General features: G+C 36.9%; 3 protein-coding genes and 1 pseudogene across 3 annotated transcripts; 2 read left to right on the forward strand and 2 right to left on the reverse strand.

Annotated features, from left to right (window-relative positions):
- The first annotated feature begins 22007 nt into the window (after positions 1-22007).
- On the forward strand, positions 22008-22969 carry LOC136136985 (olfactory receptor 10R2-like). The gene is given in 2 exon segments (XM_065895237.1): positions 22008-22725; positions 22728-22969. Coding segments are annotated over 2 exon segments (960 nt in total).
- An 11901-nt stretch (positions 22970-34870) lies between these two features.
- LOC136131493 (olfactory receptor 10K2) lies at positions 34871-35809 on the reverse strand. Its single transcript, XM_065888247.1, has one exon. It carries the CDS (start codon positions 35807-35809, stop codon positions 34871-34873), a length of 939 nt encoding a protein of 312 aa, XP_065744319.1.
- Positions 35810-60180: 24371 nt separating this feature from the next.
- On the reverse strand, positions 60181-61148 carry LOC136139113 (olfactory receptor 10T2-like; annotated as a pseudogene).
- Positions 61149-68037: 6889 nt separating this feature from the next.
- On the forward strand, positions 68038-68964 carry LOC136131895 (olfactory receptor 10K1). Its single transcript, XM_065888654.1, has one exon. The coding sequence runs from the start codon at positions 68038-68040 to the stop codon at positions 68962-68964; it is 927 nt and encodes a 308-aa protein (XP_065744726.1).
- Positions 68965-72089: the final 3125 nt, after the last annotated feature.

The raw sequence follows: 72089 nt of genomic DNA on the forward strand, positions 1-72089 counted from the left end.
AGCTACTATGGAAAACTGTATGGAAGTTGCTCAAAAAAATAAAAATAGAACTACCATAGTATCCAGGAACCCACTTCTGGGTATTTACCTAAGGAAAACAAAACACTGATTCAAAAAGATATATTTACACTAATTTCATTGCAGCATTATTTACACAAACCAAGATATGAAAGCAACCTAAGTGTTCATTGATAGATGAATGGATAAAGTCATGAGGATGTAACACACAGAATAGGGAATATAATCAGTAATATGGTAATAACTTTAGATGGTGACAGATGGTAACTAGACTTATCATGATGAGCATATTATAATGTGTAAAAATGTCAAATCACTATATTCTATACTTTAAAATAATAAAACATTGAATTTCAATTATAATTCCAAAAAAATAAAAAAATGGAAAAAAGATGGAAAATCTTTGCAGAGGAAAAATTGCCAGCAAAGTAATAACAAATAGAATGATAGCAGTTTCCTCAACAATAGATGCAAGAAAACTACAAAATATAACTTGACACTAGAATTTGAAATCTGGATATATCTGGACATACATCTGCTATTCAGATATAAAGATCATATGAATCCGCTATATGACTGTTAAAAGATATTGGGAGCATGGGATTAGCAGATGCAAACTATTATATATAGGATGGATAAACAACAATGTCCTACTGTATAGCACAGGGAACTATATTCAATAAGCTGTGATAAGTCTTAACAGAAAAAATATGAAAAAGAGTATATATTGTATGTATATATATGTATAGCTGAGTCACTTTGCTATACATCAGAAATTAAACACAACATTGTAAATCAACTATACTTCAATAATTTTTTTAAAAAGGTAGACAACAGCAAAAAGAATAGTAAATCTATAAAAACAATATCATAAAAAAATGGAACCCCAAAACATGCAGTGTGGATTGAAGGGCCAATAAGACAAAAATTCAATGGGTTTGCCAATCAGTCTGTTTCAGAAGTTTAAGTCACTCTGTGTCCAAATGACTGAGGAGGCAGGTAAAATTTTGCAGGAAAAATATTTCTTACAGGTCAAGTTTGAGGTTCTTTACAACTCTTAAAAATCTGTGGATCCTAGACAAATTTAAGCCAATCAAGTTTTCCGAGCTAAAAGGGTCTGTGAACTCACCTCCAAGTTTTGGATAAGGTGGGACGGGTCATGACATTTCATTGGTGAAGAGGTAGTGAAGAGCTGCTATAGGTGCAAGCAGTAGGCACTTAATTAATAACTAACTATTGAATGAATGAACAAATGCATACACAAGTAAGTCAAAATATACTTGTCTTTTTTAGATTTATTGTTAATGTTTATTACTTTGTTAAAATCACAGCTCTAAAAAAAAAAGACCAATACCATGGGCTACTCATTTCCTTCAGTTTCCTCTGCCTAGTTTAGCATCTTTAGGTACTGTGACCACCTCTCAGACTGTATAGGATTGCACACAGTAGCAGCCCGCAGGCAACCGTTAGATACCAGCTCACTTGAGCAGCTGCCTTGTACTTCAGTGGGAGGCCCTCTGTCGTCCTCAGGTCTGTGGAAATTTTACCTTTGGATCCAAGGTGTGTAGTCTATGCTTTTGGAGTAGAATTTTAGGATATTTGTTGTATTTACTGTTGTTAGGAATTTGGGGCAATCAGAGGTAAATTTTTCACCTTTTCATTCCTACCTTTTCACTCTACTTTCCACCAATAAAAGCAGGACCTTGCCTTTTGAGCCTCTTGATTTACAGTAATCTTGATTTTAAAATATTTTTTTCCACTCAGGTTTTGTTTTTTGAGGCATGAGCCATTTGAAGGAGGATTCTTTACAGTATTAGTGTGGAGTGGCTTGTGGAGAATAGTGGAAAAATAGTGAAAAAACTGGTGAAATCTGAACAAATCTGCACTTTAGTGATAAAGTACCAATGTTAATTTCTTAGTTTTCGCAAATTTATCACAGTTATGTAAGGTGTTAATAAGGTGTTAACTTTAGGGGAAACTGGGTAGAATTTTCTGTACTATCTTGCACCTTTTCTTTAAACCTAAAATTATTGAAAACAAATTTAAAAGTCCTAGTAAAGTCTATAAAAAAAGTAGCCAGAGTTAATAAAGTATATGAACTGGTAAGAAGGCCTACACAAGTGTGTGCCACATGAAATAGCACTTACTCAGTGGGCCTACACACTATGGTATAAACTAAGAACAACTAAAAATAAATTCCCTGAGGTAAGAGCAGTGAAAGAAAAATATTAATTAGAAATAGATGGAAGAGATGTTGAATTAATAGGAATAAAAAAATATAAAAGCTGAAATTCAGTATTAAATCTTCTATTCAAATATTTTTCATTGAAAGCCTTCACAAGCCTGTTAAGAAGTGTGAACTATCCTGGCTGGAGATGATCAGAGAAAAGGTACTCAGGCTAATGAGAAACCAGCCTATGCAATGGCCACTTCACCTTCTGCTGTACTTCAAAATAGTGCAAAGAATTAGGAAATAGTAATCTTTAGCCACAGAATATAAGCTATCATGGACTGGGTAGTGTGGATGGAGAAGGGTAGGGTGTCATGATGGAGCCTTCAGACCCCCTAAATGAAGCACTGCAGTCAGCATGCAAGTGCGTAAGGGGTTCCAGCCTGGGCTGAACAATGTCTTCAGGATTCAGACATGAGGGGGAGGTCTGAGCTGGACACATTTAAAACACAAAAAGCCATAGGGATGTGGATAAAAATGGAAAGTTATTAATTTCAGTTTAAACACTAGGAACGCTCTTTCCAAATTTAAACTAATGTAAACTAAATGCTGTACCATTAAAGCACAGAATAGAATATTTCCATCATACAAATAGTTTTGTTAGACAGCACTACTCTAAGATACGGTTAGCATAACTCAAAACTCCTTAAGATACATAACAAAAATGTAACTAAAATTGGGGAGAAAGACATGTATTTCCATTTGGAATTAGCACTTTGAGGGCCTCAGAGCATACAGTACTACTTTGGAGCATGTGGACCCAGTTCATGTCAATAGCCATGACTGTAATGGCCCATGACACTGAATGGCTGAGGACACAGAAGACAGGGCCAAGAAACTTATACACAGGTTTTCAAAAAGTGGGAGCTAAATGGACTCATCGGTAAGTTCATGGAAGTGTCACAGAGGTGCTCTTAGAGATAATTATTTAAGACTTTGGGGAATCTGAAGGTAATCCAATAAGAGGTAAGGACAATGATAAAAGCAATGTAGATTAGAACAGCCAAAGAGACCTTTTTGCACCCTGTTATTGTGGCTATCTGGGACAAAATTGGCTTCATAAATTCACACAAATGGAACTGTTATCTAAATGGAAATCTCTCTGAAAAAGAATGAGACCTCAGAGAGAAAATGTCACTGAGCTTTAGAATTAGATTTGGAAGGAAAAGAGCTGGAATATATAAACCTCCTGGAAATTAACCATAGGCAGGAGTTGGCTGTGTGGGCAGAGTTGGAAGATTAAACAATTGCTGAATAGATGAATGAAGCTTAGGAATGGTCCAACTGTGTGATCATATTGGACTGTCTGGGCACTTTCTCTTCTTTCCCCTGCATTTCTGAAGAAAGAGTGACACACTCAAATTGAAAGATGAGATTTTATTACACAATGGTTGGTTGGTTAGCTATTGAATGCTTGTAGATATAACAGGAGTTGATATTATTTCTGTTAACATTTTATTAAGTTGGCACTGCTTATTCTAATATCATTAAAGTTGTAAATCAAACTTCTTTGGAGGAAATACAAGAAGGTCACCCTGATGATTACAGAGTTTTCAATAGTAGCAGATTGAACCACTTCCCTAGATTTATACAAATGTATTTAAAAATACTATTTTAAATCAATTCTAGGTGATTTCCCCCATCATTTTCATACTTAGGAAGATTACGTTGTCTAAAGCCACATCTCTTTTCATATGTTTCCAGTTAATTTTTCGGTTTTGGCAAGAACATTAACAAAAGGTGATCTGTGACTGTGATTGTGGGTTAGCCTCAGAGTAAAGCAAAGGAGGGGGAATTTCTTCTTAAAAGAGACCTGACCACAAAGAGTAAGTACTTTTAGTCAAAACTGGTTAGGCACTAATGAAATTTGTCACGCAAGGTGGAAGTACTCATACCATAATGTGTACCAAAAAATTAAAGTTAGATAATTTTTCCCTTGGAATTTATCTTCTGCATAATTTAAATTTAGAAGAAATCTCAGTGATTTTGTTAATTATTTGGCTTTGTTATCAGAAATTTCTTTCTCCTTTGCTCATTTCTGTGACTTGTGGCTTCAGTAAACTCAAAAATTGAAAACTCGTGTTTGGTTATTTTCATCTATATAACAGTGCAATTTCTTGTGTAATACTGAAATTATTTTCTTCTCTAAATTGTTTTTGTTTTATTTTAATTTTAAAATGATTATAAAATTCTTTAAAGTAGTACAGTTACTTGTAGTATGTTTGGCATATATCATTTGAATCTTTTGACCATATATTATGTTTTTTGTAGGGTAGTATGTATTCTCTTTACTATCTATCCTTGTCCATAGTCCGTAATGGTATTATGAAACCAAAGTAGAATTGCAAGCATTTTATAGCTTAAAATGTATTTGTAGAGAAGAAGAAATATTGAAAATAAGTAACCTAGACATTCACTCAGGAAGAAAGTAAAATCAAAAAATGAGTAACGGGCTTCCCTGGTAGCGCAGTGGATGAGAGTCCGCCTGCCAATGCAGGGGACATGGGTTTGTGTCCCAGTCTGGGAAGATCCCACACGCCATGGAGCGGCTGGGCCCGTGAGCCATGGCCGCTGAGCCTGCGTGTCCGAAGACTGTGCTCCACAACGGGAGAGGCCGCAACAGTGAGAGGCCCGCGTACCGCAAAAAAAAAAAAAAAAAAAAAAAATGAGTAACACAGGAAGTAAATATAAATACTTTCCACAGCTGTATCATTAAAATGACACAGCTGTATCATTAAAATAGAAATTAAAACAAATATAAGAGAAATGGCCAAATGAGACACAGATAGCTTCTTTGAAAAAAAAATATAGCATAAAAGTAAACTCAAGAAGGCATGATAAACAAGATAATACACAAATAAAGAACACTGGGATTTAAAAAGTGGATATTAATGGATATAGTAAAAAGTGAAATAAGAGAAAAGTGTGTACAACTTCATTTCAGGTCATTTGAAATCAAAATGAGGTGGAAATTTTTATTAAAAATTATGAATGAGTCAAATAAGGCCCAAAAGAAAAAATCTTAAGGATACCAGTTACCATAAAAATTGAAACTGTTGGCGAATTTGTTGACTAATCCAAAAGGCCTCAGGTTCTAGATGATCAGTTTCAAGATATATAAAATAATGGAAAACAAGTGGAGTCATTTTATGAGGCTAGAATATCACAACACAAAAACTCAGCAACCCGACAAAAATACTTGAAGATAAACAAAGCAAACAAATAAACCAAACACAAAATAGCTATTATCCAACTGCACTTAGGTATTGAAGAAAACTTAGATATACCATACAGAGTTTTTACCAGGAGTGTAAGAATAATTTAACATTAGAAAATCCATTAATGTGGTTGTCTACATTAACAGATTAAAGGGGAAAAGAGGAACCATCTAATCATCTCACTACTTGCTGAATAAAACTCTCAATAAAGATACACATACATTGATGAAAAAAATCTTATTGATTTTTGAATAAAAGAGAGCTTCCTTTGTATGGTTTAGTTTAGCCATAACCAACATGTAGTAAGTATACATAGTACCAAAATTTGAAGATTTACCTTTACGATTAGGAAAAAAACAGCGGTGTCTGCTACTGTCATGGCTATTCAAAGTGATACTAAAGTGGTACATTCAGTGAGTAAATACCAAAAAACATATAAAGAAAGATGACCTAGAGTCTGCCATACAGAGTGAAGTAAGTCAGAAAGAGAAAGACAAATACCGTATGCTAACACATATATATGGAATTTAAGAAAAAAAATGTCACGTAGAACCTAGGGGTAAGACAGGAATAAAGACACAGATCTACTGGAGAACAGACTTGAGGATATGGGGAGGGGGAAGGGTGAGTTGTGACAAAGCGAGAAAGAGGCATGGACATATATACACTACCAAACGTAAGGTAGATAACTAGTGAGAAGCAGCCGCATAGCACAGGGAGATCCGCTCAGTGCTTTGTGACCGCCTGGAGGGGTGGGATAGGGAGGGTGGGAGGGAGGGAGACGCAAGAGGGAAGAGATATAGGAACATATGTATATGTATAACTGATTCACTTTGTTATAAAACAGAAACTAACACACCATTGCAAAGCAATTATACCCCAATAAAGATGTTAAAAAAAAAAAAGATGAGATTGTCATTATTTGCACATGATATGATTTTCTCTACAGAAAAATAGAGAAATTAACTTAAAAGGAAATAATTCAGCAATTTAGCTGGACAAAATATCAACATGCTAAATCAATATAATAGTAAAACAAAATTTTCCATTAAATCCCACTTATCCAAAATGATATTCAGCAAAAACAAAATAAAACAGTACAAACAGAAAAACACTCTATTGGCAGGAAAAACAAGATAATTGTTTATGACATATGTAGATGTAAAATGAATACAGGTATTACATTTTTGTTCATTTTCTTCCTTTTTCTCATTATTTTTTGATGCCACCATGAATGAATAAAATGTTTCTCCATTTATTTAGATCATTAATTTCTCTCAACAATCTTCTTTAGTTTTCAGTGTACGTCTTGCATTTCCTTTATTAAATTTGTTGATATGTATTTTATTGTTTTTGAGGCTTTTGTGAATGAAATTGCTTTCCTAATTTCATTTTTCATTATCTGTTGTTAGGCTATAGAAATATAATTGATTTTGGCCTATTTATCTTGTGTCCTGCTAGGAATTTATTGTACTTTCCAATTTGAGAATTTCCATTTGGTTTTTTAAAAAATATTTTCTATTTCTTTAATGATAACTCTCTATTTGATGCATCATGATTGACATACTTTAATTTTTGATTCTTGAACATGTGCTTTATTCCTTGAAAATATTTAATGTTCATTGCTTTCCAGCTTTGAGGTTTTTTGATTATGTCAGTTATGTCTAACACTTGAACAACATCAAAGACAGTTTGTATTGACTTCCTTTCTCCCTGTGTATAGTCACACTTCCCTCTTTCTTTTTATACCTTCTTTTTTGTTGTTGAAAAATGGAAATTATAGATGACATGTTGATTCTGATATCCCCATGTTATTGTTGTTGTTCTTTGCTTCTTTGTATTGTATGTTTGCTTAGTCACTTGGCTGGGCTAATCTGTCAGTCTGACCCTCCCACAGTATTCAACCACAGGTGTCTCTGTTAAGTTTTTGGTAATTCTTGTTTTTCTTTTTAAGCCTGGTTTCTCAGGGATCACTCCTGTGTAAGCATAGCTTAATAAGGTCATGCTCAAACACTTTGAGCCAATAAGGCTTCTATCCTTTGCCGGTGGATCTTTGTTTGAGTTGGAGAGAGTGTTCAAAGTTCAGGAAGTTTCAAGTCAGCCCTGACTTTTACTTCCCCGTCCACTTTCTTATTTCTCCTTGCAGCATGTGCACAAGCCACATCTTCATCCAGGGACCTGCAGAAATCTGGGATTGGCTGTTTCTGGTCTCTTGTGAGCACGCATGCAGCCTTGCTCCTGTGTGCATTCTTCCAGACAGGCAGGGATGTGTGGCAGATTATCCATGCCCACTAAACTCTCCCTCTAAATTTTCTGGTTGTTCTGCAGGTATGTTGCTCCATCCAGTATTAAACCCTCAGGATAACTGGGAAATTAAACTTTTCCATTTGTTTGCCTTTGAGTTTGCAATTATTTTCAGTGATGCCCTTGGGTTTGGCTGTTTTCCCTACTTCTCTCTAAATCACATTAGCCACCTTCAGCAGGGAAGCTTCTGACTTTCATGGCCTTCCCTGCCCTAGTAGAACTTCACTGAAGGTACTGGGCATAGGAAAAAGATGGGGGCAGCCCAGCTTAGAGCCACAGCTGTTCTTAGCCCACTTATTAATTTGTGATATACATTTGATCCATTTCCAGAGTCTCGATATGGCTGTTTTTGAAAATATTCTCATTTTTCATTGTTTTGGGGGAGAGGATTAGCCAAGGTCTTTACTCCACCACTGTGGAGGTTCCTCGTACTAGAGAAATTAGGGAGTCAGAATTACTGCAGCACCTCAGTCTGCATAGTATTAGGATGAATTCTGAATATTCTCACTTAACGAAGGGCTTGGTGTCATTCACAGAAGCAAAAAATTTCAATAGAGGCATTGGAGGTCTCCTGAATAGTGGTGGGTGTGACATAAGTGAATTATTCAAGTTTTAGCTCATGTCTGCTCTACATGGTGGGGGTAGGGGAGGAAGTTCCTATGTTACCCAGATGTTACATAAAAGGCTGTTATTCTGAGAGGGTTGGCTGACCAGCACATAGGCACCTGGCACTTTAATGAATTGATAGAACAATGAGCTCTGCCATGTTCATTACTGAGTTTGAGACTTGCAGGTGTTGTAGACTATTACGAGTGGACTGCATTGTTATTAGATGATCAGCCTCCTAAATATACTACCTTGCTGTAAACATGGTACACCATTTACTAGTGTACTCTACGAGGTTCAGTTCATAATCATGTCGAGAAATATCTTTTGTCCATTTTTCGAGAAAAGATATACTTAAAACAGAGAAGTAGATTTTAATGAAATTTGAGAAATATTGTGTTATGAAGTATATAAATTGTGGCCTTTTTAGTTTCTCAGATGAGCTATATTCCCTCTATTTACTGGGTCTTTGCATGTAATGTGGCCTCTTTTCCAGGCTAACTCCTAATCTTCCCTCAGAATACGGGTCTGTCATCACTTTCTGGGAACACTTTTTGGATCTCCCTGACTTTGTCCATTCCTCTTATTATTAGTCATCATAGCACTGTGTACTTCTAAATTCAGTGTTTATGACAGCTGTGCTTATCTATTCATCCGTATTCACGTTAAGCTCTACAAGGACAAGGACTATATCCCTTCTTTCTTACTCTTCTCTTGCTCTACCATTATGTTCTCAGCTCTTAGTAAAATGCCTGGCATATAGGTAAGTTCTCAATAAATATTTATTTATTAAAAATATTTTAACTCTTTATTGAATTTGTTACAATATTGCTTCTGTTCTATGTTTTGGTTTTTTGGCTGTGAGGGATGTGGGATCCTAGCTCCCCAACCAGGGATTGAACCTGCACCCCTTCCATTGGAAGGCAAAGTCCTAACCACTGGACTGCCAGGGAAGTCCCTCAGTAAATATTTATTTAATGAATGAAGGAGATAATGAATAAATGAACAAATTCAAGAGCCTTGACCATTTTCTATGACACAGATAATACTGTTTATTAAATTTAACTTAAAAATATAATTTGAAAAAAAGAGGGACAGATTTATAGCCATCTACACATCTTTCTATAGTACCACATGCTTGGCAGGTTCTGTGTTATCCACAACACCCCCTTGCAACAACCCATGTGCTGGGAAACACTTGAATACCTCCAACTGGAGCCTTAATGTAACATGACCCAATCTGAGCTGTGCATCTCCATGCCATCCTTCCCAAGCTTGTGCTGTCTACCTTCGTGAATGGCCCCGTTTTATCTCCTCCTGGTCATATTTCTTTGTTTGATTACTCCTGATGACCTCCAAGCTATCTTTTGTTATTTCCACACCTCTCCATCCTCACTGCTACTACCTTTGTCCAGGTCACTAAGGTCATGTGCCATCATGGTCTCATCACTCTCTGTTACAATCTCCAGTGAATTTCCTTGGGATTTAGGAAATTTTCCTAAAGGTCATTTTAACCACAAAACTCTCATGTTTAAAATCCTTCGCTTGCTTGAAAAACTAGACAATTCTTCAGTATGGCTCACACATCAGGTCGTAGCAGCATCTCCTGCTTTGTCTCTTTTCCTTTTTCTGGTTCCTAAGCTCCAATATCCACTTTCCTATAACAAGTTTCTGTACATTTTTAACCTGTTTTAATACAAACTTTCTCGTATGTTTTACTTTGTGGTAAGGCAAATACTCCCTTCATTACTCTTTAGCTAAAAGATGTAGGATCTTATACTTTTAAGTTTTTCAGATAAAGTTGAAAATAAATCTGCCTGAACTTTCCATAGAACTAGGAAAATGCACCCCTGCCTCCCTCTGCTTTTCTGTGCAGATGATGCAATTGATTCTTCAGTTTGTAGCAAGAACAAAGGAGGTGCTGTTGGGGGTCTAGTTGCCTTAGTCCTTGATCTGCTTCCCCTGCAAGTACAGTGCCTGTTTTCAGGCTGGAATATCTCCCCAGGCAAACATATCGCTCTGCTAAGAGAGAAGTTCTTGGGATACTGTCATATGACAAAATGTATTGCAGCCTGAAACTCAGTAAAACAAGTTGTAATAAATAATTATCTGATTAATTTTCATAATATTTTGCATGTTTTTATTTATGTTATAGTATTTGCAAGCATCTTCTTATACTAGTGTTATTTTCCTTCTGCATATGTTTTGGGCGGTAGAGTTTGAAGCCATTTCATCAGCTTTTATTTTTGAAGGATTTGTTTAAAATTTCTCTTCAGCAGTTGGATCTCTTCCTTGTTTTCCAGTATGATGAGTTATTCATCTTTTTTAAACACAGATTTTAAACATTTTAATTGTTTTGGAGATATGAGCTAAATGTTTGTACTCTCTGTCATCTTGTTTCAATCTAGTTTTTTATAAACAACATAATTTAAACAATTTTTCTAACTGACTCCATTTTATTTTGTGCTCTTATGATCAATAAAATATGATTTGAAATAAATCTTATTTCTTTCCTTTCTTTTCATCTCCCTTCCCAGGTTTTAGTGATGTAAACTGGAATTTAATTATTTGGTTGTTATTAATATTTTTCCTAAAATATTAAACAAATGTGTTAAATTTTACAAGCTCATTTTAAACAATTGTTTAGAGTTAACGATATATTTTATTTATTTATTTATTTTGCGGTACGCAGGCCTCTCACTGCTGCGGCCCCTCCCACCGCGGAGCCCAGACTCTGGATGTGCACAGCCGCTCCGCGGCATGTGGGATCCTCCCAGACCGGGGCACAAACCCGCGTCCCCGGCATCGGCAGGCGGACTCCCAACCACTGCGCCACCAGGGAAGCCCAACAATATATTTTTAAAATAATTTTATTCCAGAATGTTTTGCAACATTTCCTGAGTTCTTTATGCAAGTTAATTTTTGGTTTTACTCAGATAATTTGTTTAATAAAAGGTGTTAAATCTCACATTCTTTGAGTTTCTGAACGTTCAAATATGGATTAATTTTGCCCTCACTGGAGAATGAAAATTTGCCTAAATAAAACATTTTAGGATTATGTCATTACCTCAAAATTCTGAAATCTCTCTCCACAGCATTGCACTAGAGGTATTTGAAGCCAGTGTCATTCTCTTCTTCTGTAAGCAGTCAGTATTTTGTCTAAAAATTTGGGATTTTTTTTTTTTGTCCTGGGAATTCAGAAACAACCCCAGAAGAGACCTAAAACAAGAACAAGAAACACATAATGCAGTATCTGGGGGAAGAGCATTCCAAGCAAAGAAGCTACAAATAAAGTAGCATTATACTGGATGTGTTCTAATATCTATAAGAACTTCAGCATAACTGGATTGGAGTAAGTGATGGGGAACATAGTAGGAGATGAGGCCACTGAGTTGGAGTCGCACCATAAAGGAGCCTTATAGGCCATTGCATAGGCATTGAAAGTCACTGGAGAGTTCTGAATTAAAGTATAGCACTTCTTAGGTAATAGAATATGAGTTCTAAAACACAAATGATACCTGGTCTCACCATCAAATGACTGTAAAATCGGACACAATTGTATCTATATGCAAATTACAGTGACCCTGATTTGCTTATTGGGTACAAACTTAGCCTTACTAAAAGTATGTCTCACCTATGCTCACAAACCAGATTTTCAGCATCAGTTAGCAACTGGCTTCTGACTTGTTTTTTTTCTCTCCAGTTCATGTTTCCACTTGCCAACTATCTTCTGCTCACAAGGTTGCTTGGAGCAGCATTATAACTTCCACTGTTGCTCATGTACCCAAGGTGAGAAGATAATATATTCTCACCTGTTTCTCCCAAAGCAACCAAACAATGCTCAGGTGCCTTTTGGAGGGATGTTTCATACAGGGGCATGAGATATGACCTATTTTTCAGTTCTATGTCTCATTTGATACCTAGTTTCAGAAAATGTTTTGCTTGTGTCTAATCTCCTAAAGCCTCTTATGTATAATAGCATCAGCTCAGGCTTTTTCACTTCTCTTGGGATTTAATAAAAAATCTCTTAACAACTTTTCCTTCAGTTGCAGTTGACTGGCCAAATTAGGTAGTTAATTCATAGCAGCAAATAAAATCATATTAGTTGTAAAGGATTTACATAAACTCAATTAGAACTCAACATCTTAAAAGACCTAAAAATTATTCTCAATATTTGTCATTATTAAAAGTGTCCCCAAAACACTAGTAGCAGCACCTTTGCCTATCACTAAAATTCCGTATGTGTCCCAGAATCCATATTCTACATTTAAAGAAAAAAGAGAAATTCCTTTAGGAGAGGTAGTTGCTTTCATTTTGTGTTAAGAAAATGATTAACTATAATTAATAATTTCTATTAATTATAGTTTCATTTGTATGCATGGCTATTTGTGTAAGCAGATAGGACTAAACAGGGGATAATAAGCCAAGTAATCACAGACAAAGTACACATTGAATCAAATACAGGAATAATTGTTTACCAGCAGTAATCATCTATACAAAAAACAGGTAGAAAAGGAGTCCTGCAGTTCATCATTATAGATGATCACACAAAATAACCAACCACAAATAAAGTTCAGAAGTGTCTTCCAACATGATGAATTGGTCAAATATTTTATTTTATTTTATTTTATTTGGAAAGAGACTCAATTTTATTTTACTTTTAAATTCAGAAAACGGAAGCATTAAATTTTATGAGAGATGTTTTCTGGGAAAAGCAGTATAAAATACATCACTGAGATAACCTTTATTCTGTAATTATTTAATAGTCTACAAAAATACATTATTTAAATATGGACGTGACAGAGAATCATCTTAAAACAACCTAATTTTTTTAAACTGAGCATACAAATTTAGGGTCAAAATAAGTTTAATTAAAATTTATTTGATAAACAACAAAGATTTACCATATAGCACAGGGAGCTTATATTCAATATCTTGTAATAAACTATAATGGAAAATAATCAAAAAAGAATATATATATATAAATATATATGTATAACTGAAGCACTTTGCTGTACACTTGAAACTAACACAATTTTGTAAATCAACTATACTTCAATAAAAAAATTTATTTGCATTTATTTGTGACCTAAAGTAACATTTACCACAATCATTTCATCTTGAATGTTTAAGAATCCAAGAAAGAGGAAAACAGCACTGTCATTTCTCATTAATTCGCTCAGCATTTAAGAACCTAGCAACACGGTTTACACCGTGAGTCAAGTAACCATTTTGTCATTGAATTAAATTATTATAAAGAGACAACATACTATATTTCAACTATACTTAAGTCCTGAGTTGCTAAAACATTTCTCCAGTCCTCAATGTCTAACGACCATGTAATTTATGTCAAGTGCAAACAATCAGAGGAGAACAACTAGGGACTCTGAACATTGGGACTTGGGGATGCTTTGCATCGTGCCCCATCCTCTGCTGTCCTCCTATCGCTAGGGGTGATGAGACACCCCCAATTCCCTCCTCACCTCTCAGCCGAGGATGCTGCCACTGTGGGTGCTGCTCCTTCTGGCTATTTTCCAAGGAAACTTTCCTTTCACAATTTTTATTTTACACAAAGTCTAAGAACGACTTACACTTTCTTTTGTCTGAATATAGAACATGTTTGCTTTTGGCTCATCTTGAAGTCACTCTTAAAGCATCCTTGGAACTGTGATGGCAGCATCTCCTGGCCTCAGACCTGAGGGGCTCAGGTGGGGATAAGAACCTTGAGTGTTTGCCCAGCACTACGCCACCCTGTCACCCTGCGAGTGTAGCCCAGGGATATAATGGTCCCTGGCTGTAGGGTTTTGCCCAATGCAGAGACGCAGGTGGTCTGTTTCTGGAGATCTCTGGCTCCTACCAGTTACTTGCCCCTAACCCTTGACCAGAGTTCACTTGACTAAGGTTCTGTTCCTTGAAACCTTAAGAGGTCTGCCCCTAGGAGCCCCAAGGAGGTAAATTATGAGACATGCAGGAAGAGCTACAGCTAGTAAAAGTTCCTGTACAAGATAAGTACTGGTAGTGGGTCACCACACCACCAGCTGAAGGGCAGAATCCATTTGCTCAATGATCCCGTAAACAAGCTGTCTAGTGCACCAGGTTATCCGCTCTGGGACAACAGGATCTTAACATCTCAGAGGGTGACTCAGGGCACATCTGCATCTGCGTGGTCGTTCACTAGTTCCACGGGTGACAAATACATGCCCACTTTCCATTCTTTCCATCTGCCTTCACAGAGATGGTAACATATAACAAGAGATATCTTTAACAGTTTGTAATTGGTTACTATGGAAAGTCACCCTCAAAGTCTCTAAGAATTGATAAGCGAAAGGAATTAGAAACAATAACACTGGAAGTTGCCGAAAGAAGACCTTTAAATGACCTTAAAGTCAGTTAGTGAGTTTGATGGGGTGGGGGAAAGAATTAAAAGCTAGAATACAGTTCATGCCTCCGGGCTCGCTTACATGGAACCAGGGCCCTGCCCAGTTCCCTAACTGCTGTTGTTTCTTTGTAGATGCACCCAGTGTCACACGGGCTGGTGACAGGTTGTGTTTAGCAGAGGCTGTGGCATGATGCGTGAGATGGGGTTCTTGTGTCCCCTGGTGTTTGGTGCAGTACTCCACTCCCTGAGGACCTCTGTGGACACCTGGGTTAACAGCCCACAGAACTGACAGGCTGCGCAGTGTTCACCAGGAATCACAGCACTCAGCGGCACTGGGTGTCTGGCTTTCCTCTTCAGAGTCATCCTCGTCCATCTGCACAGCCCTTAAAAGCCTGGGGTGGGGATGGGGCTGGGGGTGGGGTATGTGGTTGATGTGCTTCCTCTGGTCTCTGGAATTTCTCCTTGGAAATCATCTTTGGTGGCAACAGTTTATAAGCCACAGAAGAAATCCAGCCTTTTGACTCTACTGTCACACCTCATTTTGGAATAAAAACTCTTTGCCAAGTGGCTTTCTGTAAAAGCCAGATGTCTGTCCTCAGAGGACAGGCTTGTGACCTGGTTCTGAAGGCCGCTTTCCCACTGCTGAGGCAGGTTTCCCTTCTCCCCCGCCATGGCTCCAGGACACAGTACAAAGAGAGCTTCATCATTTTACAACCACATAATCCTATTTGAAACAATGCTGATTTTATAAGAATTGAAACAGTGGGACATGCAACACAGCAAGCTGTTCCAGAAAACTTTGGAAACACTCTCTGCCTCACTGGGGTAAATGGAGAAAAGTTCCCTGTAAGCGCTTCTGCCATCTCCTGGGGTATGATGGAGGAGCCTCAACTACTTCCAGGTCTGTGTGCATACACCTCCCAGGACAGCTGCTTTTCCTCAGGGCCTGGACCTAGGGACCTCCAACAACCATGGCCCACTGGTCAGGTGAGGCCTTGGTAACACTGCAGCCAGCTTCCAAATAATTCCCATCAGTGGAGTCAAATTTTTCAAGTGAAATTTTATTAATATTTTAATTCTGTTCTCTTTCAAACTTGTATAATTCAAAAACACAGAAAACAGGCACACAGTCCTTGGCTTTAATATCACTTTCCTGAACAACAGCCAGCTTGGAATCCATAGTCAGGATGGAGCCACATGGGCCTAGTGCACAAGGACCTGCTTTTTGACCTGATTCAGGTCTCAGTTACAGGCCTTTGGCATTTAGTCTTGAGTGAATAAGTTCTTGTTTTTCCTTATGAAAAATCAAATTCTGGTTTTCCCAGAAATGTTGGTTCCATTCTTGTGTTTTTTGACTTAATTCTCTTAGCTTTTGTTCCAATGGTGATTCATTTTCAGGGATGTAAAAGTGAACAGGTCGAAGGTTAGAATATTTACCTGGGGGTCTTATCCAATCATGGCAAGATTTCCATGGAGGGTTGGGGAGTGATCTTCAAGATGGTGGAAGAGTAAGACATGGAGATCACCTTCCTTCCCACAAATACATCAAAAATACATCTACATGTGGAACAACTCCTACAGAACACCTACTGAATGCTGGCAGAAGACCTCAGACTTCCCAAAAGGCAAGAAACACCCCTGGGTAGGACAAAAGGAAAAAGAAAAAACAGAGACAAAAGAATAGGGACAGGACCTGCACCTCTGGGGGGGAGCTGTGAAGGAGGAAAAGTTTCCACACAATAGGAAGCCCCTTCACTGCTGGAGATGGGGGGTGGGCAGGGGGGGAAGCTTCGGAACCACAGAGGAGAGCACAGCAACAGGGGTGCAGAGGGCAAAGTGGAGAGATTCCTGCACAGAGGATCAGTGCTGACCAGCACTCACCAGACTGAGAGGCTTGTCTGCTCACCCACAAGAGTGGGTAGGGGCTGGGAGCTGAGACTCAGGCTTCAGAATTCAGACCCCAGGGAGAGGACTGAGGTTGGCTGCATGAACACAGCCTGAAGGGGGCTAGTGCACCACAGCTAGCCAGGAGGGAGTCCAGGAAAAAGTCTGGACCTGCCTAAGAGGCAAGAGACCATTGTTTTAACATGTGTGAGGACAGAAGATTCAGAGCACCAAGTAAACGAATTCCAGAGATGGGTGCAAGGCGTGGCTATCAGTGCAGACACCAGAGACAGGCATGAAATGCTAAGGCTGTTGCTGCAGCCACCAAGAAGCCTGTGTGCAAGCACAGGTCACTACCCACAACTCCCCTCCAGGGAGCCTGTGCAGCCACCACTGCCAGGGTCCCGTGATCCAGGGACAAATTCCCCAGGAGAAAACATGGCATGCCTCAGGCTGTTGCAATGTCATGCTGGCCTCTGTTGCCACAGGCTCACTCCACAATCCATACCCCTCCCTTCCACTGGCCTGAGTGAGCCAGAGCCCCATAATCAGCTGCTACTTTAACCCTGTCCTGTCTCGGCAGGGAACAGATGCCTTCAGGTTATCTACACGCAGAGGTGGGGCCAAATCCAAAGCTGAACCCCAGGAGCTGTGTGAACAAAGAAGAGAAAGGGAAATTTCTCCCAGCAGCTTCAGGAACAGTGGATTAGATCTCCACAATCACCTTGATGTACCCTGAATCTGTGGAATACCTGAATAGAAAACAAAATCATCCCAAAATTGAGGTGGTGGATTTGGGGAGCAACTGTAGACTTGGGGTTTGCTTTCTGCATCTAATTTGTTTCTGGTTTTATATTTACCTTAGTTTAATATTTAGAGCTTATTATCATTGGTAGATTTGTTTATTAATTTGGTTGCTCTCTTCTATTGTTTTTAATGTATATATATATAGTTTCCTTTTTCTCTTTTTGTGAGTGTGTATGTTTATGCTTCTTTGTGTGATTTTGTCTGTATAGTTTTGCTTTTACCATTTGTCTTATGGTTCTGTATTTCCATCTGTTGGGTTATTTTTAGTATAGTTTTTAGTGCTTGTTATCATTGGTGGATTCGTTTATTGGTTTGGTTGATTTTATTTTTTAATAATATATTTTAATTTTTATTTTAATAATTTTTAATTTAATTTAATTTTTTTCTTCCTTTTTTTTTTTCTCCCTTTTCCTCTGTCAGCCACATGGGGCAGCCACCCTGACCCATGTGGCTAACAGGGTCTTGGTGCTCCAGCTTGGTGTCAGACCTGAGCCTCTTAGGTGGGAGAACCGAGTTCAGGACATTGGTACAGCAGAGACCTCCTGTCCCCATGTAATATCAAATGGCGAAAGCTCTCCCAGAGATCTCCATCTCAATACTAAGACCCAGATCCACTCAACGACCAGCATGCTTCAGTGCTGGAAACTCCACACCAAACAACTAGCAAGACAGGAACATAACACCATGTATTAGCAGAGAGGCTGCTGAAAATCATAATAAGTTCACAGACACCCCAAAACACACCACTGGATGTGGTCCTTCCCACCAAACAGACAAGATCCAGCCTCATCTACAAGAACACAGGCACCAGTCCCCTCCACGAGGAAGCCTATGCAACCCACTGAACCAACTTAACCCACTGGGGGCAGAGACCAAAAACAAGGGAACTATGAACCTGCAGCCTGTGAAAAGGAGACCTCAAACTCAGAGAGTTAAGCAAAATGAGAAGGTAGAGAGACACACAGCAGATGAAAAAGCAAGATAAAAAACCACCAGAACAAACAAATGAGGAGTAAATAGGTATTCTACCTGAAAACGAATTAAGAGTAATGATAGTAAAGATGATTCAAAATCTTGAAAATAAAATGGAGAAAATACAAGAAACGTCTGACAAGGACCTAGAAGAACTAAAGAGCAAAAAACAGTGATGAACAGCACAATAAATGAAATTAAAAATTCTCTAGAAGTGATCAATAGCAGAATAACTGAGACAGAAAAATGGATAAGTGACCTGGAGGATAAAATAGTGGAAATAACTATTGCAAAACAGAATAAAGAATGAAAAAAATTGAGGACAGTCTCAGAGATCTCTGGGACAACATTAAATGCACCAACATTCAAATTACAGGGGTCCCAGAAGAAGAAGAGGAAAAGAAAGGGAATGAGAAAATATTTGAGGAGACTATAGTTGAAAATTTATGTAATATGGGAAAGGAAATAGTCAGTTAAGCACAGGAAATGCAGAGAGTCCCATACAGGATAAATCCAAGGAGAAACACGCTGAGACACATATTAATCAAACTATCAAAAATTAAATACAAAGAAAAAAATATTAAAAGCAGCAAGGGAAAAGCAACAAATAGCATAGAAGGGAATACCTATAATATTAACAGCTGATCTTTCAGCAGAAACTCTGCAACCCAGAAGAGACTGGCAGGACATATTTAAAGGGATGAAAGGAAAAAACTTACAACCAAGATTACTCTACCCAGCAAGGATTTCAGTCAGACTTGACAGAGAAATCAAAACCTTTACAGACAAGCAAAAGCTAAGAGAATTGGGTTTCCCTGGTGGCACAGCGGTTGGGAGTCTGCCTGCCGATGCAGGGGACATGGGTTTATGCCCCGGTCTGGGAAGATCCCACATGCCATTGTGCGGCTAGGCCCGTGAGCCATGGCCGCTGAGCCTGCGCATCCGGAGCCTGTGCTCCGCAATGGGAGAGGCCACAACAGTGAGAGGCCCGCGCACCGCAAAAAAAAAAAAAAAAAAAAAAAAAAAAGAACACTGGCTCCTAGCTAGTTCATTGTCCAAGTATCACAAACTGAGTTTTAGGTTCATTTGAAACAGCATTATTATGACACTATAAGTGGTGCTTATAGTGGTGCTGATTTATCTAGTTATAGTTTCATGTTATATAAGCCATGATATCAATGCCTTTTTCTTTTTATTATATTTTAATAATGACTTAATTTATTAATTATTGAGTATAAAATTTATAAAAATACCATGTTAGTAAAAACCTATATTTACCTAAATATTAGAATAAAACATGAAAATCATTATTTGCCTCTTTTCTAGGGAGGAACAGCCTTTTCAAAATTCAGTTTACATTACTCTAGAGGTTTCAGGGAAATACACACAATGATAGAATAATTTTTAGTGCATCTTTCAGGAATATCAATTTTTACTTGGAGCTTTTAGAACAGTCTTGAATCTTTATGCTCTCAACATTTAAAAAATCTCCTATTTTCCTTGTAAGGGAATATATTTTTCCATAAAATTCAAGGAGGAATATATCTTTGTGCACAGTGAGTGGTAGGAAAATTTGGTATTTTATGTTCAAATTGCACAGAATTTTATAACTATTGTATAAAACTGTGGCATAAAGAACTGAAGTTTTCTGTGGGAGAGATGCAGATCAAGGCAAACATTTTAGCCTTGAAGAAGGATAGAAAGACCCTGGAGATGCTAAGTCATATTTCAGTGCTTCATATAAATGGATAAAGGAGATTGAAATAACTACCTTGATCTAGTCTACTGAGCTTATAGGTGGATCACATAATTAATTGAATAATAGATAAAACTCCTAGGACTCAGATGTGGGGGGTAGTGATTAATAGCTACTGCCCACATCAGAGAAGCTGGAGGGCTATTCTGGAGGCATATGTAAGAGGATCAATTTATTCATAAATTGATAGACAATTGGATAGTTTTCTTCATTTGGCTATTATGAATAAGGCTACTAAGAACAGTCACATAAAAATATTTATGTGGATAGTATTCACTTCTCTCTGGTATATTCCTGGAAATCAAATTGCTGTGTCATTAGGTAAATTTATATTTACCATTAGAACAAGCTGTGGATCTGTTTTCAAAAGTGACTGCATAATTTTTACATTTTCATCAGCAAAATGTGAAGGTTTCAGTCTCTCTGCATCCTCACCAGCACATTTTAGTGTCTATCATTTTAGTTATAGTCATTCTAGTGCATGTGAACAGTCATTTAATTGTGGTTTTAATTTGCATTCTTCTAACTACAAGTGATGCTGAACATATTTTCATATACCTAATAGCCACATATTTTGATATACCTATTAGCCATTTGTCAACCTCTGCATTACCCTATGCAAAGGACTTTATCTTTTGATGAAATGTCTGTTGAAAGAGTTTGCCCTTTTTTTTTTTTTTGCAGTACATGGGCCTCTCCCGTTGCGGGGCACAGGCTCCGGACGTGCAGGCTCAGAGGCCATGGCTCACGGGCCTAGCCGCTCCGTGGCATGTGGGATCTTCCCAGACTGGGGCACGAACCCGTGTGCCCTGCATCGGCAGGCAGACTCTCAACCACTGCGCCACCAGGGAAACCCCTAGTCTGCCCATTTTTAAACTGCATGCTCCTTTTATTTTAATTGTAAGAGTTATATGTATATTCTGGATACAAATCGCTTATAAGATATATGTTTTGCAAATATATTATTCTCTGTGTGGTGTTCTCTTCATTTTCACAGTTGTACTTTTTGAAGTGTATATTTCTGGACTCTAAATTCTAACCATTGTCTATATTTATAATTATATGCCAGTGTCATACTTTCTTGATTACTGCATGATTAAGGTAAGTTTTGCAATCAGAAAGTATAAATCCTCCATCTTTGCCCTCCTTTTTCACAATTATTTTGGCTATTCTAGTTCCTTTTCATAGTCATTTTGTGATCACTTTGTCAATTTTTACAAAAAAGTTTATGAGGAATATATAGATCAGTTTGCTCATAATTGCCTATAATAATGTTGAGTTTTACAACCCATGAACATGGATGTCTCTTTATTTATTTAGATTTTCTTTAATTTCTCTCAACATTTGGTGGTTTTCTGTGAATATGTCTTGCACCTCATCTGTTAAGTTTAATCCTAGTTTTTTATTCCATTAAATAAGGAATTATTTTCTTTGGTTCATTTTTGCATTGTGTGTTCCTACTTGTAGAAGGCAGAATAATGTCCCTGCAAAGATGTCCATGTATCAATCCCAGAAACATATAAATTGGTTAGGTTACACGAAAAAGGGAAATTAAGGCTGGAGATAAAATTAAGTTTGCTAACCCTGTGCCCTTCAGATAGAGATCATTTTATATTATTTGGGTGTGACTATGTAATCACAGTATTCTTAAAAGTGGAAGACAGAATCAGAGTTGGGGAAAGATATACAACTTTCCTGGCTTTGAAGAAGGCGGAGGGGGACCATGAACCAGAAGCTGCTAGAAACGGGTAAAGGCAAGATCTTTCCAACACCTGAAGAAAGACATACGAGCCTGCATACCCTGCATATAGATTCCTATATCCATGTATCTGAATGCATTTACTTCCCTTTTCTTTGCAGGTCTTGGCAGAAAACCTCACCATGGTCACTGAGTTCCTGTTGCTGTGTTTTTCAAGCCTTGGTGAAATTCAGCTTGTCCTTTTTGCAGTTTTCCTTTTTCTGTACCTAGTCATTCTCAGTGGCAATGTCACTATTGTTAGTGTCATCCTCCTAGATAAAAGCCTCCACACACCAATGTACTTCTTCTTCAGCATTCTCTCAACATCAGAGACCTTCTACACCTTTGTCATCTTACCCAAGATGTTCATCAATCTCCTTTCTGTGGCCAAGACAACCTCCTTTACGTGTTGTGCCATCCAAATGTTCTTCTTCCTTGGTTTTGCTATTACCTACTGCCTGCTATTGGGAGTGATGGGCTATGATCATTATGCTGCCATTTGTCAACCTCTGCATTACCCTATCCTTATGAGTTGACAGGTGTGTGGAAAATTGGAAGCCACCTGTGGGATTGGTGGGTTCTTGGCCTCACTAACAGTAGTGTATTTAGTTTTCAGCCTTCCTTTCTGTAGTGCTAACAAAGTCAACCATTATTTCTGTGACATCTCACCAGTCATTCGTCTGGCTTGCACAAATACAGATGTTCATGAGTTTGTCATATTCATCTGTGGGGTTCTTGTACTTGTGGTCCCAGTTTTATTCATCTGTGTTTCTTATATCTGCATTCAGAGGACTATCCTGAAGAGTCCCTCTGCCTAAGCCTTTCCACCTGTGCCTCTCACCTCACTGTTGTTATTATTCACTGTGGTTTTGCTTCCTACATCTACCTGAGACCAATAGCAAACTATGTGTCCAAAAAGGACAGGCTGGTAATGGTGACATACACTTTTGTCACTCCATTATTAAACCCCATGGTATACAGACTCAGAAACAAGGATGTCCAAGTTGCTGTTAGAAAAGTGTTGGGGAAGAAATGATCCCTAAAATTATTTAATTGAAATATTATATTTCAGATTCTGTAAAAAACATAGCTCTTCTACTATAAAGAATGTACTTCCACATCTTTTTAACTGAACATTTTTATTTTTTGAGAGTAGTTGGCACATTTTCATCTCTCAGCTTTTGTACCTCAATTGCAATATAGAAAAGCTCACATTATGTGAGTTTATGTGACACTAATGTCTGCTTTTCCTCTAGAATAAGATGTTATTATGAGGTTTATTGGTAAATATTGAGTTTGGAATGTTATTGTTTGTAAAAATAGTCAAATAGTTGGCCTGACCAGTGTTATGACCATAGTTAATCATCTTAATCACTCTAGTCCACATACTACAATAGACAGTATTTTGAAAGCAATATCCAAACATGAAATTATCCTCATGAACATGAGTGGGAGAAGACTTGCTTACAATTTAAGGAGTTTACAGAATATCTAAACCCATTCATAGACCCAATTCATGATAGTCCTTGCTCATGGCCAATCTTATCTAAATCGCTTCACTCTATTTTTACCATTTAATCTTTTCTTTTCTACTTTTGACATTTTGTTATAATGTTCCTTTTTACCTGTTTGAGAAATTATTTATATCATCCTGTCACAGATTTTATGTTTTATAATTTGAAAATAATGACAGGTTATATTAATTGGCATTTTGCATCTACCCACTAGATTTTCTTCCTGGATGTAAATGTCCCTTCAGTGGTGAATTTCAGAAAAACTCACCATGGGGTAAAAAGATATTCTATTCTGGTTAGGACAGCACATACAATTAACTAGAGTAGTGCTGCTTTATTACATCACATGCATTAAAAAAATTAAGAGGTGCAATCTAAAATTTAAAGTTTCTGAATATAGAGTATGTGGACATTAGGAAATTAAATTCTATACTGCAGGAAGTTGTAGTAGTTAAATAGAAAGCTCCAGAAGCAGACTTTACACTTAATGCCTTGATCAACTTTCATAAAAAGTGGCTGAGAGGGCTTCCTTGGTGGCGCAGTGGTTGAGAGTCCGCCTGCTGATGCAGGGGACACGGGTTCGTGCCCCGGTCCGGGAAGATCCCACATGCCATGGAACGGTTGGGCCCGTGAGCCATGGCCACTGAGCCTGCGCGTCCGGAGCCTGTGCTCCGCAACGGGTGAGGCCACAGCAGGGAGAGGCCCGCGTACAGAAAAAAAAAAAAAAGTGGCTGAGTTTTGTGTCCAGCACTAGTACTTGGAATATTTTCTACAGCAGCCTGATGCTAAAGTGCTTTTAAAAATTTTTTGTGTATCCTACTTTGTAGGTCTAATTTTCTATTATCCTCTTCATGTGTGGGCACACTGAATGACTTTTTAATTTAACTCATCTTTTTTTTAGTGTTTCTATAGTGAACAGCCTTAGAAGAGAGTGATATTGTTATTCTTTGGAGACAATGTGCTTATTGCCTATTCCCTATGTCGAAGCAAAAATAGTGCCAGACTATGTTAAACAGGCAAGGAAAGCTTTCTTCAAGGTTATTTTAGTAAAGGAGAAAGACTATAACTAAGTCTGAACTTGGCAACTCTGACATCATTAGATGAATGAATAAAGAGGATATGATACATATATACAATGGAATATTACTCAGCCATGAAAAAGAACAAAATAAGGCCATTTGCAACAATATGGATGGACCTAGAGATTGTCATACTGAGTGAAGTATGTCAGACACAGAAAGACAAATATCATACGTATATGTATAACTGATTCACTTTGCTGTACAGCAGAAACTAACACAACATTGTAAATCAACTACACTCCAATAAAAATCAATTTAAAAAAAGTTAGGCTTTCAAGAATGTACACATTTGTTTGCACACACAGAAACATCTTTTTCTTTCTATAATTCCAAAACTATCCATTTTAAAACAATAAATTACTGTTTACTGAACACTTACAAAGTGTTAGGCACTATTTTAGTTATAGGATACATTAGTAAACAAAAATAAAAAATCCTGCCTTCATGGAGCTTCTATTCTACTGCGGAGACATAAAACCTAAACGATAAGCAGGATATATTAGTAAATTATATGTTAGAAGATTATGTGTGCTATGGGAAAAAAGTGGAGCAAGGTAAAAAGCACAGGTGTTGGGGGTAATGATTTTAAATAGAGTGTCCAAGAAGACCTCTTTAAGAAGGGGACATTCAAGCAAATACATGAAAGAAGTGAGGAAGAACATTATGGAGGCATAAATTGGCCCTCCTTGTTGTCACCTTTTATGAGTTAAACTTCAGTATCCATCCATGAACAAAAGTACCTCTCAGGGAGTTGGGGGATCCAGTATCATACACAAAAGTATCCAGGAGGAGTTTTTCCCACCTGTGCATTGGATAACGGGTAGATAAACCTTTTTATGCATTATGGAAATGACAGATGTCTGTGAACTGGCTTCAGCCCCTCTTCATTGCAGTAGGGGAGCACCTGCAAAGTGTTGACTTGGACATACACCCATGGGTAAAAGAGCCTTTGCAGAAGTCCTGGTTTACAGAGGAGAGATATCGCGAGCAAAAAACAAAAACAAAAACAAAAACAGAAACAAAAACAAAAACAAACACAAAACAGGTGCATTGGACAGTGTAAGAAGAAATTTGTCAGTGCCACCTGTCCCCCAAGTTTGCACAGCTTGGGAATGAGCTAGCTGACAACAACCTCTCCTGAGGGAAAAGGGAGAGAAATGACTGAGTGTCCAGGTTCCCCAGCTGTGTGGGATGCTGCAGGAGAAAACTTTCTCTGTCCCAGAGCACCCAGGGTACAGGCAAGACTTTCATGACTGGGTAGGGAGAGGAGATCAGGAAAATACGAGAGAGCATTTAAGGGATGTGGTTTCTGTTGACTGTGTTCAAGACTGTAGCAGCAAGTCCACCCACAAGCTGCTGGGAAAACCCCACTTGAGGATCCCCACAACTGGCCCATGGGCACCCCCAATACCCCAAGTGCCAAGCCCAAATCTTCCCCAACTCTTCAGCCAGCTCCTTGTGAATGTTCCTGCAGTGTCTGTGAGAGCAAGCTAAGGTAAACAGGGAGGGCAAACAGGAAACAGAAGAGTGTCTATGAACAAGGGAGAAAGCACAAAGTTGAGCTACAGCACCACCTTCAGGAAAATAAAAGAGAAGTTTCCAATATCTGATCTGACGTGTTGTAAGATCAAGAGAAGACATACAAACTTAAGAATTCTGCTACATAAAAACAAATGAAGTATTGATACAAGCTGTAATATTGGATGAACCTTGAAAGCATACTAAGTGAAAAAAGCCAGTCATGTAGGACCACATCATATATGATTCCATTTATATGACATGTCCAGAACAGGCAAATCTATATAGATGGAAAGTAGGTTAGTAATTGCCTAAGAATGAGGGTGGGGTGGGAAGATTGGGCATGTTGGCTAAAGGTGTGGATTAACTTCTTAGGCTAATAAAATGTTCTAAAATTGATTGTAGTGATGGATGTATAACTATGTGAATATTCTAAAAGCCATTTAATTGGACTCTTTACATGGTTGGCATATATGGTACATGAATTATGTCTCAATAAAGTTGTTAAAAGAAGAATTCTGCTACAAGAGGGAGCATGGAGCAGATGTATCCATGCAATGTCAGGAAAGCCCAGGGTATAAGTAGGACCAACAAAAAGTATCTTCCACCTGAAGATGGCTAGTAAGGAATGGGGAAGGTGACAGCTACTTCAAATGCGAAAGTAGCAATGTAAATCTCCAAGATATGTAATGAACCAAGGAAACATGACATGATCAAATGATCACAATAATCCTCTAGTAAGTGAACCCAAAGACATGTGATTTGCCCAATAAATAATTCAAAGTAACTTATTTGAAGAAACTTAACGAGCTAAAAGAAAACACACAAAGACAACTCAACAAAGTCAAGAGAACAATACAGAAATGAAATAGGAAATTTAACGAAGAGATATGTTATTTAAAAAAGAGAGTCGTACAGAAATTCTGGTGCTTAGGAATTTAATGAATGAAATTAAAATGCAATAAAGAACATCAACAGCAGAGTAGACCAAACAGAAGATGGACTCAGTGAGTTAGAGAATAGGAACTTTGAAATAACTCAGAGAACAAAGGAAAATTATGAAAATAACAAAGAAAGCCTATGTGATCTAATGGACATCATCAAAAGAACAAATCTCAGAATCATCGGATTTCTAGAAAGAGAAGACAGGGGAAGAGGACAGAAAGTTCATCTGAAGAAATAATAGTTGAGACCTTCTCAAACCTTGGGAGAGACTTGGACACCCACGTTCATGAAGCTAATACATTACCCCATTATTTCAATTCAGAATGATCTTCTCCAAGACACATTATAATAAACTTTCAAAAATCAAAAACAAAGAGAGAATACTAAAAGCCACAAAAAAATAAAGATTGCAACCTACAAAGTAACGCCCATTAAGCTATCAGCAGATTCTTCAGCAGAAAAGTTACAGGCCAGGCGAGAGCAAAATGATATATTCAAAGTGCTGAATTAAGAAAAAAAGCCAGCCAAGAGTACTCTATCTGGCAAAGTTATTCTTCAGAAACAAAGGAGAAATAAAGATTTTTCTAAATAAACAAAAGCTGGGGGATTTCATCAATCACCACTAGACCTGCCTTATAAAAGAATGCTGAAAGGAGTTCTTTAAGCTGAAATGAAAGGGTGATGATTAGTAATATGAAAATACATGAAAATATACAACACACTGGAAAAAGTAAATATCTAGTCAGATTTAGAGATTTTGAATTTTTAATATGATATTGTGTTAACTATTCAACTGTAGTATAAAAGTTAAAGAAGAGAATTAGAATGAGTATAACTACTATAATTTCTTCATTAATACAAAATATTAAAAGGGTTAAGTTTGACATTAAAAACTTAAAAGAGAGACTAAAAGAATGGAGGTTTTTATACAATCAAAGATATGTTTCTATCAGTGTAAGAAAGAAAACACAGTTTTAAAAATGGCTAAAGGATTTAAATAATCTCTAAAGAATACATGCAAATCTCTAATAAGCACAGGAAAAAATGGTCAACAGTATTAGTCGCTGGGGAAATACTAATCAAAACCATTACATACAACTTCACATCTACTAGGATGGCAATACTACTACTACTACTACTAATAATAATGCAGAAAATACCAAGCGTTGGCAAGGAAATGGAGAAATTGGGACTCATACATTTCTGGTGGGAATGTAAATTAGTGCAGCTGCTGTGGACAACAATTTGATAGTTCCTCAAAAAGTTACAAATAGAATTACAATATGATCTAGTATTTCCACTCCTATGTGCATGCTCAAGAGAATTAAATACATATGTTTACCCAAAAACTTGTACATGATTCTTCACAGAAGCATCACACATAATAACTAAAAAGTGGGAACTACCCAAATGCCAAATGTTGATGGATGGATAAATAAATCTGTTATACCTATGCAATGAAATATTATTCAGCCATTAAAAGGCATGAAGCCCTGATACATGTTACAACATAGATGACCCTTATGCTAGGTAAAAAGAACCATAGGCAAAAGACCACATATAATATGATTCCATTTGTATAAAATGTTTAGGATAGGCAAATCTATAGAGACAGAAAGTAGAGTAGAGGTTGCTGGGGGAAAAGGAGATGACTGCTAAGGCATATGGGGTTTCTTTTCAGGCTACTGAAATATTCTGGAATTAGATAGTGGTGATGGCTGCCCAATTCTGTGAATATACTAAAATCCATTGAATCAACATTTTAAAATAGTAATATTGTAGTATGCGAATTATCTCTTAACTAAAAAAATCAGATCCAACCATGAATACAGACTTGAAAGAGGTTCATAATATACTCTTGCAGAAAAAATAAGTTGCAGAATAATTTAAAGATAGATATCAGATATCTACCTATTTTTCTGTCTATGTATCTATCTATCATGTCTCTCTCTCTAAGTGATGTGTGTTTGTGTGTGCATGTGTATATATTTATAATCAGTCTAACCATAAGTAGTGGAAATTCAAGGATAAGAAAGTTGAGGAAGAGAGGACATTTCAGAATCTATTTTATATATTGGTACTTTTTATTATTCTGAGGATCATATGTTATTTAGATAGTTTTACATTTATTTTGATATAACAATATATTTTAATTAAAAAATGCTAAGTAAACCACTAAGAATCCTGCTGTTGGGACAGAGAGCAAAGGATATTTTTTCACTGCAGCTAAATAATAAAAATTTGTTTAATAGAAATGGGGGCTCAGATTCCCCATCCCCCTCCTGCTGACAACCTGCCTTCGCTTCCTGCCCTCAGGCGTGTGAGAGGAGCATGTTTCTTTCTAATAAATACCAATACCTCAAAAAAAAAAAAAGAAATAGGGGGTATTTTAAAATGAAGAATTGTGTTACGGGTTGAATTGTGTCCCTCTAAAATTCATATGTTGAAGTCTTAACCACTGGTACCTCAGAATGTGACTGTACTTGAGAATAGGGTTTTTAAAGAGCCAATGAAGTTAAAATTAAGTCATTAGAATGGTCATTAGAGATGACTGACATCTCTATAAGAAGGGGAAATGTTTTTTAAAAGGAGGAAATTTGAACACAGAATTATAGAGAGAAGACGATATGAAGACATAAGCAGAAGGTAGCCAAAAACAAGTCAAGGAGAAAGGCAACAGAACAAACCAGCCCTGCTGACATTTTGAATTAGATTTCTAGCTTTCAGACTGTGAAAAAATAAATTTCTGTTGTTTAACTAGCCAGGTCTATGGTACTTTGTTATGGCAGCCTTAGCAAACTAATACAAAACGTGGTATAAATATGTTTTGCATATTTAGGAACTCTGAGTAGAATGAGATGGCTGGAGAGGCAGATGTGAGGAGGGAGAGATTTGAGGACAGTTCATGGAGGACCTTATGGCCATCCATAAATGCTTACTTTTGTTGGTTGTGAATTGTGAAGTTTTGAGGAAGAGAGGAATTTGATATGATATTTTCTTAGGTTGAGATCCATGAGTATGGTCAATTTAGTAGTGGAGAGACTAATAGCAACAGAGATTTTAGGAGCAGATTAGTGACCTAGAAGATCAATTACTACCAAATAATTATTACACTTGACTGTTTATCTTTCTACTATACATAATACTATACAAAATAGTCTTGTCTTTAACTCATTTAAATGAAGACATAGGCCAATATAGGAGAAGGCACCAATCTCCTTATTTTACAGATGAGAGTAGTCTGGGGCCCAAAGTAAGAAAGTAATTTACTCTTAGTAATTTTCTAGGTCACAGAGTAACTTCATGACATAAAAAGTGGCCTCCTTCCTTGCAAATTTTTCCTTTGGATGGTCCCAGGCAGTGTGGGAAGTGAGGGAGAGGCAATAGTGCTGGTTGATTTCTGAGGTTATCCACAGAATTAACTTCTATGTCACTGCACAGGGAGAGGGTCATGGTGTCCAGGGGTGTGTGTGACAAAGTATGGGAAATAGTTTTCACCATTGTTGGGGCAATGCTAGTGCCTTAGTCATAGCAGGAAGCAGCAGGGACAGTGGCACTGGACATACCCATGGAGTGAAAATTGAAATGAGCTCTAGGAAAGGGGTAAGAGAGTGGATTATCTGCCATGTACCTGCAGTGTGATAATAAAATTTTATGTAATCTCTGCTATATTCAGTGTTTATAAATGTAATAGGGGGCTGAAAATCCTGACTTAGCTTATCTCAAAAATTTTAAAGAAATTGAATACACACAAAGACACACATACAGAAATATATTCCTCTATATATGTATATAAAGGGGGGTTGGGGGATTCATGATTAGTATTTTATTTGAAAATATTTATCATATTATCTAGCAATGGATATTTGACTGGAATTGATTTGGATTTAAAGATGAAATAAGGACAATTGGTATCGCTACAAAATTGAGACATCCTGTCCTTGTATAAAGTATCTCTATGTTTATTCGTTTTATTCTGTATCCCTTGGAAAAGTTTCTTTACAGCTTCATTTTAATAGGTCTTGATTAGAAATTGTTAAATATATTTCTAAATGTTTTCCAAGGAAAATAAGTAAAATTTCCCATTTTTACAAACACCTTCCTTTGATCTTTTCACACAGTTATGTTGAGGTTCCAAAGGAACTCATATATCCCAGACCTAACACTTTCCTCTTGATATCTTAATTTGTAGTCTGTTTAGGGATTTACTCTTAAACTTTTCAGAGTCCTATAGGCACATATAGGGTTCCTAGTACATCTTTCTACTACCCTGGATCACTCTCTGTAGAGTTCACTTCTACAAATTCCTTCTGAGCTGTTGAACCACTGATTGTTACCAATGATGTCTTTTTTGGTCTCTTGCCAAGCCCAGATAGATACAACATCTGCTCTGCAGTTGTGTTATCAAGTCCCCTGGAATGATTACTGCATTACCGTTTTTTTTTTTAATTTATTTTTTGATACAAGTTCTTTCCATCTTGCTAATAAAGATTTTTTTTTTAAAACATCTTTATTGGGGTATAATTGCTTTACACTAATAAAGATTGATCAAGGGAAATGGGCAACTTTCTTGGCTGGGACATAAGGAGTGAAAATGCAAAAAACTGAAATTAAGTTCCAAAAAGTTTTCCATAGGGAAAAGTGCAAGATGAAGTGAAATGGTTGGAAAATCATCTCAGGAAGTATGGAAGGTTTATTTTTTGGCGGGAGGAAGTATAGGAAGTTACTTCATGAGCATTGAATGAGTTTCAATTAATGTATGAAAGTTGAGTCAGTGCAGAAAGGACAAGGGATATTTTGCTAGAAGTTGGGGATTTTTAGAGTCTTATTTTTGCAATGAGCTGATCACCTTCTTCCTATTAGCTACATACAGACTGTATTTCTGGGCTCAATGCCTTATTGAGACAAATACACTTGTGCCACAGTCACATTTTAATTACAAAGATCATAGAAAGAGGATGGCTCTACACATATAAAAGTCTGCATGTGTGCTTTTCTGAGGAATTGTCTTCTCAAATGAAAGATGTCTAGGAGAAACTTGTGCTAGCAGAACTAAGCTAGTACAAGTAGAATTAATGTTTTATTTTATAATGGCTGGTTTTCTGAAAATGTGTGAAACTATTAGTAGCTCATTAAAATCACCAGGAAAGATAAAAGGACAGTCAGGAATTTAGAAAAAATAATGCATTGAATTTTTTTCTCTGAATGTATCTACCCAATCAACCTATCAACTCTTAATCTTTGTGAATGTTGTTTTTTTTTTATATCACTGATTAGGAAAACAAAAATCTATGTGTTTTTAATAAACTTTCACTGACTTATATGGAATATATATCCTTGAGGCAGGAGAATCTTTGTGTTTGCTAAGCACAAACTTATTCATCTTTCTCAATGTAAATGTCTCTGTGGAGTTATTTAACTGTTGTCTCTCAGCTGTAATTCACTATTCTCTACTTTATGTATAACTTAGGTTGAGATCCTGAACAGTACATTTTCTTGAATCATAATTGGTTCATCTGTTCAATGATAAAGAGTGTCTTAGAAAATTAGTCCTAATATCAAGGCCAGCCTGATAGGTTACAAATCCAATTTCAGTGCAACTATATTATATCATGGCCAAGGTCACAGAAATTCCCTAATTCTGCCTTGGTTTAAGCTTTCCTACAGTGTATTCAAAAGATACACACACACATATATATATATATATACACACACACACACACACATATATATATATATAGGAGACAATGATGAATGGGAAATAAACATACCAATTTATTAGTATTGGTTGAATTTATGCCTGAAACTTAAGTGCAGATTTCTCTGTAAGTTCATTTGGAATACATGGCCTAGTTGAAGGCTGAAGGGGCTTTGTTTTCTCGCTAAAGCCAACCCCAAATCCAAAGATCTTATCTCTTTCCTGCCAGTTACATACGACTAAAGAGGGGAGCTAAAATTAACCAAGGGTGTGTGTGTGTGTGTGTGTGTGTGTGAAAAGAGGAAGGAGAGCAAGATGTTTTGTTCTAACCCATGAGCACAGGCCTAAAGCCAAATTAATTCTTTGGTCACATGAAAAAATAAAAAGAGGCAGAATAAAATTCCAGAAGGAGAATCATTCTAATATACATAACCTTCTAACAAACAGTGATCCTACCCACTTGTGAGTGTTCTGCTGACTCAAAATGTTGGTAGCCACAAGTCTTAGAAAAGAACAAAGCAAAAGTTGGGAGTTTTTCTTGTTCCCGCTCCCTCAACACCATATTACATCAGGGTAGGGATTAACTATACCATATGATATAAAGGCCATTTACCTCATACTTATCAGTATATCTTTTCTACAGATGTCACATGGTTTAGCCTACTGTTGAAGATGAATACTTATGCATTTTGAACTCCATTAATTAAGAAAGTCATAGTCTTCACAAAGTGTCATGTGAGAGCATTGCAGGAGCATTAAAAAAGGAAGTGAGTGTTGTGGAATCAGTATTAATTCTACTCAGTAATAGGAAAGACATTTTAATTTTCTAAGCATCAGTTTTCTCATCTATAAGAAGTAGGTTATAATATACACTTCCAAGGGACGCTCTAAAGTTCAAATATGGTGACATTTTAAAACAGAAGCCCATAAATGTAAATTTGAACAATTAACACATTAAACTGACTCACATTAAGGGTTACCAGTTTATTTCCTTTTCATGAGATGACTTGATAGGCTAGAAGTCTGGGTGAGCAATGGGCCCAAGGAAAAAGAGAAGTTGGTGGCCAAAGAAATTATATTTGTTTTGGTCTCTGTGACCTTCAGGACCCACCCTCAGGAAGTCTCAAGCTTCAGAGAAATGGAAGAAATTATATTCTTAGCAGACAAGTTCAGCATTCCACAATAAAAGAGGGCCCGTGAATAAAACATCCAGTTCCTTCCTTCTTCCTTCAACCCCTGAAAAGTCATTGATGAGGAAACTGGTGGAAGAAAAGACTAAGAAATGAAATGATTCAGTCAGAAGACCTTTATTAACAAGTTGATCTTGAAAAAAATATATAAAGCAAGGAAGAAGCTCTTTCCATGGAGCTCCTTGTTTTCTCTCCTTTCTGTAGGTAGGGGAGATAAGTAAAATGTCTAATTCGAATTCTGGCCTGAAATGCACATGACAACTCCGGAGATTCGTGAAACAGAAACTGTTCGCTCTTTACACAGGTTTTTCTATTTGGTTACTATTTAATAAAATGGGTTTAAGCTTAACCTGCCTTTCTTGACAACTCTGCATGGTTTTAGGTCTTCTCTTTAACCTATGCCCTTGTGAATATCTTTAAGGAATGCTGACCAAATTAGATTTGTACCAATGTATAAAAAAATCAGAAAAAAACCCAGCTCCCAGTAATAGAAACATAGAGGTGGAAAACTTTTTGCATAATTTTCTTATTTGAACATTAATTAGATATAACTTATGCACCAAAAATTATAACTTTACAAATGTTATCTCATTTAAAAACTGTGATCTGACTATACTGAAAGACTGAGACTCAGGAAACATCCAGAAAAGGGAGCAATATAGAAACAGGAGAGTTAGGGTTGTACAATATTTTGTAGGATTGGTTTCCATTCTGGCTGAGATTGGGTAATGGTATTTGCCAGAGCCTAGAATTCTGAACATGTAATTGTATTCCTGCATCCTAATGTTAGCCATCCATCATTTTTCCATCAATTGAAAAAACTTCAATAGGCAATAATTTATGTGATCATGGCAAAAAGCTATTATTTTTTATTTTTATATTTGGAAATAAGTGAGAAATGATCTCTGTTCTTGAACACTGTTCTCAATTGCTTGATCATTTTTGCTCAGGGAATTTTTTCCCACATACTTTATGTTTTATTACTTGAAAAGAGCAGAATCTAGGTTAATGTCATGGCAGAGAAATTGTTCTTCCCACAACTCTTTGAAGAGCTGATTTGAACTCTTTATTTCTCAAGCTGTAAACCATAGGATTGAACAATGGAGTTAGGATAGTGTAGGATACTGATATGAGAGCATCCTGGCTTGAGGAGTAGTTGGACTTAGGCCTTAAGTAGATAAAGGAGGCACAGTCATAATGGACAATAACAATAATGAGGTGAGAAGCACAGGTGGAAAAAGCTTTGTACCTGCCTAATGTGGAAGGAAACTGGAGTATAGCAGAGATGATGTGAATATAGGATACCAAAATCAATAACAGGGGGATAACCAGGACCAATGCACAGAGCATGATAATAACAAACTGACTAAAGTGGGTATGGTGGGATGCTACCTTGAGAACAGGAGAAATGTCACAGAAGAAATGGTGTAGTTGGTTGGAGGAGTGAAAGGGCAGGTGAAATACCAAGGATGTGATGATCTCTGCAATAGTGAAACCACAGAGATAGGCAACAGCCACAAGTCCCACACACATCCCATGTCCCATGATCACTGTGTACCACAGAGGGTTACAGATGGCCACATAGCGATCATAACCCATGGCTGCCAGCAGGAAGGAGTGCGAGCAACCTAGGAAGAGGAAGGAAAACATCTGGATAGAACAGCCCAAGAAGGAGATGGTCTTCTTCTGTGCTAGCAGGTCAACCAGCATCTTGGGTACAATGACGAAGGTGTAGCAAGTCTCAGAGCAGGAGAGTCCAGCAAGGAAGAAGTACATAGGGGTGTGGAGGGCTCTGTCCAGCACAATGGTGGAAATGATGACAGCATTCGTGCCCAGGGTGAACATGTAGACGAGCAGGAAGACAACGAAGAGCAGCCGCTGCAGCCCAGCCAGAGATGAGAAGCCGAGGAAGACAAACTCTCTCACCAAGGTCTCATTGACCCACTCCATGGAAGGCAGATCATCAGGAGACAATCTGAGAGAGAAGACAGTGCCAAGAAAACCCCCTGAAAACTAGAAGAATCATTAGAATGATCACTATATTGATCATCATATCATGTGATCTCAGGTTTTGAGTTCTAACTCATTCCTCCTCTTTCCAGCTTTTGTAAGACATGAAGAAGTATCTAAAATTATTCAAAGTGTGCATCCAACTTTGAGTCTCCCCAGTATTTTTAATACCATAGGAAAACTTTCTTGACATTTCCCAGATTTAACTATCTCTTCATCTCCATTCCCAGGATGAGGCTGCTATTAAAATTCTCAGCCTCTCACTCTAAGTTTACTCTGCAAAACTAGCCCATTCAATTTTATTACCTTCAAATTCTCCCACTTTCCTGCAGCTGCAAAATAAATCATCTGAATGCACTACATTTATATATTACCTTATTTACGACTTTATATATAATCTTCAATAGTTTTTCATTATCCCTCTGCTTATAACTAAATGTCTACTCTTAGTTTAATCTCTCCATATTCTATACCTACATTCTATCCAACTCTTTTTGCCTTACTTCCTGATGTGGATCATCAACTCCACCTTCTTAAATGCTCATTAAGCTGACTCTTTCTTCTGTATATGTATTCTGTTCCCAAATCTGGAAAAAGTTCTCCAAGATGGAATACTTCTACACATCCTCCAATGCCTATCTCAGATTCTTTCTTCCTGCAGACAGAACCACAATCTTTCTTCAAGCCTCTTGTCCATTTTCACCACCTTTCGTTAATGCCTACAAAAATCACCTTATGGTTATCTTTCTCATCACCATTCTCACATCTCTTCAGTCCATCTTTCCCCTGATGTCAGACTGATCTTCTGAAATATAAATTGTATCTTATTGCTCACCTCTGCAAAAATTTTACTCATGGCTATAGCACAAAGTGCAAAGTCTTTATGGTTTTTAAGGTCTCCTTTTGGGACCTAAACAATGTTTCAGTGTTTACTCATAGACATTATGGAATGCATCACTATTGCGCAATACGTTGTATTCTTCCTTGCCTCTATTCATTGCTCATGTTAATTTGTTAACCATTTTTTTCTTTACAAATATTTTACCATTATTCTGAAGCCTCAACCAAGTCTATTTTCTTTTTTTGGAAGCTTCCTTGGAATGTCCTCATAAAGGAGTTATTTCTTCCTCAGAATTCACATAAAACATTGATTGCCAATTTGATTTGTCATTTATTTAATTTTGAAATAGTGTGTTGTTTTTTCTTTTCCATTAAATTTTATACTCTTGAGGGTAAGAAGAGAATCGTAAGCATTTTAACCTAAATTCTCCTCAGCATCTAGAACCATTTTAATTGCCTAATAGTTTCTCAATAAAAATTGTCATATAAATAAAAAAAGCTAACTTGGTATGTTGTTACATACCACATTCACATCACCATGTTCTTCCCAGAACTCACAGAGTAAGAGAATCCTCAGTGTTCTCTGATCGTGGCCATGAAGATTGTACAAGATCATAAATTTCTAAATATTTCTGTACTACATGGAACTAAGTTTTACCCTTTTGAAGCAAAAGGAAAATCTCAGTTTATCAAAGAAAAATAGCACTGAAAAGAGCATCTGGTCAATGGAATTCTATGTACATAGATTTATTCTCAATTCCTAGTACATTTGCAACTGTCTAGAACATACCAGAATGCAAATAAGTGGGAGGGAAATTGTAAAGTGACCTTGAGTTTATCCCATTTTAAAAAGTATAGCTTTCAAAATTATATCTTAGCTGATATTAATAACAAAAATTGATGTCATCATACCCTACCTTAGACGAGGGCCACTAAATCTAGAATATCAGGCACTATTCAACAATTATTAATCAGAATGAATACAACCATGTGCCAGGCGCTAGGTATGTGTTAAAAATACCCATATAAAAGATTTGGTCCAAGCCCTCAAGTTGCTCACATTTCAAAGGTGAGACGTATTCAAAAGAATAGATTGTTATAAAATGATGTGGTTGAAGTAATAGATATGCATTTGCAATTGTGAGAGAACTGAGGAGACAATTTCTTTTGTATAGCCTTGGAAAAATTATTTTGTATTTATTTCTGAGTTTATTGGCGTCTGTTATAGAAACATTGAATTAAAGCATTCTTGGAAAAATATCATGAGTCTGAGCACTGTTTAATTTCTATGACTTTTATACAGATGTGTAAGAGTTCAGGTAACCACAGCTACATCTCCTACCTTCTGGAAAGTGCTGCCTTGTCCCTTATATTTTCTGATTCTATAGTTATACCTCCTCATCCCCCCAACCCAAACCTTGTGAAAGGGACAAATCTTCTCTTTCTCCATCTTATCCCCCTGGTTCTTTGTTCAGTACTTAATGCAGGATTTTTATTGCCTAAAAGGTATATTTATTGATAAATAATTACTGTTACCTTTCTAATTCCAGGATCCTCAGGACTACTAATAAACTTCTACACATATAGTCTTGAATTTTACCCTTACAAACACATGTAAAATTGAGTAATATAGGAATAAAATGTAGGAGTTTTGAACTTAGATATACGCTTTAATCATGACTCTGGCATTTTCTTTTGGTAAGATCTTAAACTCTCTAAGCCCCATTTTTTCATTTGTATGGTGAGAAAAGTAATTCCTACCTTCCAGGTTACAGTGAAAATTAATTGAAATCATGTATACAGAAGAGACTAATTCAGTACATAGTGAGTGCTCAATAAATATTTCCCTCTAATCACTTTATTGCGGTTATACAGGGATTAAAATCAGAAATATTTTCATCGATGATATAATGAGCATTTAACTCATGGCAAGTTGTTGAAGCTGCCTTTCTGTACTTTCTCGAGGGTGGGGAGTGGATTTAAGAGAGATTAACATTTTTCTGAATTCTCCAAGCTTGATTAAAAGTAACTTGGTTTTACATGGAGTCCTGTTCTGCACTGGAAGGGAAGCAAGTGTTACTGATCTTGAAGTTCCATGCAAGGCCTTTGGTATCTGGTTGTTCTGTAGTCAGAGTCACCCAGACAGTTATCCATACCTGGTAGAAAGCAAAGGAGGTATCCTAAATTTTCTATTTTGGGGGTGGGTTATAGGATAAACATAGAATATAAAACTGTAGTTAAACTTAATCACATACAAATAACAATGTAGAAGTTTCTCATTATGGACATTCTATAATTATCAATGATGCCTATTTTATATATGTTTTAATTTACATATTTAGAAATCAACCTCAACTCTTTATTGAGCACTTAAAATTTGGAGTAGATTGTTTCATAATTCTCATATTTTATGATTTTATCATTTTGATTATGTTTTAAGCACTGCGGTTATAAATGTGAATAAAATAATTTTTCCTTTCTCAGAGGAGAGAGAATCAAATAGCCATATTACAAGACAGACTATCATAAACACCATAAAGGAAAAAGCAAAAAGTGTCTGAAAATGTTGAAGAAAAACAAACAATTCCATGGAAATCTTTGAAGAAAAAATAGTATTTGAATATTATCTATAAACATTTTGATAAAAATGTAGGCTGAGCCTCAGTGGCACTATTTATGTAAACATTGGGATAGCGCTGATTAATATTTTCCTTAATGTTGATTGGCCCTTCAGAATTGAACAAGTACCTGCTGTTTTGCTGTCATAGAGATACATCTGTTTTACAAAGGAAATACCTAAATTTACATAGGGTTGTGAAAAGAGAGACACACATTTCCTCCCTTTTTCTTCCTTTTATTTCTTTACCAAAACCTTCACATTGGGGTCACAAACTCAAAAACAAACAACTCAATTCAATCAGCTTCTTTAGGAATCATCAGCCAAAGTATCAGTACATCAGTATTGCTTTTAATATTTCCAGGAAGAAAAATAGGACACAGTTTTGGTATTAATTTATTAACCAAAATTTAGATTCATTGTATAGAAACATAATGTGAATTATCATTTATCACACATTATTCATAGTGCAGACAGGGTGAAAATACTGTTATATATAGTCTTTCATTTGGTCATCATGATCTCATGAAGTAGGTATTACTTTTAACATCTTCACTATAAAGAAGAGTAATTTGAGAATCAAAGTGTTTGTGGGCTCCACTCAAGTTCACACTGCTGGGAAACTAGGACTAGACTATAGATCTTCTGCTTGGCATAGGAGTAAAATGTTTGTGTGTGTGTATGTGTGTTGGTGAGAAAGGGAAAACAGTATTTTGTCACCCTCCTTTCATAGGAAGGTATTTAAAGAAAAGGATTCCTGTTACAATTTTGTTACAGGCTCAAGTCCCAGCTCCACTGTGTATTAGCCCCAGGACTTTAACATGTCTGAATCACTTTTCTCTTCTTTATAATGGGATTCATTCTGATATCTGCTAATCTAAATTTCAAGGTTTGTTCAAAATGAATGAGAAAATATCATTGCAATGGTTAAGTGCTACACAAATGTTAGTTTTGTAATTATAATTTAGAGTTGAAAAGGGGCAGACAGTTTTGAGAATATTACTCTCATACTGCTTGGTGTACTCCATTGACTTCAGGAAGGGTTTAATAGGATAAAGGTGATTTCCCTTCCCCCAAACTAGGGAAAGTATATTGTATTTTTTGTCCTTGTCTCTTACTCGAGGATCTCCAGAAAGCTGGGGTCATAAGTGTTATAGCTGTAGGATACCTTAAAGATCTAGCCTAGTAGTCTCATTTGACAGAAGAAGAAATTAAGCCTCAGTGCTGTGAAGATCCCAAGACCAGAAAGCAACTGGGAGGATGTGTTAGCAATAGCACAGATGACTTTTGTTTTTCAGATGAATGGGATTCCCACAGTATTGTGCTTCTTCCTGAAGATGTTTATTATGTAGATATTGACTTGGCTCTCTTCCTGAGTCTGCTCTCTATGACCTTGTGCTAGTGTTTCTGACTGTCTCTGATTTTATGTTCCCCAAAGGCAGGGTTTCTGTGTCTTTATATCTGCCAAGTAAAATTATTTTCAGAGTACTCCCTAAGTTCTCAAACCTGGATTAGGTATTGTAATTTTTTTTCTAGACGTCATCTAATATAGCCATTTCTGAAAAAAAAAAAAGATTGTGATTTAAGATTTTGTAGTTTTATATATATATATATATATATATATATATATATATATATATATACACACACACATACACTGGAATATTATTTGGCCCTAAAAAAGAAGAAAATCCTGCCATGTGTGGCAGCATGGATGGACCTGGAAGACATTATGCTAAGTGAAATAAGCCAGTCACAGAAGGACAAATTCCATTTGTATGTGGTATCTAAAATAGTCAGATTCATAGAAGAAGGAAGTAGAATGGTGTTTGCCAGGGCTTGGGGGAAGGGAGAGAGAGGAAGTGGCTGTTCATTGGATATAAAGTTTCAGTTATGTGAGGTGAAAACATTCTAGAGATCTGCTGTACAACATTGTGCCTATAGCTAACATTATGCTACTGTGTACTTAAACATTTACTAAGAGAGTAGATCTCATGTTAGATGTTCTTACTATAAGGAAACAAAAGATTTTGTGAGGAAAATGTTGAGTGCACTGCTGAATTAAATCAGAACCAAGACAGTGTCTGTGTAAATTTAGGAAGAGCAGTGAGTCAGTTAATTCAGGATATGTATAAAATTTATATGCATAGTTTTATAAAAAAATCACTTTAAAGCTTCATTAATCCTGGTTAACAGTATTTGGAGTCCACATTCTTAGTTGTGGCTATCTCTTTCTTTCACTGGCATTGCACCAGCTTGAGCCCACCTCCCTTCTCTGTCTCTTACTTGAGCAGTGAAAGGACAGGTCCTGCTGGGGGATAGATGTTTACTCTTATTCCCTCTCCACTGTCCAGTTTCTCATTGCTGTAGGTGCTCAGTCCAACATGGTTGCCTGTTATTCAGGGATAGGCCCCCATTTGCCACTCCCTCTCCCTAAGAGAAGCCAAAGGCACAGAGGCTACAGGAGACCGAATGCAAGTTGAAGGGAAAATATCAAAATGGGGCCGAAGCTACTGATCTCTACTCAGGGATAGAGATATGATGATGGTCTGGGGACTTAGACCCCGACCAAAATAAAATGTAACCAGTTTCTTCTCAATTTTTTGTGCCAATTGACCAAAGACCACAGGTCATATCTAATAGTGATCATAGAGCAGTTGGCACTTTCATTGAATTTATTGGTAACGGGCGGTTCTGTGGGTCTCCTGATGCCAGAGTCATTGCCATGGAGACATTGTACTGGGTTTAATTAAACAGCTGAGTTGATTGTGGAAAATAGAGGCAAGTCATCAAATGCCAAACTGCTTCAAATTGAGCCCGGGCATTAGGGCCTGGAGAGTAGAAGGCTCTAAGCCATGCTCAGATGCAGCAATTTTTGAAAATTTGACGAATTTTAAGTTGGTTTCTCAATTTTATGTTACCAAAGGGATGAAAAGGTAATTACACACAAAATTCATGATGATAGGTACATTATAAAATATGTTTGTTTAGCTTAAAATGTCCTTTTGCACTTACAATTAGGAATGTAACTTTCTGTCAGGCTGAGAGGGTCAATTGAGCAAAGTTGCTTTCTGTAGTGAAGGTCCTGGTCAGAATAAGCTGAAAGGAGACTCATTTCACCATTCACCACTGAATTCATTTTTCTTTCTACCTCTCTATTCCATCATCCAGAAACTAATGCAGTGTATTTTTATACATAGGAGTCACTAAAGAAATATGTGCTGAATGTTGGGTGAATGAACGGTCAGAGACAGCGATACCCTGATAATATAAATGACCTTTTGGTTTAAACAAAAATACCATTATTACTTTTCTAATCTCCAAAGTTTCTAGTTTCCACTTGCCTTGTGGCTAAGCCAGGAATTAATGATTTAAACATCACTCATGTCAATGAATGTTACAGACACCTACCAATGGCTTGGTGCCTAACAAGAGCTCGTAAGTATCTGACAGATGAAGAAATAATGATATTAAGAATAAAAATGAGAACAAAGTGAGAACAAAAAAATAATTTAGAATAAGAAATCATGCCTATAAAGAAGTAAGAAGAGTGGACTTTAATATATCTGAATCTGAATGCTGAACATTGTTTTGTTATTGATGTCCATCATTCAGTCCAAGCTCACAGTAGTTTTTTAAAAAACTTCATCAAGGTATTAGTGACATGGAAAAAGCTGTCCATATTTAGTGTATATAACTTGATGAGTTTGATGTAAGTATACACCCATGAAACAATCACCGCCATCAAAGCCATAGACATATGCATCACCTCCCAAAGTTTTCTCTCACCAACTTTATTATTACTATTATTATTAATTGGGATAAGAAAACTTAACATAAGATCTATCTTCTTAGCAAATTTTAAGTATACAATACAGTACTATTACCTGTAAGTACTATGCTGTATAGTATATCTCCAGAACTTATCTTATATAGCTGAAATTTGGTACACTTTAATTAACATTTCTACATTTCCCCCCTCTTCCCCAGCCCCTGGCAACCACCCTTGTACTATCTACTTCTATGTGTTTGACTATTTTAGGTTCCAGACACAAGGAGATCATGTAGTATTTATCTTTCTGTATCTAACTTATTTCACTTAGAATTACATCCTTGAGGTTCAACCATATTGTGGCAAATGGAAAATCTCACTTCTTTTTTAAGGCTGAATAGCACTGTGTTCTCTGTTTTTAATCCACATTTATTTTGTATCCACATTTTTTAATCCATTTTCTTTGATGTGTACCATTAAGCTGTTCATATCTTGGTCGTTGTGAATGGTGCTGTAATGAACATGAGAATGCAGGTATTTCTTTGTGATTCTGATTTCAATTTTTTATAAATGCCAATAAGTGGGATATCTGGATCACCTGGTAGTTTTGTTTTTTGAGGAACTTCCATACTATTTTCCCTAATGGCTGTACTAATTTATATTACTACCAACAGTGTACCAGAGTTCCCCTTTCTCCACATCCTTACCAACACTTGTTATCTTGTCTTTTTGATGATAGTCATTCTAACAGATATAAGGTGAATCTCACTATGGTTTTAATTTTCACATCCCTGATGACTAGCAATGTGAATAGGTTTCATATACCTGTTGGTTATTTGTATGTCTTCGAAATGGGGAAACCATAACCTCTTCTATAAATGACCGTGGGAAAAACTGGATAGCAACGTGCCAAAGAATAAAATTAAACCCTTATGCTACACCATACACAAAGATCATTTCAAAATGGATTAAGATTTAAACATGAGACCTGAAACCATAAAATTCTTAGAAGAAAACATTGGGGGAAAGCTTCTTGACATTTGTCTTGGCAACAAGTATTTAGAAATGCCACCATAAGCACAAGTAACAAAAACAAAAATCAACAAGTGGGATTACATCAAACTAAAAAGCTTCTGTACAGCAAAGAAACAATCAACAAAATGAAAAGGCAATCTGTGAAATAGGAAACAGATTGGCAAACAATGTATCTGATAAGGGGTTAATATCCAAAATGTATAAGAAACTCATACAACTCAATAGCAAAAACAATAACTTGATTTAAAAATTGGTAAAGAAACTGAGTAGAGATTTTTTTCAAAAAAGAAATACAAATGACTACTCCCACTACTTATAGTACCTCAATTTTATTTTATTTTTAAAACATTTTTTCTCATTCTCATCCAACTGATTCATCCTGAAATTTCAGGTGGAGCAGATGATCTGTACTAAGTCAGTCAAGACATTGAGTTCTCTCTGTAGTGTTTGGCTATAATGTTTTGTTCAGGATGGGCATATGATCCAAGTCTGTTCAATCAGGAACAAGATTCAGTCTCTCATCTTTTGTTTTCACATCCAAAGAAGTGAATTATTTCTTCCTCTGGACTAGATTTTGTGAGCTGATGTTGTCAGAGACAGCTGAGTTTAGGCTAAAAATGAAGCCAAGACTGAATAAGAAGAGCTATGAGATGCATCCAGATGACTGAGGATGACTGTTTGAGTTCTACCAAACATGATGCTAGAACCATTGTACCACTGGACTTTTCAGCTTTCTTAAACCAAGAGATTTATTTTTTGCTAGTTTGCCAGTTTAAGTTAGATTATTTTTTATTTGCAACCCAAAGAATCTTAAATTATAAGATTCTATTGCATTCCATGTTGGATTTGGGATGAATTAAAATATGTACTATTAAGGCAAGCATAAATGTATTATGTAAAAATATAAGAAATTAGAACAAAAGTAAAGTAAAGATATATTAATGTGAATTTGGGAAGGGTCATTATACAGAAATGTATATAGTGAGCAAATATATGTATTAAATTTACTCTCAAAATTAAACATCAAAGTTCATACTAGCTAATTCAAGAGACAACATAATCAAGTTATATTGTTCTCAAATATAAAACATCTGAAGGATGTGATTTCCAACTGTACTTCCAGTAGAAGTACTGATCATATTAGTTAAACCATAAATCATCATTGGATATCCAAGCAGAATAAAAGAAGAGCTATCAAACAATGTGACCATATCACACATCAGCCTTATAGCCTAAGTGGAAAGTGTAGGCTTATTTATCTACTCTCAGCCCACCCAGATCTCCAGTTTACATGAATCATTCCTCTGGATTAAGATGGACCAGACTTTCCCCAGGTGCAATTCCCACTCTACAACCTCTTCTAGGTCTCGGGAGTTAGGGATGACAAAACAAAACATCCCAGTCCAATTGCTCATGTCTCTTCTCCCTTCCACACCACCAACATGAATGTGACTCTGAGGCTCTGTCACGTTTACTTCAATTTCTGTTATCTTGCTCCAATGTGCACTTCAAAATCATCTGATATCCCACATCACCCATCTTTCCTTTCCCTCTTCTTCCCAATAGTTTCTTCTTTTAAAGTTATTCTCAGTATTCTTCCACATTTTCACTTTGTCTTCTCTCTGGCAGTCTGAATTTGAGGAGTTTATCTTACTTCTTTGCTCTACAGGCATCTCCCAAGAGAAGCCAATAAGATGAGAGTCAAATAGGTTTTCCTTTACTCAGTTGTTCTGCTTCAAAATCCACTAGATTCCTCCTCCTGTGCAGTTAGGAGGATAAGCCACAACTTGAAAGGGGAATAGTTGTGAAGGAGGGGAGAGGAGGAAACAGGTAGTTCATTCTAAGTGTCAAATCTCTTAAGTTCTGTGTTGTCTCTGGGCCAGCATGGCCCACAGCCAACCAGTGTGTTATTAGGTGGAGGGCAGGTCACAAAAGATAACAGGAAGGAATGTCTAAAACAGCATACAAGTGGATATTGGTATAAGCTAATTTCTTATTAGGAATAATAGGAAGTAACTCACATTGAAACAGATTACAGAGGGAAATCAAAATTATTGTGGAAATTTATTTATTCACTTATATTTATTGTACCTAATTTTACTATAAGTGGAACATTAAAAAAAATTAAATTAAATATATAATTGGTGAATAATGCTCTATGACTTACATTATTCTGAACATTCAGGGAATGTAAGGATGAATGAGGTGTAGTTCTTGTCCTCATGGTGTTGTAATGTATTCATGGAGTAGGAAACAGTAATACTCTGTATATTAAAATACATAATTTATATCCATGTACCTTACACTGTCCACTAATCCTTTTCTGTTGTCTTTTCAATTTAGCCTTTTCAAGTTGATTCTTTCCTAAATTTTAGCACATTTTATTAAAGGGTAGCATACATCACAGAAATACACATCAAAGTGTATATGTGAATTCACAGAATGGTGTACCCATGTATCCACAACCAGATTTAGAAGTAGATTATTGTCCACACCCTTGCCTGAGGAACCATTATTCTAACTCCTACCAGCATATATTGACTTCACCATTTTAAAAAATATATGCATGCAATTATATAGTGTATATTGTTTTTATTTTGGCTTTTTCATGCAAATTATGTTTGTGAGATTTAACCATGATATTAATAACAGTGGTAAATTTTTACTGCTGTATAACATTAAATTACATGAATGCACTTCAATTTATTTGTTAGTTGTACTAGTGATGAATATTTAGATTATTTCCAGGTTAAGCCTATAGTGAAAAGTGCTGTTCAGAACGTAGTTATACCTATCTTTTAGTAACATATGACTCAATCTGGTCTATACTAGCAGTGGAATTGCTGGGTAACAGATTACTGCTGAAGATTGAATTTTTAGCCACAGCTCTTTATCTCTTTCTATGTGTTCTGCTCTGTGACATTGTAATCACTCTAACTAGATACAGAACATCATTCCCGACCCAAGAATTTTGATTTGGTATTTATATTTACTTTAGCCAATGAAATGTGGGCAGAAGGGATAAATCACTAGTTCCAAGTCTTGGCCAAAAGAAGCATTGCTGGTTTTCTGCTATCACCATAAGATAGCTCCCCTTGTCCTTTTAAACGTGGGATGTAGAATAAAAATGCTGGTGCAAATCTGATCCCAACCTATCAAAAGGGGCCAAACGCAAGAGACATGCGGCTTGAAGCAGAGTATTATGCTGAGCTCAGCTTAGATCAGCCAATCCTAAGGCAACCTGCCCACACAGCAAGAAATATTATTTTTGAGTGAAGTCAAGGAAGTTGTGCCATGTTACAAAGCTAGTAAGAGAGGCAGAGCTGTGACTCAAACACAGGGATGCCTGTGTCTAGGGTCAGTGTTTTTAATCTCTATCTTTAAAGATAAAATTATATAACTAGAAGGACCTTCAAGATGGTGGAGGATTAAGATATGGAGATCACCTTCTTCCCCACAAAAACATCAAAAATACATCTACCTGTGGAACAACTCCTGCAGAACACCTACTGAACTCTGGCAGAAGACCTCAGACTTGCCAAGAGGCAAGAAAGTCTCTACATACATGGGTAGGACAAAAGTAAAAAGATAAAACGGAGACAAAAGAATAGGAATGGGACCTGCACCTCTGAGAGGTAGCTGTGAAGGAGGAAAGGTTTCCACACACTAGGAGACCCCTTCACTGGTTGAGGCAAGGGGATGGGCAGGGCAGAAGCATCGGAACCATGGAGGAGAACACAGTAAAAGACATTTAGAGGGCAAAGTAGAGAGATTCCCACACAGGGGATCGGTGCCTACCAGCACTCACCAGCCTGAAAGGCTTGTCTGCTCACCCGCAGGTTGGGTGGGTGTTGGGTGCTGAGGTTTGGGCTTTGGAGGTCAGATGCCAGGGAGAGGATTGGGGTTGCCTGCATGAACACAGTCTGAAGGTGGCTAGTGTGCCAAAGCTAATGGAGAGGGAGTTGGGGAAAATGTCTGGAATGACCTAAGAGGCAAGAGACCATTGTTTTAGGGTGCACGAGGAGAGGGGATTCAGAGCACCGCCTAAATGAGCTCCAGAGACAGACACAAGCTGTGGCTATCAGTGTGGACACCAGAGACCAGCATGAAACACTAAGGCTGCTGCAGCCACCAAGAATCCTGTGTGCAAGCACAGGTCACTAACCACATCTCTTCTCCCTGGAGCCTGTGCAGCCCACCACTGCTAGGGTCCTGTGATCCAGGGACAACTTCCCTGGGAGAACACACAGGGTGCCTCAGGTTGTTGCAGTGTCAGGCTGACCTTTGCCATTGCAAACTTGCCCTGCATTCCATATCCCCCCTCACCCCAGCCTGAGTGAGCCAGAGCCCCCTAATAAGCTGATACTTTAAACCCATCCTGTCTGGGTGGGGAACAGATGCCCTCAGGTGACCTACATGCAGAGGTGGGGCCAAATCCAGAGCTGAACCCCAGGAGCTGTGAGAACAAAGAAGGGAAAAGGAAATTTCTTCCAGCAGCCTCAGGAGCAGTGGATTAAATCTCCACAATCAACTTGATGTACCCTGCATCTGTGGAATACCTGAATAGACAATGAATCATACCAAAATTGAGGTGGTAGACTTTGGGAGCAACTGTAAACTTGGGGTTTGCTTTCTGCATCTAATTTGTTTCTTTTTTTTCTTTTTTTTTTTTTGCGGTATGCAGGCCTCTCACTGCTGTGGCCTCTCCCATTGCGGAGCACAGGCTCCGGACGCACAGGCTCAGCAGCCATGGCTCACGGGCCCAGCCGCTCCGCGGCACGTGGGATCTTCCTGGACTGGGGCACAAACCCGTGTCCCCTGCATCGGCAGGCGGACTCTCAACTGCTGTGCCACCAGGGAGACCCCTGTTTCTGGTTTTATGTTTATCTTAGTTTCGTATTTAGAGCTTATTATCATTGGTAGATTTGTTTATTGATTTGGTTGCTCTCTTCCTTTAATATATATATATTTTTTTCTTTTTTCCCTTTTGCTGAGTGTGTATGTGTATGCTACTCTGTGTGATTTTGACTGTAGAGATTTGCTTTTACCATTTGTCCTAGGCTTCTGTCTGCCCATTTCTTTCTTTTTTTTTTTTAAGTATAATTTTTAGCACTTATTATCATTGGTGGAATTTTTTTTTTTTTTTTTTTTTGCGGTATGCAGGCCTCTCACTGTTGTGGCCTCTCCCATTGTGGAGCCCAGGCTCTGGACGCGCAGGCTCAGAGACCATGGCTCACGGGCGCGGCCGCTCTGTGGCATGTGGGATCCTCCTGGACTGGGGCACAAACCCATGTCCCCTGCATCGGCAGGCGGACTCTCAACCATTGCACCACCAGGGAAGCCCTGGTGGAATTCTTTATTGGTTAGGTTGCTAGCTTATTTCTGTCTTTCTTTTTTAAAAATTTTTGATTAATTTTTAATAATTTTATTAATTTTTAATTTTAGTAATTTTATTTTATTTATTTTCATTTTTTTCTCCCTTTTCTTCTGAACCACGTGGCAGATGGGGTCTTGGGGTTCTGTCTGGGTGTCAAGCCTGAGCCTCCTGGTTGGAAGAGCTGAGCTCAGGACATTGGACCACCACAGACCTCCCAGGTCGATGTCATATCAGATTGCAAAAGCTCTCCAAGAGATCTCTATCTCAATGCAAAGACCCAGTTCCACTCAATGACCAGCAAGCTACAGTGCTGGACACCCTATACCAAACAACTAGCAAGACAGAAACACATCACCACTGATTAGCAAAGAGGCTGCCTAAAATCATACTAAGTTCACAGACACCCCAAAACACACCACCAGACAAGATCCTGCCCACCAGAGAGACAAGATGCAGCTTCATCCACCAAAACACAGGCACCAGCTCCCTCGACGAGGAAACCGACACAACCTACTGAAATAACCTTATCACTGGGGGCAGATGCCAAAAATAATGGGAACTATGAACCTGAAACCTGCAAAAAGGAGACCCCAAACATAGTATGTTAAGCAAAATGGGAAGACTGAGAAATACACAGCAGATGAACGAGCAAGGTAAAAATGCACCAGAACAAACAAATGACAAGGAAATAGGCAGCCTACATGAAAAAGAATTCAGAATAATGATAGTAAAGGTGATCCAAATTCTTGAATATATAATGGAGAAAGTAGAAGAAATGTTTAACAAGTAGAAAAACTAAAGAGCAAACAAACAATGATGAAGAACACAATAAATGAAATTAAAAATTATCTAGAAGGAAACAATAGCAGAATAATTGAAGCAGAAGAATGGATAAGTGACTTGGAAGGTAAAATAGTGAAAATAACTATCGTACAGTAGAATAAAGAAAAAAAATGAAAAGAATTGAACACAGTCTCAGAGACCTCTGGAAAAACATTAAACTCACCAATTTGAAATATAGGGGGCCCAGAAGAAGAAGAGAAAAAGAAAGGGACAGAAAATATTTGAGGAGATTATAGTTGAAAACTTCCCTAATATGGAAAAGGAAATAGTCAATCAAGTCCAGGAGGTGCAGACAGTCCCATACAGGGTAAATCCAAGGAGAAAAACAGCAAGACATGTATTAATCAAACTATCAAAAATTAAATACAAAGAAAAAATATTAAAAGCAGCAAGGGAAAAGCAGCAAATAACATACAAGGGAATTCCCATAAGGTTAACAGCTGATCTTTTAGCAGAAACTCTGCAAGCCAGAAGGGAGTGTCAGGACATATTTAAAGTAATGAAAGAGAAAAACCTACAACCAAGATTACTCTAACCAGCAAGGATCTCATTCAGATTTGATGGAGAAATTAAAACCATTACAGAGAAGCAAAAGATTAGAAAATTCAGCACCACCAAACCAGCTTTACAGCAAATGCTAAAGGAAATTTTCTAGGCAGGAAACACAAGAGAAGGAAAAAACCTACAATAACAAACCCAAAGCAATTAAGAAAATGGTAACAGGAACATACATATCAAAAATTACCTTAAGTGTAAATGGATTAAATTCTCCAACCAAAAGACATAGACTGGCTGAATGCACACAGACACAAGACCCATATATATGCTGTTTACAAGAGACCAACTTCAGACGTTGGGACACATACAGACTGAAAGTGAGGAGATGGTAAAAGATATTGCATGCAAATGGAAATCTAAAGAAAGCTGGAGTAGCAATTCTCATATCAGACAAAATAGACTTTAAAATAAAGACTACTACAAGAGAGAAAGAAGGACACTACATAATGATCAAGCAATCAATCCAAGAAGAAGATATAACAATTGTAAATATTTGTGCACCAAACATAGGAGCACCTCAACATATAAGGCAAATGCTAACAGTCATAAAATGGGAAATTGACAGTAACACAGTAATAGTAAGGGACTTTAACACCCCACTTTCACCAATGGACAGATGATCCAAAGTGAAAATGAAACACAAGCTTTAAATGACACATTAAACAAGATGGACTTAATTGATATTTATAGGAAATTTCATGCAAAAACAACAGAATACACTTTCTTCGCAAGAGCTCATGGAACATTCTCCAGGATACATCATATACTGGGTCACAAATCAAGCCTTGGTAAATTTAAGATAACTGAAATCATATCAAGTGTCTCTTCTGAGCACAACACTATGAGACTAGACATCCATTACAGGAAAAAATCTGTTAAGAACACAAAAAAATGGAGGCTAAATAATACACTACTAAATAACCAAGAGATCACTGAAGAAATCAAAGAGGAAATCAAAAAAATACCTAGAAACAAATGAAAATGAAAACATGACAACACAAACCCTGTGAGATGCAGCAAAAGCAGTTCTAAGAGGGAAGTTTATAGCAAGAAAATCCTTCCTCAAGAAACAAGAAACATCTCAAATAAACAACCTAACGTGACACCTAAAGCAATTAGAGAAAGAGGAACAAAAAACCCCCAAAGTTAGCAGAAGGAAAGAAATCATAAAGATCAGATCAGAAATAAATGAAAAAGAAATCAAGGAAACAATAGTAAAGATCAATAAAACTAAAAGCTGTTCTTTAAGAAGATAAAATTGATAAACCATTAGCCAGACTCATCAAGAAAAGAAGGGAGAATACTAAAATCAATAGAATTAGAAATGAAAAAGGAGAAGTAACAACTGACACTGCAGAAATACAAAGAATCATGAGAGATTACTACAAGCAGCTATACGCCAATAAAATGGACAACCTGGAAGAAATGGACATATTCTTAGAAAAGCACAACCTACGAGATTGAAGCAGGAAGAAATAGAAAATATAAACAGACCAATCACAAACACTGAAACTGAGACTGTGATTAAAAATCTTCCAACAAACAAAAGTCCAGGACCAGATGGCTTCATAGGCAAATTCTACCAAACATTTAGAGAAGAGTTAACACCTATCATTCTCAAACACTTCCAAAATATAGCAGAGGGAGGAACCCCCCAAAACTCATTCTACGAGGCCACTATCACCCTGATACCAAAACAAGACTAAGTTGTTACCAAACAAGACACCTACCGGCCAATACCACTGATGAACATAGATACAAAAATCCTCAACAAAGTACTAGCAAACAGAATCCAACAGCACATTCAAAGGATCATACACCATGCTCAAATGGGGTTTATCCCAGGAATGCAAGGATTCTTCAATATATACAAATCAATCAATGTAATAAAACATATTAACAAATTAAAGGAGAAATAACATATGATCATCTCAATAGATGCAGAAAAAACTTTTGACAAAATTTAATACCCATTTATGATAAAAACCCTCCAGAAAGCAGGCATAGAAGGAACTTATCTCAACATAATAAAGGCCATATATGACAAACCCACAGCCAACATTGTTCTCAATCATGAAAACCTGAAAGCATTTCCTCTAACATCAGGAACAGACAAGGGTGTCCACGCTCACCATTATTATTCAACATAGTTTTGGAGGTTTTAGCCACTGCAGTCAGAGAAGAAAAAGAAATAAAAGGAATCCAAATGAGAAAAGAAGTAAAGCTGTCACTGTTTGCAGAAGATGACATGATACTATACATAGAGAATCCTAAAGATGTTACCAGAAAACTACTAGACCTAAACAATGAATTTGGTAAAGTATCAGGGTACAAAATTAATGCACAGAAATCTCTAGCATTCCTATACACTAATGATGAAAAATCTGAAGGAGAAATTAAGGAAACTCTCCCATTTACCATTGCAACAAATAGAATAAAATACCTAGGAATAAACCTACCTATGGAGACAAAAGACCCGTATGCAGAAAACTATAAGACACTGATGAAAGAAATTAAAGATGATACAAAAAGGTGGAGAGATATACTATGTTCTTGGACTGGAAGAATAAACATTGTGAAAATGACTATACTACCCAAAGTAATCTATAGATTCAATGCAATCCCTATCAAGCTACCAATGGCATTTTTCACAGAACTAGAACAAAAAATTTCAGAATTTGTAGAGAAACACAAAAGACCCCGAATCACCAAAGCAATCTTTAGAAAGAAATACAGAGGTGGAAGAATCAGGCTCCCTGACTTCAGACTATACTACAAAGGTACAGTAATCAAGATAGTATTGTACTGGCACAAAAGCAGAAATATAGATCAGTAGAACAGAATAGAAAGCCCAGAGATAAACCCATGCACATATGTTCACCTTACCTTTGATAAAGAAGGCAAGAATATAAAATGGAGAAAAGACAACCTGTGCAATAAATGATGCTGGGAAAACCAGACAGCTACATGTAAAAGAATGTAATTAGAACACTCCCTAACACCATACACAAAAATAAACTCAAAATGGATTAAAGACCTAAATATAAGGCCAGACACTATAAAACTCTTAGAGGAAAACATAGGAAGAACACTCTATGACATACATCACAGCAAGATCCCTTTTGACCCACCTCCGAGAGAAATGGAAATAAAAACAAAAATAAACCAATGGGACCTAATGAAAATTAACCCCTTTTGCACTGCAAAGGAAACCATAAAGAAGGCGAAAAGACAACCCTAAGAATGGGAGAATATCTTTGCAAACGAATCAACTGACAAACTAGTAATCTCCAAAATATACAGGCAGCTCATGCAGCTCAATATCAAAAAAACAAACAACCCAATCCAAAAATGGGCAGAAGACCTAAATAGACATTTTCTCCAAAGAAGATATACAGACTGCCAACAAACACATGAATGAATTCTCAATATCATTAGAGAAATCAATGCAAATCAAAACTACAATCATATATCATCTCACACCAGTCAGAATGGCTGTCATCAAAAAATCTACAAACAATAAATGCTGGAGAGAGTGTGGAGAAAAGGGAACACTCTTGCACTGCTGGTGGGAATGTGAACTGGTACAGCCACTATGGAGAACAGTGTGGAGGTTCCTTAAAAAGCTAAAAATAGAACTACCATATAACCCAGCAGTCCCACTACTGGGCATACACACTGAGAATACCATAATTCAAAAAGAGCCATGTACCACAATGTTCATTGCAGCTCTATTTATAATAACCAGGACATGGAATCAACCTAAGTGTCCATCGACAGATGAATGGATAAAAAAGGTGTGACACATGTATACAATGGAATATTACTCAGCCATATAAAGAAATGAAATTGAGTTACTTGTAATGAGGTGGATGGACCTAGAGAGTGTCATACAGAGTGAATTAATCAGAAAGAGAAAAACAAATACCGTATGCTAACACATATATATGGAATAAAAAAAAATGGTTCTGAAGAACCTAGGGGCAGGACAGAAATAAAAAGATACAGACGTAGAGAATGCACTTGAGGATATGGGGAATGGGAAGTGTAAGCTGGGATGAAGTGAGAGAGTGGCATGAACATATATACACTACCAAATGTAAAATGGATAGGTAGGGCTTCCCTGGTGGTGCAGTGGTTGAGAGTTCGCCTGCCGATGCAGGGGACACGGGTTCGTGCCCTGGTCCAGGAAGATCCCACATGCCGTGGAGCGGCTAGTCCTGTGAGCCGTGGCTGCTGAGCCTGAGCGTCCGGAGCCTGTGCTCTGCAATGAGAGAGGCCACAACAGTGAGAGGCCCGCGTACTGCAAAAAAAAAGGAAAAAAATAGAATAAAATAAAATAGATAGCTAGTGGGAAGCAGCTGCATAGAGCAGGAAGATCAGCTTGGTGCTTTGTGTCGACTTCGATGTGTGGGATAAGGAGGGTGGGAGGGACACGCACCAGGGTGGAGATATGCGGATATATGTACATTTATAGCTGATTCACTTTGTTATACAGCAGCAACTAAGACAACATTGTAAATCAATTATACTCCAATAAGGATGTTAAAAAAAAATATATATATATATATTTATTGTGGTTAAACAAAACAAAATAAAACACTTTATATAAAATTTACATTTCACCACTTAAGTGTACAGTTCAGTAGTGTTGAGTATATTCATAATGTTATAAACAGATCTCCAGAACTGTTTCATCTTGCAAATCTGAAACTCCATAAACAACAATATCCCTTTTCCTAAGTGAAATAAGCCAGTCACAAAAAGAGAAGCAAGACTCCTACCTACTGTGCTTTGAAGTGTTTTGTTACACAGCAAATATCAAATGAGAATATGCATATATTCCATATGCTAGACTCTGCCAAACAGGTTTTCAGAGTGTTTGGACCAGTTTATACTCTGGTCAGTATTGTATGCGACTTCCAGTTGCTCCACATTTGCAACATTGGGTGAGAGTCAAATATGCTCTCCTTCCTCAGTTATTCTTCCTCCACATCCTCTGGATTTTTCCTCTTGGTCAGTTAGGAAGATAAACCTCAGCCTGAAATAATATTGCAACTCATTTTCATTTGAGACATCCTGGTATGTGTGGGTAATCACACTTGCATTTTCATGATACTAATGAAATTGAACACCTTTTCACAAGTTTATCATCAAATTGGATTTCCTCCTTTCTGAGAGTGTGTTCAATATTTTGCACCCTAAAAATGGGGGAATATCTCTTTTCCTTATTGATGAACAGAAAATTACAAACATTCTATAAATCGTTAATTAGTTATGTGCATTTCAAATATCCTGGTTCTGAAAATTGCATTTCACTCTCTTAAGGTGTCATTTGATAAACAAGTATTCTTAATTTTAATTAAGTGTAATTTATCAATCTTATGCTTTCTGAGTAATGCTTTGGTATGCTGTTTAAATAATTTTTGCCTCCACAAGATCATAATTTTTAAAACTATTCTAAAAAGTTTATTGCTTACCCTTAAACATTTAGTTCTAATATCCACGTAGAATTGATTTTTGTATATGGTATGAGATAAAGGTAAAGATTAATTGCTTTGTCTTGTGGATATCCATTTGTCCTTGTACTATTTTTTATAAAGATCATTTTTTATACCAGATGTGGGAGGATGCACTTGAACTTCAGTGTCACTTTTGTCATGATCAGATGAATATATATGTATTGGTTTATTTCTGAATTACCTTTTTTGTTGCATTGCTCAAGGTATGTATACTTGCACCAATACTGTACTCTCTTTTTCATATGAATTTCTTATATATTTTATATTGGGAACTATAATTCATCTAGGTTTGTGCTTCTTCAAGATTACTTGGCCTTTCTTGTTCTTTTGTATTTCCATACTTCATATTCCTAGACACAGAGATTTTCTTTTCTGCTGAAACTCAGAAATATAATTTATTTTTATATTATTGACTTTATCAGGTGATTTAACAAATGCATTTCATTTATTAATTCTTATTTATCTTTATATTCTTATGAAATTTCTATGTCCCTAATAATATTTTATTTTTTATTAAAGCATAGTTTATATACAATATTATATTAGTTTCAGGTATGCAACATTTATATACCTTATGATTCAACATTTATATGCTTTATGAATTGATCACCACATTAGGTCTAGTAACCAACTGTCATCATACAAAATTACTATAATACTATTGACTATATTCCCTCTTCTGTGCATTACATCCTCATGACTTATTTATTTTATATTTGGAAGTTTGTACCTCTAAATCCCATTCACCTATTTTGCCCAACCCCTCACTTCATCCCTTCTAGTAACTACCAGTTTGTTCTCTCTATATATGACTGTTTCTATTTGGTTATGTTTGTTCATTTTTTAAAAAATATTCTACAGGGCTTCCCTGGTGGTGCAGTGGTTGAGAGTCCGCCTGCTGATGCAGGGGACACGGGTTCGTGCCCCGGTCTGGGAAGATCCCACATGCCGCAGAGCGGCTGGGCCCGTGAGCCACGGCCGCTGAGCCTGCCCGTCCGGAGCCTGTGCTCCGCAATGGGAGAGGCCACAACAGTGAGAGGCCCGCGTACAGCAAAAAAAAAAAAAAAAAAAAAAAAAAAAAAAAAAAAATATTCTACAAATAAGTGAAATCAGACCATATTTGTGTTCCTCTAGCTGACTTATTTCACTTACCGTAACACCCTATAGGTCCACCCATGTGGTTGCAAATAGCAAGATTTCATTCTTTTTTATGGCTGAGTAATATTCAGTTGTATATATATGCATATATATTAAGTCTTCTTTACCCATTCGTCTATCAATGGACATTTAGGTTGCTTCCATATCCCAGATATTATAAACAAAGCTGCAATGAACATAGGGGTGCATATATCCATTCAAAGTAGTGTTTTTATTTTCTTCAGTTAAATACCCAGGAGTGGAATTGATGGATCATATGGTAGTTTTATTTTTAATTTTTTGAGGAATCTCCGTACTGTTTTCCATAGGGGTTGTGTCAATTTACATTCCCACCAGTAGTGTATTAGGGCTTCTTTTCTTCTTTACACCCTCACCAACACTTGTTATTTCTTTTTTGTCTTTCTTTCTTTTCTTTTCTTTTTCTAAAATAATAGCAATGCTGACAGGCATGAAGTGGTATGTTATTTTGGTCTTAATTTGCATTTCCCTGTTGATTAGTGATGTTGAACATCTTGTCATGCACCTGTTAGCCATCTGCTTGTCTTCTTTGGAAAAATGTCTATTCAGATCCTCTGTTCACTTTTTAATGGGTTGCTTTGATTTTTGATGTTGAGTTGCATGAGTTCTTTTTTTAAATTTTAGATACTAACCCCTTTTTGGATGTATCATTTCCACATATCTTCGCCCATTTCATAGATGCTCTTTTCATTTTGTTGATAACTTGCTTGTTTTTTGTTTTTTGCTGTGCAAAACTTTTTAGTTTGATGTAGTTCCATTTGTTTATAATCACTTTTGTTGCCCTTTGCTTGATGAGACATGTCCAAAAAATATTAATAGACCAATGCCAAAGAGAGTAATGCCTATAATTTCTTCTAGAAGTTTCATGGTTTCAGGTCATACATCTAAGACTTTGTTCCATTTTGAGTTTATTTTTGTGTTGAGTGTGAGAAACTAGTCATTTGATTCTTTTGCATGTAGCAGTCCAGTGTTTCTAACACTATTTATTGAAAGAGGCTGTCTTTTTTCCACTACATATTCTTACCTCATTTTTCATAGATTAATTGCCCATATAAATATGTGTTCATTTCTGGGACCTCTATTATGTTCCATTGATCTATGAGTCTGTTTCTGTTCCAATGTCATAATATTTTGACTACTGTAGCTTTGTAGTATAGTTTGAAATCAGGACATGTGATACATTCTGCTTTGTTCTCCTTCCTCAAGATTGTTTTGGCTATTCAGGGTCTTTTGTGTTTCCATAAAATTTTTACAGTTCTTTGTTCTAGTTCTGTGAAAAATGCCATTGGTTCTGTGAAAAGTGCCATTGATAGGGATTGCATTAATCTGTAGATTGTGTGGGGAAGTATGGTCATTTTAACAATATTAATTCTTCCAATTCATGAGTATGGTGTAACTTTCTATCTGTGTGATCTTCAATTTCTTTCAACATTGTCTTATAGATTGCTGAGTACAGGTCTTTTACCCCTTAGTTAGATTTATTCCTGGGTATTTTATTCTTTTTGATATAATTGTAAACATGATGTTTCTGGCTGCAGGGCCTAGGAACCAGAGCTGGTGCCCCTTACAGGTGGGTGAGGCTGATCCTGGGGCTAGTGATGACCCACTGGTGGGAGGATTTGTGTTTCAGGGTCTCTGTCTGAGGGCCCTGGGCATCCTTAAGTTGACGTCAGACTCACTGGTAGGTGAGACTGGGTCCTGGGCCCTCTGGTGGTCAGGACAGGGTCCCTTAGGACCCAGCATGCTAGTGCATGGGCCTATGTCCCTTCCTGGCTAACTGATTGGCCTGTGACTTCACAGTACAGTCTTGTGGGTGACCAAGTCCTGGTGCTGATAAGCTAGAGGGAGGATTCTAAAATGACACTTGCCAGCATGAGTGTCCTCATGGTAGAATGAGCTCCCATAAATGGCTTCTGCTAGTTACTACGTCCCCAGGGTGAGCACTAGCTGCCTCCTGCCTCTCCAGGAGACTCACCAAGATCAACAGGTGGGTCTGACCCAGGGTCATTTAAAATTACTGCCTCCTCCCTGGGTCCTGGAGTCTGTGGGATTTTGTGTGTGCTCTTTAAGAGTGAAATCTCTACTTTGTATAGCCCTCTGGCTCTCCCAAAAATAAGCCCTTCTGGTTTTCAAAGCCAAACATTCTTGGGTGTCATTTTCCAGGTGCAGAGCTTCTCCATAAGAATTGCAATTATCCTCTGTTTGTGGATTGTCCACTCAGGGTTATGGGTTGTTACTATACCCCATCTCTGCCCCTACTATCCTTCTTGTTGCGGGTCCTTATTTATATCTTTAGTTGTATAAGATCTTTTCTGCTAGCCTTCCAGTATTTCTAATCAATAGTTTGTCTGTAAATAGTTGTAATTTTGGTGTGTCTGTGGGAGGAGTTGAGCTGAGTCTCCTTAATCCACTATCTTGGCACTCCAGTCAGAAGGACTTTACAATAAAAAAAGATTAAGGTGACTTGAAGGCTTTACTTCTATTTTTTGATTAAAAATCAATTTGTTTATAGAATTGAAGTTTTATCTAAGACACTTTCCTGAATATAACCTCCCTGACATATTGACTCACTCATATAGTTTTGGGAAATAAATATCTACTGAGAACCTTTCTCAGAGCCGTCTTCACTTCTTTATTCCTCAGTGTGCAGACGAGGGGGTTAAATAGTGGGGTGATCACTGTATAGGTCACTGCCACAAGTTGGTCCTTATAGGAGGAGAAAAGGGATGTGGGCCTCAAGTACATAAAGGAAGCAAGGCCATAATGGAAAATAACCGCAGTGATGTGGGAGACACAGGTGGCAAAGGCCTTATGCTGTCCCTCCACTGAGGAGATCTTGAGGATGGTGGAAACAATGAAGACATAGGAGATGAAGATCAACACTAAGGGAACCAGCAATACCAGAATGTTGAGGATGAAGATAACCATCTCCTTCTGGTTGGTGTCTGTGCAGCCCAGGTTTATGACAGGAGAAATGTCACAGAAAAAGTGGTTGATTCAGTTGGAGGCAGAGAAGTGTACACTAAAAACCAGGACGTTGGCAACCACAGAGATCAGGAAACCACAGAAGCCTGAGGCTAAACCAACTGCATGCAGGTGGCTCAGCTGACAATGAGTGTATAGCTGAAAGGGTTGCAGATGGCAATATAGCAATCATAGCTCATCACAGCAATTAGGAAACAGTTGGTTCAAGCCAAGCCCACAGAGAAATAGAGCTGGGAAACATACCCAGAGAAACAAATAGTCAGACTTGTGGAAAGCCCTTGGTCAGAATTTTGGTACAATGACAAATGTATAGCAGATTTCAAAGCAGGAGAGGCCAAAGAGAAAGAAGTACATAGAGGTGTGCAAAGCCCAATTCAGATGAATACAGTCATGATGGTTGCATTGGCCATCAGAATGGTCAGGTAGTCCAGAAGGAAAATAAAGAAGAGAAAGATTTGCAGATATACCAGGTTTGAGAATCCTATAATGTTGGACTCAGTGATCATATTCTGGTTCTGTCTCTGCAATAGGCACTGGTATTCTGACTCAGACATCCTAACATTCAGAACAGAAAGAATTTGACAAAAATGAAATGCTCCCATGGAAACCACAAATATGTTTCTGTACAAAGCTAATAATATTGGTATGAAAAGATGAGTAACAAGTTAAGCACATTGATCATGGAATGAGGGGAAAGCAGGAAGCATGAGGAGTAGTGATGTAAATAATATCCCAATTCAATGATATCTGAAGAAATTTATTTTTGTAAGTTGTTTTCATTCTTTGTATTCTTATTTGCACAGAAGATTCATATAAAGTTCATTAAATCAGTAAGTGATTTCAAGCTCATCTCATCCAATCCTGCCATTTTATGGAAGAAGAAACTGAAGCTTAAAAAAAGTAAACCATTTGCTTAATTGACCTGAGTTCACCTAAACTTAACAGAAGGAGTAAAATGATGAACTTAGAGAAGAAATCAATCAAATATAGACTAGAAAAAGAACATAAAATATCAATAAAACTAAAAGCTGTTTTTTTGAAAAAATAAACAAAATTGACAGTCTTAGCTAAACTAAGTAGAATGAAAGAGGAGACTGAAATAAAATAAAAAACGAGAGAAGATATTATAATATATGCCTCAGAATTTAAAAAGGGACATAAATGAATATTATCAATGGTTGTGCGCCTATAAATTGGATAATTTAGAAGAAACGAACAAATTTCTAGAAACATTAATCTACCAAAACTGTATCAAGAAGAAATAGAAAGCTTAAACAGACAATTAACAGATAAAGAGATTTATCAGTAATCAAAAATCTCCCAACAAAGAAAAGTCCAGGACCAGATGGTTTCATGGGTGAATTCTACCAAACATGCAAAGAGTTAATACCACTCCTTATTAAACTCTTCCAAAAAATCAAAGAAGAAAGAACACTTTCAAACTCAAATTATGAGGCTAACATCACCCTAATACCAAGGCCATATTAAGAAACAACAGAAAAACTACAGGCCAACATCCCTGATGAACATAGATGCAAAAATCCTCAACAAAATACTAGGAAATTATTGATAAATATAAGAGAACGTTAAATTTATTACATATTATTCTTTGGATGCAAGGATGGTTGAAGATATACAAACCAGTCAATGTACTATACCACATTAATGAAATAAAATAAAATGCATGATAAAATCTATAGATGTAGAAAAAGTATTTGACAAAATTCAACATCCAGTAATGATTAAAACTCTCTCCAAAGAACTTATCCTTAACACAGTGAAGTTTATACATGAAAAGCCAACAGCTAAAGCATAATTGGTAGGAGAAAATTGAAAGTTTTTCTCTAAAATTGGTTACAGTAGGGAAGGTTCCCACTCTCATCACTCCTAAACAGCACAGTACTAGAAGTCCTAGCCAGAACAATTAGACAAGAAAAAGAAATAAAAAACATCCAAATCAGAATGAGAAAAGTTAAATTATTTCTATTTGCAGATGGTACAATCATATATGTAGAAAATGCTAACAATTCAATCAGAAAAACTATTAGAACTAGTAAACAAATTTAGTAAAGTAGAAGATACAAAATCAGCATAAAAACCAGCCATTTTTCTATACACAATGAATTATCCAAAAAGGAAATTAAGAAAGCAATCTCATTCACAACAGCAACAGAAAGAATAAAATATTTAGGAATTAACCTAGCCAAAGGGGTGAAAAACTTGTACACTGAAAATGATAAAATATTGAGAAAGGAAATTAGTAAAGAAACAGATTAATGGAAAAAGATTCAGTGTTCATAGGGTGAAAGAATTAATATTGTTAAAATGTCTATACTACCCAAAGTGGTCTACAAACTAAATGAAATCCCTATCCAAATCCTATAAGCGTTCTTTACAGAAATAGAAAAAAAGTCTTGAAATTAATATAGAACCACAAAGGACACTGAACAGCCAAAGCAATCTTGAAGAAGAACAGCTAAGCTTGAGGCTGCACATTTTATGATTTCAAAATATATTACAAAGCTACAGTAATCAAAATGGTATGTCTCTGACAAAATCAAACACATAGACATCAGAACAGAATAGAGCCCAGAACTAAATCTATGCATTTATGGTCTATCTATAACTTACAGATCTATAATTTATGTTTAAATTTTTATATTAAGCAAAACATTTTCAGAAAAATAAAATCAAATATGTAGCAATAATTAAAAAAAATAGGATCAATTACACTACCTGGTGTAAAACCTCCTTTCTGTCTGTAGAGTATTTGTACAATAGAACAAATAGACTGAAGTAACCAAAGGCAAGTCTCAATTTCTGTTTTTGTGTTTCCTGATAGAAACAACACTCCTTTGGAAAGTAACACCTCTAAACTACGAAGCTCATCATTATGAAGTCATTAGAGGTAATAATGAAAAGAATCATTTCCGTCTCCCCTTACATTGATTCCCAGACTTACATATTATTGTTATTGGAGAATAGGCACAATACATTGTTTGCTAGTTCAAAGTATACACTGCCTTGAGTAGACATGTGGGGTTCCATCATGTGTTGTCACACAGGTGGTGCTCTATCTGAGCCTTCAGTAAGCCATTTAATTTTCTATATGACACTTCATAATGAGTGATGTGTACATAGAAGGAGCCAGGTTTCCCATTATTATTTTCTAAATATAGTCTCCTTACTGACTTATGAAGTAATTTCTATTAAAAACCAAGTTTCCAAATATACATAGATCAATTTCTGAGCTCTCCTTTCTGTCTCTTTGTAATATTTAACTCTTCCTGTTCCAGCAGCAAGCTCTCTTTATCACTAAGGCATATTACTATTGGGAAGAGTGAGCCTCTATATCATTTTTCCTTTTTCAAAAATGTCTTATTATTCTATGTAAACTTTAGAAATTTGTATTCTCAGGTTGCCTTCACAATTCATGCTGGGGTTTGGAATGGAATTATATTGCTTTTGGATTAGCTTGGATGAAATTGACAACTTTATATATATAGTTATTTTAGCAAAAAAAATTAAGATAACAAGAAATTTAATGATAATGTTCAAATAGGTTTAAGACACTTGTTAAAAATTTAGGTTTTGGCAGAACACCCCAATAGTTCTAATTAGAATTTCTATGGATAAAAACCTGAGAAGATAAATTTGCAATTAAGCTCTCTTTTGACTCATAAACACTAAATTTGAGAATCACTGGACAAATATACCAGTTTCCTGACTTAAAATTCAATGAAAAATTTCCACTTGGCCTCTGCATTACAGTCGTAATTGTGATGATTTTTCCTTCAGAATCCATAACATATGTGCTCAACTTCCAGCGAAGACATGGGCTAATTATGCTTATGGCTCCTACTCCTCAGGTGCCTCAACTAAGGCTACCTTTGAGAAACTTGTGACATTATTTTCCAAAATAACCTTGACTTCTAATTAACCCCAGGACAATGTCTCCAGTGCAGTAGATCAAGCCTCAGGAGTCCAACGATCAGTATATACTTCTAATAACCACACCCCATGTTGGTCACCAGAATTTCTAAAGATAATGATTTTGGCTGGACAAGTTGAAAGTCCTGATGGATAGAGGAAGATGCAGAGGAGAGTTTCTGTCTCAAGGCAGATTCACTCTCTTTTGCTGATATTTCTTCAGGTTCTGGTCTTTGGCTTAGAATCTACTTGTCAAGGGATCCCAGATCCTGAATGTTGCTGTCTGAATTGAAAGGGGGAGAGCAATGTAGGTACTTGCTGAGCAGTGGGAATGTTGCTCTAGTCTGGAGTTTTGTGGGGTCTAGACCTGAGTGAAGGCAAGTGCTTGTGAACATTGGCACCCCATTGTAATTCTGGCAAGTGGCAAGGTTAAGAAGGAGAACCATGTGCTGCTTTTAACTCCAGGTACTAAAAGTGATTTGGCATGGTCCACATAGTTCTCTGAATTTTTCTTCATGATCAGATTGGGTCATTTTTGCTGTCAGCTAGATTTTCTTTTATTTTTTTTTCTTTTTTTTGAACTGGTTGCCTCACGGACTAAGTGAAACACATACTTAAATAAATCCTCACTTCTCTATCTGCTGTGTACTCATGGATGCATATTTTTAGTTATAATCTAATACTTAAGCTCCATTTTAATGAGGCAACTCAGGATTTTCATGTGTCTCTAAGAATACAAAAATTCCACTTCTTTAATATCTGAGACTGGGTACATAATTTCTCTGTTATTTGACTGATTTTTTTCCCTGATGATAAGTACTTGAAAACATCAAAATTCTGCATCAGAAAAATTTGTAGATTTGCCCCCTTTTTGAGGTACCCAGTACCCTCAATTATTGAGTCACTATTTAAGCTTAAATTATATAAAACTTTTTAGAACATCGAAGGAGTTAGAAAAATAAGGTGCAGAAGTGTCATCTCCAAGGATCATAACATGAATTCCATTGTTTAGTTCTAGAATATCATAAAGGGAATTTAGGGATCATCTAACTAGAGAATTTTGGAATCTCTGAGTTGAAAAGTTATCTTAAGGGTTAGTATTCAACTTTTACCCTAAGTCAAAACTTCTTCTGCAACATGTTATTCAAGGAGCCTCTGTTTAAGTACTTTCCAACAGTTTATTACAGTTATTGCCATATCGCCTTTAATTTTAAAAAGAAAAAGACTGAATATCCAAGTCAAATACCTTGCCTGACATCACACAAAACTAGACCTGAAATATAGATCATCTTACTCTAAACTGAGGGATCTTTTACCTTAATTTTATAGCCTGTGGGTATTTGCTGGAAGATCTTTTTATTCTTCTGCCCTTATATCTTTCTATCCTTAGTACTGATATAACACTCTGGTGGTCTTTGATGTCTTCTTGAGCAGATGGGGGCTGCCTTCTCAGGTATACTGTGCCAGTGAGTCTCCATATACCACGAAAAGGGAAAATATATCAATCATACAACTCATTTAGACTGTGGGGTTATAGTAAATGTATGTAAAAATCCCCTTAACTGAAATCAGCTGCTCTTATAGGTTTGTGTGACAAATGATCTAAACAGTTTTGTTTTTGGTATTGGGGAAAAACAGGTGCTCCTTCAGCATCAGATAATTCTACCTTCTGTGGTCTACCCTATAATTCATACTCAGTGGAGTGAGAATATAGTGGGGATGAGGTGTGGATTAGTTGACAGTAGATCCAGAAAAATCTTGGGAAAGTAATAAGAAAAGGATAAGCAATGATCATAAATTTAGATTTCCCTCAGTGTTTCGAAAGAAACAGGGTCCCTTTGTCCAGGTGGAGGTATTATACATGGAAACTGCCTTGTTAGTTTGCCTTTCTTCATATAGAAAACATATGTATATTATACCAATTTATATAAATATACACATACAAATGTATGTATATAACAGGGATATATATGGTATTTACATTCTTTATATTTATATATAATGGAGATATCTTTAGAGTTACAGAATGAAAAAAGATCCTATTATTTATGTTGAAGAACTTTAAAACCAGCATGTGTGACTATCCTAATATTAACTTCAAATAATTACACCTACTAAGTTTATGACCAATTTCTAGTAATTAAGAAAGAACAAAACTTATCTTCAAATTCTAAGGATAGGTACAGTGAGTTTCAGAAATTTCCAATCACTTAATTTAAGGTCTAGAAAACCAAGGTTTCCTATTATCATGAAAAATGCAAAAACAAAATTCTGGTAGCAGATGCAAACAATTCCTCAACACATAATGATGTAAACGTTTAAATATACTGAAAAGTGTACAAATGAAGACTGGGTACAACCAATAAATGTTAAATGATTTTGCATACAAAGGACATTTTCTTTACTTCTTAGGCTTAGGCAGTTGGGAAATACATCCATGAAAAAATAATCTGATATAAGCTCTAAAAACGACTTTAGAAATATTTTCTTCTAACAGCTTGCAAACTGAGTTTAGTAGCAGAATATCCCAAAGGAATCTTACTGACATAACAATATGCAAAATATATAAAGCCTATGATTTGATCAGGAATTGTAATCCTGGAAAACTGCCCAATTGTTACATTCTCTGTCACTCTGTGTGACAAGGAAGGTCTTGCCATTTTTGGAAAACTCTATTATTCTGAGGCACCTCAGAACAAGAAAAGTGAAGTGTGTTTAAAATGCCACAAAGTAAATGAGACTCTTTCTAACAGTATGATGATTCTTCTCTTTCTAAAAAAAGGAGAAAATTTTCTTTAAACTAATGTTATCTTCTGTTCCACCCTTGTCTCAGTGCTCTAGTTTGTGGAACTTCCCGTAATGTTTCTAACTGGTCTGAAAACTAAAGTTTTTTTCTTTTTTTCATATTGTTTTGCCTATTGACATAAAATTGTTATAATGAGTAGTTGACATAAGGTATATGATATTCTTACCACATATCTTATCATATAATAAGTTGTCAATAAACAAAAATCCCCTCACAGTTTTGCTCAGAGATAATCTAGTTCTTCTTTTCCTTCCCCATCTGTGGTTGGATAAACTGAAATTCACCTGCTGTGTCTGAACATTACTCATTCTTTCATTCCACTTTCTGATCAAGTTCAGATAGCTGAAGTTTACCATATTTTTCACTTTTGGAGAGCTGTTTTCCTTAGGCTTGTAGTGAGCAAGGAAAACACAATAATCCATAAGTAAGATACAAGGGGAAAAAACAGATAATTCCTTAATCCTTAGCTAGAGAGATAATACGTTCTTGGTTTTGGAAAAAAGTCTTCTAATTGGTCATCAGTTGTTCTGTTCCATATTTAGCCTTAATTCTTATTTTGGCAGGTGTTTTTGGAGAAAATGAATGAGTTCCACCAAAAATCTGGAAATGCCTGCCACCTGTAGGCTTTGTGCTGAGTTCCCCGTGCATTTCTCCCTCCTTGGATCCTGGCCTCTGGCTCTGACTCTGGCTCTCCTAATAACATGACCATGGAATGGGTCAATGAGACCTTGATGAGAGAGTTTGTCTTCCTTGGCTTCTCATCTCTGGCTGGGCTGCAGCGGCTGCTCTTCTTTGTCTTCCTGCTCATCTACCTGTTCACCCTGGGCACAAATGCCATCATCATTTTCACCATTGTCCTCGACAGAGCCCTCCATACCCCTATGTACTTCTTCCTTGCTGGACTCTCCTGTTCTGAGACTTGTTACACCTTCATTCTTGTACCCAAGATGCTGGTTGACCTGCTGGCCCAGAAGAAGACCATCTCCTTCTTAGGCTGTTCTATCCAGATGTTTTCCTTCCTCTTCTCAGGTTGCTCTCACTCCTTCCTGCTGGCAGTCATGGGTTATGATCACTATGTGGCCATCTGTAACCCTCTGCATTACACAGTGCTCATGGGTTATGGGGTGTGTGTGGGACTTGTGGCTGCTGCCTGTGCTTGTGGCTTCACTGTCTCACTGGTCACCACCTCCCTGGTATTTCACTTGCCATTCCACTCCTCTAACCAACTACACCACTTCTTCTGTGACATTTCTCCTGTTCTCAAGCTGGCATCTCATCACTCTCACCTCAGTCAGTTGGTCATATTCATGCTTGGTGTGTTTGCCTTGATTATTCCACTGTTACTTATCCTGGTTTCCTATATCCATATAATCTCTGCCATTCTAAAAATCCCATCCTCTGTTGGAAGATACAAAGCCTTCTCTACTTGTGCCTCCCATCTCATTGTGGTAATTGTTCATTATGGTTGTGCCTCTTTCATCTACTTAAGGCCCAAATCCAATTACTCTTCAAGTCAAGACACCCTAATATCTGTGTCTTATACCATCCTCACTCCATTGTTCAATCTAATGGTTTACAGTCTGAGGAATAAGGAATTCAAATCAGCCACTCGAAGAACAATGGTCCAGACTTAATATCCTGTTAATTAAAGAGCCAGTTATTAACTGTTCAGTTAATTGTATGCCTTTTATGTGCCAAGTAAAATGTGTGCTTTCAAATATTTTCTCATTTAAATGTAGAACATGCTGTAATGTAAAGACATTTTTCATATGAAGAGAATGAGGCTCAAAGAAGATAAGACATTCTGGCTTTCTGGCATGAGTAATGCTCTGAGAAGGCTATGTAGATATGTGAAAAGATTACTCATTTCTAGAATAAATTTCATCACATTTTACTGATGTAAAGATTTATTATTCAAAAACAAATAAATCCATTGATGAGAGCAAAGATGCACCAAAGCTGTCTAGTTCAAAGGAACAGAAGAATATATGACTATCTATTCCTACCCCTCCTGATATTAGTTCTTCCTTTCCAGAAGACAACAGGCAACCTTGGTCCCCTCCATTCAAGAGCAAACTTTAGTGTCCCTTTTTGGTCCCTGATTTCCCCCCTCCCCACCCCCCACCAAATCTACATATTGAAATGGCTTTACCTTTACTTGGGATTGTTTTGTCATTTCCTTGTTTGAGACTGGAACCTTATTATGGAGTTTCCTTCCTATATACATATGCCCTTCTAATATTATCCTGTCATAGGCCCCAAATTCATTCCCTGAATATCATACCTATTTATTCTCTTCAAGGCAGCTGCTAACATGGAATAATTGCTGAAGTATCTCAAGTAATCTAGCAAAGGGGTAGAGTTAATATTAATAGGGTGAAGAGCAAGACTTCCCTAATGTCCAGAAAATCCATGGAAAAGTTCTTCAGTGTCTCCTCTTTCCATAGAGGATGAAGTCAAGGATTTATCACCTAGTCCCCGCCACCTCTGTGGCATTATTATTTCTAACATTATTATTATCCATTTCTCATATGTGTCTTATTGTGCCCTCTGAAGCTAATCCACTATTTGCTGGTCCTCAAAGTAACATGATTCTGTAGTCTGCCATGTTTTCTCACGTGCTGCTTCTTCTCTGGAAGAATAATTTTAAAAAAAGAGTGATGAAGTCATGTTCAGGTGTGTGGCTGCCTACATGGATGAGCTGACCTTCACCAAGACAGGACATGAAGGTGGCTGAGCCAGCTCAGCAGCAGAAGATGGCAGAATAAGGAAGGCTATTCATAACACAAACTTCTCTTTAGTTCCAGGCACGGTACCAGGAACAGGGTCGACAAAGTTGGTTTTAATATAATGAATCTGAATTTCCTGAAGGCACAGATTTTATATTAAACGCAATCTTGTCAACAGTTTGGTTTTCTTCAATATTCTTTATTGAAACTATTCTGAGATATAAAGGAATTTTTCCTTCAGGAGAAGTGTGGGAAGTCAAACCCAACAAGATCCCCAAATTCTATTTTATTTCTATGGGAGTAATTTTACTTAGCCCTATTCAACAGCTGTGCTCTCCTTGACCAAATCTGTTTTGTCATTACACCAAATTATGCCTTTGTTCACAAAGGGATGGAGTGAGGTAACATGAAGACATCTGCATTAATCCAATCTTAATACTAATAACATCACTCAATGGATAAACCATACATTTGGATTCCTGTAAAGAAAGGTACTTCCACAAATTTCTATTTCATACACATGGAATTAAAACTCTAAAACTTACTTGGCATAAACTTAAACATTGCCGAGCTCTAACAGAAAGTCTTACAGTCTTATAGTGACATTCTTAAGATCTTTACCCTGAGGCAATAGTTTCCTGAAACATCTTGAGTTTAATTTTTCCCTTGAAGCCATTTCTTACTTTCAGAATCTTTGCTGGGAGAGATTGGGGATTGGATGGGAAAAGCTTTATTTTCAAACCTAGGAAGTTCTGGATTCTTTATAGTTCTTCTAAATTCTTCTCAGAAGCTTAACGACACCTTATTTTGTTCATTTCTTTCTTCTCATATGTTATCATTGATCGGCACTTTCTATAATCTTCCTAGAAATTTCTCATGAGTTTAATAAATGATTTTTCTGTGTTCCAGGCTATAGTAATGCAAACTTTCCAAGAAAACACGTAAATGCCCCCTTTTACCAAACTATAATAACAGCTTCCTCTCTGTTCTTCAAATGCTTACCAACAATGGCCTCAAGGCTCTTACACCTTTCAGTGATAGATTCCTTAAGGCTTTACAGATTTTCCTACCATCAAGTCCAAACTCAGTGCCATATTTTTAAAGTTTTAATTATAATAGCACCCTGACTTTAGACACCAAATTCTGTTCTAGTTATTTATTTCCAATTAGCAAACTACCCTGTAGTTTAAGATAACGACAGTTATTTATTTTACACACAAATCCAAAATTTTGGCAGGGCTTCATGGGACAGCTTGTATCTACTTTTTGTAAGGTCACCTTGGTTGGCCCAACTAGGGCTGAAGGGCCATTTACAAAATTTGTCACTTATGTGGCTCCTTAGTTCATGTTAAATGTTGGTTGTATGCAAATCTGGGGCTATTGAGTCTTGGTTTCTTACCACATGGATTTTATAAGTACTGCTTGGGCTTGCATGGTGGCTAGAGTAGGATATCAAGATGGCAGAGTAGGAGGACACCAAGCTCACCTTGCTCCACCCACACATCAAAAATACAGATACATGTGGAACAATTCTCAGAGAAAACAAACTGGAGACTATCAGAAAAACTGTTATACAACCAAGACTGTAAGAAAGATCTACACAGGGTTGGGTAGGGAGGGAAGAGAAGTGATCAGGTTGGGACATGCACCCCTCGGAGGGGAGATTACACAGGATCAGAATAAGTCTGAACCACATATTGGATGCCACAGTCCTGAGGTCTGACACCAGGAGGACGAGATCCCTTAGCTGGTTTGAAAACCATGAGGACTGACAGCAGGGCTGTAGAACCTAGACGCTCCTCATGAAGAGCATGTACATGCTTGCTTACACCCAAAACAAGGTGGAAGAAGCAGAGTGAAGATGCCCAGAACTCTGGCCAGTTTTCCACAACCACCCCAGTGCTCACCCCAGCCCTGCTCCAGTCCCTCTTGCTCTGCAACACAGCTCCACACTAAGATGAAGGTGCTGCAGCAGAGGAGAGGGCACAGTTTCAGGGGACAGAGCCAGCTCAGACCCAGCACAGCATTCA

Source organism: Phocoena phocoena, chromosome 1 (genome assembly GCF_963924675.1).
Source record: "Phocoena phocoena chromosome 1, mPhoPho1.1, whole genome shotgun sequence".
Classification (NCBI taxonomy): Eukaryota; Metazoa; Chordata; class Mammalia; order Artiodactyla; family Phocoenidae; genus Phocoena; species Phocoena phocoena.

Bases quoted from the DNA above. Each gene is read 5' to 3' on its own strand.
- LOC136131895 (XM_065888654.1), top strand. From the start codon at position 68,038: ATGGAATGGGTCAATGAGACCTTGATGAGAGAGTTTGTCTTCCTTGGC.
- LOC136131493 (XM_065888247.1), bottom strand. From the start codon at position 35,809: ATGGAGTGGGTCAATGAGACCTTGGTGAGAGAGTTTGTCTTCCTCGGC.